This window comes from Oryza sativa, chromosome 4 (assembly GCF_034140825.1).
Source record: "Oryza sativa Japonica Group chromosome 4, ASM3414082v1".
In the NCBI taxonomy this organism is placed as follows: domain Eukaryota; kingdom Viridiplantae; phylum Streptophyta; class Magnoliopsida; order Poales; family Poaceae; genus Oryza; species Oryza sativa.
In genome coordinates, this window is record NC_089038.1 from 7,332,430 (window position 1) to 7,401,400 (window position 68,971).

A 68,971-nucleotide genomic window follows, 5' to 3' on the forward strand; every position below is an offset into this window, starting at 1 on the left:
TTGACAGGTCTGAGCGGCGAAGTCGTGGGACGGCGCGTGAGTCAAGTAATGATCAGCGGCCCGACAACAGCGAGCGACATCCCCGCGCCCCTTTGTGAAAGGGAAGCAGCGGAGCGCGACGAGGCAATCAATGTGAGTTCATTTGATAAGCGTCCGCCTCCCTTGCACAAAATCGGCTTATGACATGATTTAGCGTAGGCCCTTCCTTTGACTGATGTCATCGGTCCGCTCGCGGATCATCAGGTGGCGGCGTCTCTGAAGGAGAAGGTCATCCAGGAGGCGTCCGATGCTGCCACCACTAGTGGTGGCAAAGCTCCGACTAAGACGAGGAAATTCTCATCTGTACTCGGAAATCGCCGCAAGGCAGAAACTCCCTTGGTAATTTCCTCCTTGTCATTAGGTTGTGTAGCGAGGAAAGTTTGTTCTCACTCTTTATCGGTTGTCTTGTAGGCTTCCGACGTGTCTCCTCCGCCCGCGCGACGTCAGCGTATTGTGACGATCCGCGAGAAGTAAGTGAAGAATTTTTAGACTCTCATATCTTCTGTTTGAGCGGAGTTTTGATTCATGGCGGTTAACAGGGAGGCGCGGTCGAAAGCTGCTCGGGGCAAGTCTGGGGAAACGTCCGGCGCGTCCCCTGTCACGGCGTCAACAGATGTTGTGCCCGTGGTCGGGAGTCGGGAGGCGACACCGAACGGCCCCGTGGGAGATCCCGTCGAGGGCTGCGGTCTGTCAGAGGCCGTCCTCACCTGGGAGGAGCGCCACGTCGAGATGAGGCGCCTTCTCAAAGCCGGTGCTTGCGGCGTGGGGCGCGAGGTCTCGGAGGCGAGGGCGGAGACGGCGGCGGCCAATGCGCGTGCGGAGCTCTTGGTGCGGGAACTGGCTGAAGCCCGCGAGGACCTCACGAAGATGAGGGAGCTGGTGGCCGGCAACGAGCGCCAGCGCAAAGGGCTCGAGGACCGCATGTCGGAACTCGGGGATAACCTCTCCGAGATCCGTGGTTCGCTGCGGGTCACCTACACCGGTCTCCACCAACTTGCTGAGGAGTGCGGCGTCAAGTCCTCGATCCCGGCGAACCCCGACGAGTTCTCGTTGACCTCTTCTCTTGCGGAGCTGGCGACGGCGATGGGGGAAATCCCCTCCAGGCACGTGGCCAGGATCGCGGAGGAGACGTCCAACGGTATCTATACCGGGGCGTGTCACGTCCTCGCATGCGTGAAGTTGTCGTGTCCTGAACTCGATCTGCGCGAGATCTTGGATCAGGGAGCGGCAAGCGACGCGCGCAAGGAGGTGATGGAGGAAGTCGGTGACCTGGGGGAGTATGTCCTCCCCCTTTTTGAAGAGTAGGATCTCTTGTATATTTTTTTTCTGACTTGTAAATCTTAAACTCTGGTTGCCTTCGTGCGCATGATTACCATCTTTGTTCACCGTTGATCTCGGAAATCTCTCTTATCGACTGTAGAGATGCTGATGACGAGGATGTCCGGCAACGTGGGCAGCCTGAGTCACTGGCGATAATTCCGGTACTCGAGTTTGAACTGCACGCCTCACATGACGTCGAGGACCAAACTCCTGATGCGGAGGTTGAAGTGACGACAACTGCCTCAAGTGAGTAGCCTATCAACCTTATCGTTGTTTTGGGGGTTTCCGGGTTGTCTTAGTGGTCGTTACGTTTAGCAGATCTCGAGGATGCCCTTGCGACCCAAAATCGTCGTATCCAATACTGGAAGACGAAATTTGAAGTGGCGGAACTCGAGAGAGCAATGCTAGCCGTAAAGAATGAGAAAGCTGTGGAAACGCTCCGAGGCCGCGAGGTGTGGTTCTCGTCTTACTTGCAGAGTTGCTGCACCACGATGGCTAGGGTGTGCCGGGAGTTCGGGTAGTCCGCGGTGATCCTAAGGAATCGGCGGCCGGGTACATCTCGTGGCTCAACGGGGCCTGTGCCCAACTCAATGGCATTGGCAAGCGAATCGACGAGGCCTTGAAGCAAGAGTGTCGTCGAGCGAGCCGATATGCCGGAGGACACATGCTGGCTTGCCTGCGAGATCACCGCCCGCGCTTGGATCTCGAATTTTTACGTGAAGGTTTTTTACATTCTCGGAGGAACCCGGCGGAGATAGATCACCTTGCGAGGTCGATGTCGCCGTTGGCCGAGAAGATTTTCCAATCAATGGACTGGCGTTGGCCGTCTTGGTAATGTTTGTATCCTGCGACCAAATATTTTAGGGGAAGATGTAATGCAGCGAAATATCTATGTATAAACTGTAAGGAATGTTTTGTGAATAAAGAAATTAATCTTTAACAAATGTTTTCTTACTCTGGATGTTGTGCATAAGAGTGTGTTCTCAGTTAACGACTTTGGTTAGCCGTTTGAGTCGTACACTCTCCCTAGCCCCCAGCCTTGTCGTCGGAGGGATTTCCTCAGGTGGCAAGGCTCTTAGACCCTTGGCATGTCTTGGTTGAATAAGCTCTGATCCTAGCCCCCAGTCGTGAAGGTGGAAAGCTCGGTTTTCGATTACACGGCTTGGTTAATACGCACGGCGAGAACTCTTACACGACCAGATCTGACATGGTCTTTTGTCTCTGAAGGATCTGATAAGGCCTTATCGGCTCTGGGCGTCCCTAGCCGAAGATCCCTTAGGTTCCTCGGAGGCCTTGTCGAGACGGCGTAAAGGGACATAAGGACAGGTTTCAACGCTAGGTGTCGTCAGAGTAAGGGGTCATTGGGTGAAAACACTTTGGTCGTCATATGAGACCAAGGAATAGGCTTTATTGATACTGTAAGGGTGCTTACAGGTATAGCGGTATTGACTCATACATAGAATTTACGTAGTTGGTCAATGTTCCACGAATTTGCTAGTTCGCGACCGTCGCCGTCGGCGATTTTGAATGCGCCTGGCCGCAAGACTTGTGTGATCGTGTTGGGTCCTTCCCATTTTGGTGAGAGTTTGTTTCGCCCCGCTTGAGTTTGAACTCGCCTGAGGACATAGTCGCCGATCGAAAGTATGCGTGCTCGGATGCGCTTCTCATGATAACGGCGGAGGGCTTGTTGATAGCTAGCTGCTCGGACGGCAACTCGCTCACGATGCTCCTCGAGAAGGTTTACATCGATATCTCGCTGATTCTCCTGGTTCTCGTCGGAATGCTTCTGTACTCGTGTGCTTTGATGCCGTAACTCGTCGGGGAGCATGGCTTCAGAACCGTACACGAGGAAGAAGGGTGTTTCCTTATTGGACGTTGTCGGTGTAGTGCGCACGGCCCATAGTACTGATGGGAGTTCTTCAACCCATTTTTTGTCGTGTGACATGAGTCTGTCGTAGACGCGGGTTTTAATCCCTTGTAGTACTATGCCGTTCGCCCTTTCGGCTTGTCCATTGCTTTGAGGGTGAGAGACCGAGGCGAAACATATTTTGACTCCCAAGCCGATGCAGTAATCCTGGAAATCGGCGCTGATGAATTGAGAGCCGTTGTCGGTTATGATGCGGTGCGGTAGTCCGTATCTGCAAAATATCCCTCTGACGAACTTGATGGCGTTATCGGCCTTGATTTCCCCGGTGGGTACTGCTTCGATCCACTTGGTGAACTTGTTGATCGCCACAAATAGGAATCTGTAGCCGCCCTGTCCTCGTGGGAATGGACCAAGTATGTCTAGCCCCCAGCATGAGAACGGCCAAGTCAGAGGGATAGTCTGGAGCGCTTGTGCAGGCAGCTTTTTGTGCTTGCTGTGGAATTGACAGGCTTCACATCGCTGGACCATGTCGCATGCATCTTTAAGGGCTGTTGGCCAGAAGAACCCTTGTCGAAAGGCTTTGCCGACCAATGTTCGACCGGCGGCATGTGACCCGCATATGCCTTCATGTATGTCGAGGAGGAGTTGTTTGCCGTCGTCGGTAGAGACGCATTTGAGAAATATCCCATTTGGCGCTTTTTTTGTATAAATCGTTGCCGATCATACAGTAAATCTTTGCTTTGCGGGTTATTTTCTCAGCCTCTGTATCGTCTTCGGGTAACTCCTCGCTGCCGATGAATTTGATTAATGGGCTGCGCCAGTCGTCTGTAGTTTCGATGTCAGCAACTTCGCATTCTGCCTCAGTGACCTCTGAGCTGATGTCGGGGGTGCTCGGGCCAACTTCGCCGCTAACTTCTTTCACCGATGGCTTTGTCAGAACGTCGAGAAAAGTGCCGGGCTCGAGCGGCTCTCGTCTGGATGCGCGTCGTGCTAGGTCATCTGGCTCGACGTTGTCCTTGCGGTAGACGTGCCGAACCTCGATCCCATCGAACCTCCTCTCTAGCTTTCTGACTTCTGAGAGATACTTGGATAACTCGGGGTTGGAGCATTTGTAGTCTTTGTGCACCTGGTTTGCGACTAGCTCAGAGTCCCCTTTGATGATTAGTCGCTTGGCCCCAAGTGCGGCTGCAGCTCGTATCCCGGCGAGTAGTCCTTCGTATTCTGCAGTGTTATTGGTTGCCCTGAAGTTGAGGTGGATCGCGTGTTTGAATTGATCTCCAGAAGGAGATGTTAAGATAAATCCTGCCCCTGCTCCTTGGCTGTTGAGTGCGCCATCGAACGCCATTGTCCATGTCTCATTTTCGCCTTGGCTGTCTGACTTGTTATCTGGTATGGTCCAATCGGCCACGAAGTCGGCAAGCACATGAGATTTGATGGCTGTTTGCGGCACAAAGTGGATATCAAATTGGCTTAGCTCGACTACCCATTTTGCGATGCGGCCGACAACGTCTTTGTTTCTCACAACTTCGCCGAGTGGGAAGGAGGAGACAACTGTGACTCTGTGGGCTTGAAAGTAGTGGCGTAGCTTCCTTGATGTCATGATTACTGCGTAGAGCAGTTTTTGAATCTATGGATATCTTGTCTTTGCGTCATGGAGAGCTTCGCTGACGTAATAAACTGGTCGCTGCACTTTCTCTCTCTCAACGACAATGACGGTGCTAACGGAATATGGCGTAGCGGCAATATAAAGGAATAATTCTTCATTAGGTTGGGGAGCAACGAGTACAGGGGGTTTTGATAGGTAGCGCTTGAGTGCAATAAATGCCTCCTCAGCTTCCTGTGTCCATACGAATTTGTCTTGTTTCTTCAGCAAGGCGAAGAAAGGCTGTCCTCGTTCTCCCATCCTGGCGACGAATCTGCTTAATGCTGCCATACATCCGGTTAGCTTCTGTACCTCCTTAAGTCTTGTGGGCGACTTCATGTTCTCAATTGCTTTGATCTTCTCGGGATTCGCCTCTATTCCTCTGCCAGAAACGAGGAATCCGAGTAACTTGCCCGACGGTACTCCGAACGTGCACTTCTCTGGGTTGAGCATGAGGCGATATCGTCGGGGGTTGTCGAACGTTTCCCGCAGGTCATCGATCAATGAGTCGCTTGTCTTGGTTTTGACAACGATATCGTCGACATAAGCCTCGACATTGTTGCCAAGCTGGTTGCTAAGTGCGCCCTGGACCGTGCGCTGGAAGGTATTCCCGGCGGTTATCAGTCCGAAAGGCATCTTAACGTAACAAAATACCCCGAATGGCGTGATGAACACTGTTTTCTCCTCGTCCTCTTTCACCATACTGATTTGGTGGTAACCGGAGTAAGCGTCGAGGAAGCTTAAAAGCTCGCATCCGGCTGTTGAATCCACCAACTGGTCTATTCAAGGGAGAGGAAAGTGATCCTTGGGGCAGGCCTTGTTGAGGTCTGTGAAGTCGACACACATTCTCCATTTTCCGTTGGCCTTCCGCACCATGACTGGGTTGGCTAGCCACTCTGGATGAAGTACTTCTCTGATGAAGCCGGCTTTGAGAAGTTTGTCGAGCTCTTCTCGTATGGCTTGTTTTCAATCTGGTGCAAATCTCCGCAGTCTTTGCTTTACTGGCTTGGCATCAGGTCGCACCATTAGTTTGTGCTCAATCACCTCCCTGGGGACCCCCGGCATGTCGGACGGCTGCCAAGCGAACACATCGGCATTATCGCGGAGGAAGGTGATGAGCGCGAGTTCCTATTTCTCATCTAGTGTAGCCCCGATTTTGACAGTCTTGTCGGGGTTAGCAATAGAGAGTGGAACGATCTTGATGGCGCCGTCTGGCTTCGGCGTCTTGTTTAGCTTGCTCACTTTCTTGGGTGGCTCAGACGTGGCGGGTGGGGTGGGCATTTGCTCGACCATGTCGAGGCTCCGCTTGTCGCACTGCACCGCCAGTTTTGCGTTCCCTTGAATAGTGATTGTTCCCTTCGGTCCCGGTATCTTGAGCACTTGATATGCGTAGTGGGATGCGGCCATGAACTTCGCAAGTGCAGTTCTCCCGATGATGGCGCTGTAAGCTGTATCGAATTCAGCGACATCGAAGGTGATCTACTCTGTTCAGAAGTTGTTGGCTTGGCCGAAGGTCACAGGCAACGTAATCTTGCCCAAAGGTCTGGACGATGATTGCGGAGTAATTCCATGGAAGGGCTGAGTGGTTGGTGTCAACTCACTCTGCGGAACTCCCATTGCATCCAGAGTGCTGGCAAAGAGGAGGTTGATCGAGCTGCCTCCGTTGATGAGAACCCTTGCTACCTTGACGTTCCGAATGGTGGGTTTGACCACGATCGGATACCGTCCTGGGATAACAGAGGTCTTTGGGTGGTCTTCTGCCGAGAACTCTATTCTCTGCTCAGACCACTTCATCTTGGGTGCAGCCCCCTGCCAAGTCGAACAGACTTCGCGTTCCACTTTCTTGTATTCTCACTTGGAGGAATACGTTGTGGAGCCACCGAAGATGTGTGAGACATGGAGGTCGGAGTCTGGGTACGCAGAATCTGATTCGTGAGGAGGTGACTCCTCGTTCTTCTCGACAACACGTACCCGCTTGCCTTTTTCAAACGCCATGTGCTTCTCGAGCGACTTTTTAAAAACAAGGCAATCCTCCAGAGAATGTCTGTCCGTTTTGTGTATAGGGCACCATGATTTTTTTGTATCGCTGCCTTGTGGGTCTGGGCGCTTGGGAGGGTTCGCGTACTCTGCTGCGAGGACTTCCGCTTGAGCTTTTCTCTTCCCGTTTTTGTGATTTTTCTTCTTGCTTGACTCAGATGCGTCTGCGGTTGGTTTCTTCTCTCCCCCGGTCTTCGGCTTGTCGTTCTTGCGTCTTAGCGCGTCATCCACGTGGGCGCACCGCTCAACGATCTCGAATAACCTTTGAGTAGTTGTGATGCGTCTTGTTGCCAACACCTGGGTAGTGTAGTGATCTCTGACACCGGACTTGAAGGCGCAAATTACAGAAGCATCGGTAATCTCGGGAATTGTGTTTCTGCACTCGTTGAAGCGTCGAACGTATCCCCTCAATGATTCCCCCGAGTTATGTGTTAACGCGTGTAAGTCGTCTTCGATCGCGTGGCGCTTGTTTGTTCCTTGGAAATTGGCGACGAACTGTTGCCATAGGTCTGACCACGAAGAGATTGAGTAGGAGGGGAGATGCATCAGCCACGAACGTGCAGAACCCTTCCACGCGGTTGGTAAATAGTTCGCCAACGCATTGTCATCTGCTCCGGCAGCATAAAGCACTGTCGAGTAGACTTGAAGGAATTCTTCTGGGTCGGTGCTCCCATCATACTTTTCAATAGCTCCGGGTCGGAATCTCTCAGGCCATCGGACATCACGTAGGGAACGACTTAAAGCCCTACACCCAGCACTGGGAGCGGTGGGTTGTCGGTGGTCGCGTGACCTTCTGGATGTCTGTCTGACGATGAAGAGGACGCGGATGATGATGATGATGACGATGGGTCGCTTGGTTCCGGCGTACGATTACGAGGATGACGACCTGGATCTCGGGAATCCTGTCGTCGTCTCTCGCTGTTGTCTTGTCACATCTTGATTTTTGTTTCAGGATTTATAAATTATTTAATAAATTAATAATATAATTTATATTAAATGTTCTTTAATTTACAAGTGAAGTTAAATGTGGGAAATAAAATTTCTTAAATCTAAAGCATGGATGGATTTAATTTTTATTAAATTCTCCATGATTAAGTCAACTCTCTGAAATATTCTCGGATTTTTCGGAGCTCAATTCCTAAATGATACAAAGAACAGTTCAGTAATTATTTGATCATTAATGATCTAATGATATTTGTTAAGAGCTTTTCTTGTTTAAAATCCTTAAATTATAAATTGTTGTTTAAAAGGAATAATTAGAAAAGATCTTAAAAGCCTAAAAGAGAAGATCTAATTTTAATTTGCTAAATCTCAACATAAAATTGGGCTAGATAAAATTTCATTAAATACTTTGCTTAATTCTATAATTCCTAGATTTTTCTGGGATTTATTTGAGCTAAGGAAGTATTTTTAATAAATGGAATTGCATTTCATGAATAATTTAAATTGAAAAAGGTTTTTAAAAGTCTTCTTTTGGCTTTGGGCCGAAAGTCGGCCCAAAACCGCTCCCTCTCTCTCCTCGGCCCAGTCCGGCCCAGTCCGCTGAGCCGCCGCTCTTCTCTCTCGGTGTCGCTGACAGGCGGGACCCACCTGTCAGGGTCGTCGTCCTCCTCGCGCCGCCGCCGCCGCCCGAAACCCTAGCGCAAGCCGCCGCCGTCTCCTTCCAAATTCGGCCGATCCTTTCCTTCTCCGGCCGAATCTTTTGAGGGGAAATGATCTCCTCGATCTCCTCTTCCTTTTCTCTTATAGAAACTCCGGTCAATTTCGTTTGGAAATCGACGGACTTGAGTTCGATTCGGATCGATCTCTCTCCTCCGAACCCTTGCTTTCCTCCGCCGTCGCTGAAGACCGCCGGAGCACCGTCGCCGCCGTCGACCCGATCTTCTCCGGCGCTTTTTCCTCGTCGCCGGCGCCGTCCGTTGCTTCTCCGCCGCTTCTTTGGTCACCGGTGAGTTCGCCGCGTCGCGCTCTACGTCCTGGTGCTCTTCGTTTGCGCCGCCGCGCCGTCGTTCACCGGCGAGCATGCGTTGCCGAGCCACCGCCGGTGCTGACGTCATCGCTGACGTCGTTGCTGACGTCATCGTCGCCGTCTGCCGTGAGCCGGTCGTGGACCAATCGATCTCGGCCGTCCGTTTTGGATAGGGTCGATCTCGGCCGTTCGTTTCCGTGAGCCGCCGCCGTGCGCCCAGTTCACCGTGAACCCGACCCGCTGACGCAATAATCCTCTTTTCCTTTTCAAAAATAATTCATTATTGCGTCATAATTCCATTAAAATCCATATAAGTGTTTTAATCCGATTTAATCTTTGAAAATTCATAACTAATTCACTGTAACTCAGTTTAATGTGGTTCAAGTTGCAAAAAATTATATAAAATAAAGATCTACATATTAAAATTGTCCATAAATTGAATTAAATTTATTTAATTCTTTTTAAATGGGCTTTAATTAGATTTAATCTTGTAAAATTCGTAATAAATTCATATGAAGTCAGAATGAGGCCGTTCAAGTCTCATAATTCATCTAAAATTATGATCTACATGTTTGTTTACTTTTCATGTATTGTTTATTTGGTTTTTATTAGTCTTTTTCTTCGTTTTGCGTGTTAGCTTGTCGTTTCCGTCGTTGCGAAGGTTCGCGAGTGCGCCGGAAGTATTCAAGAAGATTAATTGAAGACCGATTATTGCAAGGCAAGTCACACAGATCCTAAACACAATCCTTTGAGCATGTTGATCCTATATTTAAATTCTCTATTTATTTCAACTGTGCATTTATTTTCGAATGTCACTGGGTGGTGTGAACCTATTCCTTTGTTATGGCCTGTTTACATTGATTACTTTATTCCTTGATACCTTGGGTGATTATAACTTGACTAGTTGAGCTATATATATTGGTTCAGCTAGATATTAGATATGATTGCTTAGCCATGCTTAGAAACATTAGCACACTATTGGGATAACTTATGACTCATTATTTAAGGATGGTTTAATGGTAGCTCATGATGGTCAATCGTGATTGGTTAATTAATTACTTGCCAACTAAAACTTGATAATGGTGGGTTGTGAGCACATGGTTTTGAGAGTCGTGCTCATGACAATTAAGGACCGGTTCGCGAGCTACTGTTGTGAAACATTAACCGTGCCAACCACAAGCCAGCGTGGGCAACGGCTTTACCTTTTGTATAACATGGTTCATTGCGGAGCACCAGACTGAGAAGTGGCGGAGATAAGCCCACGGGGGTCGCTGGGGAGTCCATGCCTCTGGTTTTTGAGGGGGTGATTATGATCCAGGAATGGTGCGCTGCGGTGGATTGTGTTATGCAAGGGGTACTGTCACAGCCCCTTTCCGAGGTACCGTGGTGGTACTGAGGCACATGGTGACATGATGTGGGGCTGTGTCTTGTGGGTACAGTGGTACACCTCTGGCCAGAGTAAAACTATTCGAATAGCCGTGCCCGCGGTTATGGGCGAGTTGAGCAATGTTTTTCGTGATTAGTCCCACACCTCTCACAATAATTATAGATGTTATACCTGGTAATAATTTGCTTAGCTCCTGGTTTGGAGATTAGATCTGTACAGCCAGGTATGGTTGCTTCAGAATGGTTGGGCCTGAGCAGCATGGGCGTGTTGTTCAGTGTTGATTAAAATTTCTGATTAATTACTCCACTGTTTTACTTCTCTTAAATGTTTTGCTAAATGCTGCTTTTGCAAATGAGCCTATATTATGCCATCCTTTGGTATCCTTGTGCACTTGCATATTTGCTGTGTGGCTTGCTGAGTATGTCATATGCTCACCTTGCAATAATCAATCAACCTCAGTTGAAGAATAAAGATCCCGAAGGAGAAGACGTTTGGCTTATACCCCAGTTGAGCTGCCTGTGGGAGTGGAGCCGGAGCTTCGCTAGATTTTATTTTCCGCTGCAGTTTTCTTCTTGGTGAGGACTAAGTGCCTCATAAGTAAGTATTTATCATTTTAGTTAATTTGATGAATCTGCATACTAAATTGTCAGTTTGTGTACCTCGGCTGATTCCTGGACGAGGATTATATGCACAAATAAGTTCGGAAATTACTAGTGAATTTCTGGGCGTGACATGTCTCGACGCCGATCTCCTTCATCGTCGTCGTTGCGGCGACGGCCATGACCAGTGTTGTCTGGCCCCCGCCGGTCGCGATCGTCGTAGTCTCGGTCCTCGTTTGGACGATTTCCTCGATCATGGCGTCGTGAGGAGACATGACGCCGGGAACGGTTTGCGTCATCCCGTGTGCGTCGTGCTTCTCGGCGACCGTTGATTTGATCTCGAAGATCGCCAGTGCCACGAGGTGGAGGGGTAGCTTGTTGGGGTGATTCCCTCCGTTCCGGATTTTCACCATTGGCGTCGCCGACTGGCGATCGATTTTGTTGTGCTGCGGTGGCGGCTTCTTCGAACGCATTGCTAAGGTCAGTCACCGATGCCCGTAATCGTTCCGTCCAACGCTCGAGGTCGTTGTTCAGAACGGGATCGTAAGGTGTTTCCCTCAGTATGGCTTGAACAACCCTGATGTGCTGGGCTGGAGTAGTCGATTGATTCGCCGTCTCCGCATTGGCTTGTGCTGACGTGCCAACTTCATCGATAGCCAATACCTTCCGCGCCGCGCCTGACGTCGATGACCCATAGTCTTCGAGGAGATGTAAGACAGATGGTTCGTGGGGATCGAGATCGATTACCCCAACGAATCGATCTGAGGCCGGAGTCGCTCCTTGTTCCTTGCCGTTATCCCTGACGGGGACGTATGACTTAGGAGACGGAGTTTTCATGGCGCCGAGGAGAACTTTGCAGCTTGAGAGGTCGTGATTCTTTGTCTTATGGATAGGACAATAGTCGTCCCGAGTTGGAGAAGTACGCTGAATTCCACGTTCTTTGCAGGCGCGAATTTCAGCACGGACATTGATGAATACCCAGCAATCTTGAAAGGTATGTTTCTTGGTTTTGTGGATAGGACACCAAGACCTGGTAGCTTCGGAAGTTATCCTTATCGGCCCGCGATTCATGTCAGAAGGACAAAGCTTGGCCACATCAGAATCCTTCACGAGTTTGGACGTAGTCGGCAATCCGTTCTCCGTTTCAACGGGTGGATTTTTCGACATGGAGGCGTCTTGGTTCGTAGCCACGGCGTTCTCGTTTCCAGTCATTGGAGGACCGGTTGAGATCGGCATCGTGGTGTAAACCGGGTAGACGATTTCGCCGACTTGAGTCCATACCAGCATTGTTGAAGTAGGAAAAACTTGGCTGAAGCTGGTGTTGGCGTTGTTGTCGACGATATGGGATTATATGGTGGAAAACACAGGTTACAAAGGAAAAGATGGAACTCGGGGGGTTTGGCGAGATTGTAGTCGAGTTGATTCGACTAGCTCTCGTCGATTTGGCTCCTCGCAGGCTCCGGCTTCGTAGGCTGTGTGGGTTGTGTTGGCTCTGAGATTCGATGATCCATGGCCTCCCCAGGGGGTCCCTTTTATATCGCAGGTCTGATGCTCTCCGAGTAGGACTCGAATATACTAGACCTGGCACGACACGTAGGTAACCCAATTCTTGTCCGAGAAGGACTCTCCTCATCAATCGATTTCACGAAAGGTTTCCTTTAATCACAAAGGAAATATCCGCGTACGCATAGATATACCATGTCGTTACGTGACGTACACCGAAGGGTAGTGGGTATGCCTGACCCGTAACCCTGACAGTATGTATTGCTCATTTGGATTGTTTTCGAATCAGTTTTGTTTTTCTTATGCATTTGTATTTGTGTACTTGTATTTAGTGCACCAATGCTAATTATTAAACTCTTTTTTCAAGGGGAAGATGATGAAGATGACACTGAGTTTGTGGAGTTTCCACATGGTGTGGTGGCGAGCAACTTGTAATTCTTTGATGGTCTTGATGTTGAGGAGGATGGTGTTGCCTTGATGCTGCTTGATAGAAGAAAGGAGAATTGCTTGCGTATTTTGGTGCTGATGTTGGCAATTTGGCACGAACTTTTGTGATTCTGTGAATTGTGATGGTTTGATGGACATGAAGGACTGGATTGTAATAGTAATATTTAATCTAAGCTAGTTGCATTGCATGGCATAGTAGCATTTTTGCATATTTGCACGGACGATATGGACATGTTACTATCATATTATGTCAACTATGGAGTATGGATAGATGGACTTATCCGTTGAAGTTTTCCCCGTTGCATATTTGCATGGATGATGGATTGATGGACATGTAAATAATCATGATCTTCATCCCCTAACTTGCTGGACATGCAATATGGGCACGAATGTTGATATGGCTCGTGACCTAAAAGCCAGCTTGAACTGGCTGTCGAGCTGAGCCGAGCCAGCCTCCTAGCACGTTACTATAACGAGACGAGCTGAGCCAACTCGGTATGCTAACGAGCTAGCTAGGCTGAGCCCAACCGAGCTGAGCTGGCTTAATATTCACCCCCTAGCTATGTACCACATAATCCGCGTGCTTATTATTAGGAATGAAGAGCGTCAATAAAATCCCAAATTTACAAATTCATAGATGGACTTATTACAAATTCCATGATTGGCTCCATGCATGCATGGCTCTCTTGTGGAGCAATTTTGTTTTCTTGTTTCATTATTCCTTCTATGTTCGCAACACAATTACAATAATTTGAACACTATTAGCAGTAAAAGGGCCACTCACATTTATTTCGCAGTCGAAAATGTTGATGGAAATTTCTTGACACATCAATAATTTTATAGTAAGTAATACTTCATATTTAAAATACCTTCTTTCTAGCTATATGCACCTAGACTAGCCCAAGTGCTTAGCTAGCTAGAAAGATGATATTTTAGAGACCGAGGGAGTACTAGCACAAACTGCATTGTCAATCCAATGAGAGTACTACTAAAAATTTTGTTACTAGAAATCTCTGATCACATTGTTAAATGCTTTTCACTTTTTCAGACAGGTAATTGGATTTTAAGAAAATCTTTTGAGCGTTGTATGATTTCGTTTGCTACTATGTTCTGTGTTATTAAATTGTCCGTACATTTTTGTTTGGAGTCCTTTCCTGTGTTCTACCAAGGGAAGTACTTCTAAGTCTTTGAATTTTTCATATTCTGAATGGCTGCAGACTATGGAACACAAACTAGCTAACCCACCCCATGTGTGGATAGAAAAAATTGAAGTAATAGTTTCAGGGTATATGATCCTTTTCCATTGTTCATAAAAATAATTATGATTTTATTCAGTATCCTATTATACGTCTTTGTATCATTAAATGATTATGTTGGATGATACACTACTGGAGAAACCCACAATAGTCTTGGTTTGCAACCCCCTTTAGTCCCGGGTTACAAATCGAGACTAAAGATGTCGATCTTTAGTCCCTGTTGTTCCTGTTGAAATAACCGGGACTAAAGATTTATCTTTAGTTCCGGTTGGTTTTTTCCATTGTTTGCATATTGATTTCGAACCAAACTCAACAATAAAATCATTCACATTCACATAAACATCACAAAATCATCAACAAATTCACAAATCGAATGAACATACTCAAATTGACATCACAAATTCACAATTCGCATCACAAATTTACAAATCCAAAGACATCACAAATCAACAAATTCAGAGATAAATCAACAAATAAATAAATAAATCATCCACTCGTCGACGCCAGAGCTAATGCCGCGCGGGCTGCTGCCGCCCCCGCGCAGGCCGCCTTCGCTCGCTCCTCGCTACTCCCGCAAGGATAAGAGAGAGGAAAGAGAAAGAGAGGAGAGAGAGGAGGAAATTAAAGATGAGGAAAAGGGAGGAGGAGTGGAGGAGAGGATAAGTGTGGAGGAGAGGATATACAGGGGGACCCATAGGTTCCCGGTATGCACTGGCATACCCATAAGTTTGAAAATTTTGCTAGGATCAGCTCTGCACCAGGAAGTCAGGAACTATGCAGGTGTATGCAGTATGCAGTAGGCTGCTTGCTCAATGCTCCTACTGTACTACTAGTAGACTTCCTTTCTCTCTCTCAATGCACGAGCTCCAAAGCAAGCAAGCTAGCTAGTACTGTAGTACGTACTTCAGCTGTCAGCTACTCAGCTGTCAAGCTACTCAGCTGCCAAGCTACTCCTGCCAATGCTTTGATTTGGTTTGACCTTTTATATATATCTATTGTTAGGTTAATCTACTGTTTGTATTATTCTCCTAACCATCTATTGCATCAAGTCTCGTAGTACTACTTTACTAACAGATTTGAATCATCTCCAATTCACCAATTGTAGCTTAATTTTGAATATATTAATTGACTTTGAGAAATCGACATCCTAATTGTTTTAAAGAAGATTTTGCATGATTTGAATTTAGAGTTTAGATAGAATCAATATATTGACATTGTTATCAATTGAAAAGATCGTTTTGATGAAGAAACCAATTAAATTAGTTGGTTGTAATTTCTATTTTCATTCAATACATATGAGATGATGGTTTAATTTCTATAGTAACTTTGCATGTATAATTTGATATTGGGATTGCCTTTATTTGTATCATGTAACTTAGATTTCCAATTCTACTTATATTATTGTATGAGAGATATGTATATATGTATTAGTGCATACCCAGTGTAGCTTTTCTGGGTCCGCCACTGATTATATATAAAGCAACAAAAGATAGTAGGGGCCAGATGCTTTTTAAACCGAGACTGTTGGTATTAAAGATCATAAAGTGGCGTTGGGCTTTTCAACCAGATGCTATTGGAACCGGTACTAATGTGATTTTTGGCCGATCCACGAAAGATTAGTTCTCTAGTAGTGATAGTGTTGAGTGTGATTTTGTATAATGGGACGATGCATACGGTTATCTGTTTACATTGCTTGATGAACTATTGAACTTAAGAGCATTTTTATTTGCAAAGAGTGACGTGGACTCCATGTGCATAGACAGCATAGTGACTTGGTATAAGGAAGCAAAACGAACTCCTGAATATAACAACACAAACTGGACTGATAACGAACTGTATCTGACCAACCTGACAGCAGCCTCGCCATCAATCCATTAGTGGAAACTAGTGGTCTCACTCACAAAGATGCTTGGCCGTGCATAAACAGCCTATCAGCAAACACATAAGTTGAAACATTGTGCTTTTTTAGTTTTTGAAGGATTGCGGACCACAAGTAATGGATATTAGTGACATTTCCAATGTACTGCACTAACATGTCACTCAAGTTAAACCAGCCAATGGCTGAAGGTATAGGTGGACGTATATTTCATTTGCTGCAATTCACAGGACATACCCAAGTTGTTAGGAAGCAATAATACCGTTGTTGGTACTGTGTGTAAGGCTGAGTTGTTTTGAGCAATTCAAAGTTTCGTTAGCACATTTTTCAAACTGTTAACGGATGTGTTTTATGAAAACTCTTATATATTAAGAAAATAAAATAGATCTATTTTTTATGTTTAAAATATTTAATAGTTCATTAGTCACCACTAATGATCTTTCTCGTTTTCGGTGCCATAGAAAATCTAACCGGGGTTGCTCAAACCGGAGTTTAAAATTTTATGATAAATATAATACTCCCTCCGTCCCAAAATAAGTGCAGTTTTGCACTATTCATCTCCAACGTTTGACTGTTCGTCTTATTTGAAATTTTTTTATAATTATTATTTTTATTATTATTAGATGATAAAATATGAATAGTACTTTATGTGTGGCTAATTTTTTTAAAAAAAATTATAAATTTTTCAAATAAGACGGACGGTCAAACGTTGGACACGTATTTCCACGGCTGCAATTATTTTGGGACGGAGGTAGTACATGTTTAACTAAGTGCAGCTTATGGAGTCTCGAATTGAGGAAACTAGTGCGCTTGCTTGTATTCGGTGGCCAGTTTAACTTGAGTGACAGCATTGTTAAATCAGGATATATGCACTGCTTACCAAGGAAAATGACCTTCACCAAGTAAGTCAAATCGCCACTCATTAGAACGTTGTAGAAGACCATGCATATGGGCAGAGCACTACCTGCTTGGATCACAAGCTTTCCTCGGAAGGGTCGTATAGTTCATCAAGCAATTCGAAACTGGAATTAATTAGGAACCACGTTTCAGGTTCGTGGAACACGTTCTATATGAAGTAACAAAACTAAAATTCTGTTTGGTTGAACGAGCTAGAATGTAGAGAATTAACTTGAGGCTTCACGTTGTTATGTGTATGTGGTTTTTTTTTCTATTCCATTGTAATAAATACTCCCTCCGTTTACAAATATAATAGAATTTAGGCCGTGTTTAGTTCATGTGCCAAAATATTTTTTTAAATATACGGACACACATTTGAAGTATTAAACATAGACTAATAACAAAACAAATTACAGATTCCGTATGTAAACTGCGAGACGAATTTATTAAGCCTAATTAATCTGTCATTACCAAATGTTTACTATAGCATCATAATGTCAAATCATGGTGAAATTAGGCTCAAAAAATTCGTCTCGCAATTTTCATGCAAACTGTGCAATTGTTTTTTTTCGTCCACATTTAATGCTCCATATATGTGTCCAAATATTTGATATGATGGAATTTATGGAAGTTTGAAGGGAACTAAACACTGTCTTAGTGCCATTCCATTTATCCACCAATACGAAGGATTTTAAAAGCCCAAGGAGAAAACTATACTCCCTCTATCCCATTTTAAGCGTAACCTTGAGTTTCCATGTCTAATTTTGATCGTCTATCTTATTTGAAATATTTTATGACTAGTATTTTTATTGATGTTAGATGACAAAACATGAATAATACTTTATGCGTGACTTATATTTTTGTTTTTTTAATTTTTAGAAAAGTTTTTAAATAAGACGGACGATTAAAGTTGGACACGAAAACTCATGGCTGCGTTTAAAATGAGATGGAGGGAGACATTGCCTCGGGCGTCCAATGAATCGTTCAACGTGTCACTTGTCAGTGCTACCTAAATTTGTACTAAAAGTGGCAAAATTCCGTATGTTTGTGAATAATATGAAATGATTTGTGTTAAAATATAGTATAATGGATTATTTTGCTGCCTGAAAAATAAATTACATCCTTTTAAAGGTGGGACAATCATTGTTCATACTTTTGGAAGCTCCACCATTACATACATAGTTTCCGTCGTTTTCACGTCCTACCAACATTGAACAAAGCACGATTGACTGGCATACTCAATTTGACCATATTGTTTTGAAAACTTGCGTATTATTTTACTAGGGGGCATATTGCATAAGCCCCACTAGGTAGGGTTCTTGTATTTGTCAATCTGCCAGTACATCTCGTCTAATTGTTGTTATACCACTAGGGTTCTTGTTTCATCCATACGTTGCTAGAATGCCATTGGATCAAAAACAGTAACACTGGAAGATATACTGAGGGACAAGAAAGGAGAGAGTGCCGGAAATCAATTGAGAAAAAGGGGTTGTATGATCGAATACAAGAAACAAACTTAGCATAGAAGGTGAACGGTAGTAACACAAAAAAACTATTTTTTTTAATAAAAAGAACGCTCTAACTTGATAGAGTGTGTCGTTGGTTGAACCGCTGGACCAACACTGGTTAGATCGAATCCTATCCACCGGTCGGACCGCTGTGACACCACTGGTTAGACTACTTGCCTTATGTCGCTCTGATCGTCGGGGTCTAGAAAAACACAAATCTGATCCGAATCCGATCCAACTCGTAGAATCTGCCAGCCTGACTGTTGAGTAGCCCTATCGGAGCGCACCAAACCCACTGGTCTAACCGACCACCCAATGCCAACCACACTATTCAATGTCTGAAAACACTTCACCATATTTTCACAAACAATCGCCTTTGACAATGGTTCATCACCGCGATTAAATCATCACCTGATTCTACGGACACTACTATAGAAATACACATAGCGATATAGTGCCAAAAAATAGTTAAAAATGGCACCTATAGTGCTTTCCCCACCTCCGCAGGTTGAAAACATACAAAACCGGTACCTTTAAGCAACTATATGTGCCTTTTTTAGAGAAAAACCGGCACCTATCCTATAGCTACCGTTTAAAAAAAAGGCACCTATAATATATTATGGGTATCAATTAAATAAAAACCAATGTGTTGGTTTTCTAAAAAGCCGGCACCATCCTTAACCGAGCTGAACCGGACGAGCCAATCAGAGCCCTTCTCTCTCTCTCTCTCCTCCCCGCAACTGGCTTAAGCGACGGTGGCTTCTCCCAAGGAGGATCCAATGGCGAAGGCGTCAATGACGGGCGGGGCGGCGTCGTCAGCGGGCAGGGTGTCATCGGCGGGGTCTCCCGCATGTATCGGGCGTCGGGACGAATGGGCGGCGTCGACGGGTGTTCCCGTGGCAGATCTGGCTTCGGCGGGCTCTTCCGCAGCGGATCCGGCGTCAACGGGTGTTCCCACATCGGGTCTGACGTCGGTGGGGTCTCCCATGGTGGATCCAGCGTCGGCGGGGGTTCTCGCGGCGGATCCGTCGGCGGCGGTAGGGGGAACAACGTTAGCGGTTGTCTACCCCTCTTTCTTGTTCATGTGAGATATTGTTGTTCTTGTTCATGTGAGATTTGTGTTCTTGTTCATGTGAGACATTGGTGCCGGCATCACTTATTAGGGCCGCCTACTTGGTGCCAAGTTGGAAACTGGCATCTATTAGGGTTTCCCAACCGGCACCAAGCCCGATTTTTTACCAGTCAGTGGTAAAGGCTGGGATCAAACCCAGGATCACTGGGTTGTGTGATGCATGCACTAACCATTTAACAAACAAGAGAAACCTAGCTTGATGAACTACTACATCGTACAACCTTGAAAATATCTTGGGAATTGACTTGAATATCCTCATGAACGTTGGTGCATCTGCCACTATTATAGGATGTAACTTCAACGTAAAGAGAATGTAAAAAATGAGTAAAAATCATATCTTAATTATTTACCATCAATTACAATAATGTAAAAAAATGAGTAAAAATCATATCTTAATTATTTACCATCAATCACATTAAAAATTACACTGCAAACAAAATAATGTAGCCGGCAACAGGAAAACTTGCATTTTTAGGTGTCACTTTATTAAAAAGAGATACTAAAATGGCAACCGTTTTTCTTCTACTGAACAGACCGCTGGTTAGTGAGAGGAGATTTTGCGAGAGAAGAAATAATGTTGGTTTTTAAGCTTCGTGGAACAAAAACATTTAGTAGAAGACATCGTTGGATGAGAAACACCAAAGACAACAGGTCGAGACTCATATCTCAATGTAAATCGAATGACCAAATATTCGTGTCATTTCATCAAGTAAAAGCATTTTGTAATAGCAAAATCTAAATTAAGAGGCTCTCGTTTTAGTGCTAACGAGAAACCATAACTAGACACGTTAACTATAGTTCTAGTCCATCAAGCAAGTAGAAAATATATTCCTATCACCTATGTTGCAAATAATTTTTTTTCTTAAACTACTCATATGATCTACGATCCGATTACATGGTTGTGTTCGTAAGAATTAAATCTTTATAACAAGTTCTCACATGATTATATTTTGATGAAAAATTACAAATTACTTTTATAATATGGTTGTGTTTAGTTCGTGTGCCAATTTTTTTTACGTATACAGACACACATAATAAGTATTAAACGTAGATTAATAACAAAACAAATAATAGATTCCGCCTGTAAACTGCGAGATGAATTTATTAATCATAATTAATCCATCATTAGTAAGTGTTTACTGTAGCATCGCATTGTCAAATCATGGCGTAATTAGACTCGAAAGATTCGTCTCGCGATTTACATGCAAACTGTGCAATTTGTTTTTTTTCGTCTACATTTAATACTCCATGCATGTGTCCAACAAACATTTGATGTGACGAAAAAGATGGAAGTTTGAAAAAATAAATAAATCTAAACACGGCCTATATCTAAATTATTTTTAGATTTCACTAAATTACTTGTTATACATATAAAAGTAAATTCAATAAAGTCTAAAAATAATTTAAGAAGTAACTTAAAACAAAAATGAAGTAACTTTTTCATGACATTAGAAGTAGATTCGTTATGGAGGTAAAAACATGAGTCTATCTAGAAATTAAATTTAATCAACACAAATTATGGAATTGGCTAAAAATAGTAATAAAATAAACAGCGCACAACATTATGAATATATAAGAAGTAATTTAATAAAATCGAAAAGTAATTTATATATATGATAAAAGTAACTTACATATATAATAAAAGTAATTTACAACAAAGATATTTCTTTTATCAAAATATAGTCATGTAAGATCTTGTTGTAAAGATTTAATTACAACGAACACAATGGTGTAATCGGATTATAGATCAGATAGGTAATTTAAAGAAAAATCCATAAGAAGAAAAAAAAAAGACATGTATCATTTGGTGTACTAGTAGGCAACCATGTATGAGATGAGTTTCTGGTTAAGACAATATAGCGTGCAGTCTCTATGTAATCACGTCCGTTTTTATAACTTGCTTAACAGGATCTCTATATCACTACGTACTCAAAAACAGCAAGTGCGCACTTGTCGTACAAACTTCAAATTTATATCATCACGAACGCACGATGCAAAGACAAAGTTGTCACGTCAATTGTTTCATTTTAGGCAATGGCATTGCCATTTTGGAAGTGCATAGCCGCAATCCACGCCTATATAAACCCCACAACACTTGCAGTATCCAGCAAACAAACCAAGCTAAACAATCACCCACTTCTATAGTTAGTTAAGGTAGCAACACTTAATTATTTGCAATTAATCTAATTGCATATATAGGATGGCTTACACTAATCTCTCCAAGAAACTAGCCGTAGCCTTGGTAGCACTGGCCGTCGCCTGTGCCCACGCACTCGCGGCGCGCGACCTTGTCGACGCGGCCGCCATGGCGCAGCGGCACGAGCGGTGGATGGCCAAGCACGGCCGCGCCTACGCCGACGACGCCGAGAAGGCGCGGCGGCTGGAGGTGTTCAGGGACAACGTGGCGTTCATCGAGTCGGTGAACGCCGCCGCGAGCCAGCACAAGTTCTGGCTGGAGGAGAACCAGTTCGCCGACCTCACCAACGCCGAGTTCAGGGCCACGCGGACGGGGCTCAGGCCGTCGTCGTCGCGCGGCAACCGCGCCCCGACGTCGTTCCGGTACGCCAACGTCAGCACCGGCGATCTCCCGGCGAGCGTCGACTGGCGCGGCAAGGGCGCCGTCAACCCCGTCAAGGACCAAGGCGATTGCGGTAAGCGTGCGTGGTGTTCGTCCCATTTTGCGTGAGGTGGCGTTCGCCGCCATGGCGAGCTGAGAGCGTTGTGCTGCGTCGTGCGTGCGTGTGCAGGGTGTTGCTGGGCGTTCTCGGCGGTGGCGGCCATGGAGGGAGCCGTGAAGCTGGCCACGGGGAAGCTGGTGTCGCTGTCGGAGCAGCAGCTGGTGTCGTGCGACGTCAAGGGCGAGGACCAGGGCTGCGAGGGCGGGCTCATGGACGACGCGTTCGACTTCATCATCAAGAACGGCGGCCTCGCCGCGGAGTCCGACTACCCGTACACGGCGAGCGACGACAAGTGCGCCACCGCCGGCGCCGGCGCCGCCGCCGCGACCATCAAGGGGTACGAGGACGTGCCGGCGAACGACGAGGCGGCGCTGCTCAAGGCCGTGGCGAACCAGCCGGTGTCGGTGGCCATCGACGGCGGCGACCGGCACTTCCAGTTCTACAAGGGCGGCGTCCTCTCCGGCGCCGCCGGCTGCGCCACCGAGCTGGACCACGCGATCACGGCGGTCGGGTACGGCGTGGCGAGCGACGGGACCAAGTACTGGCTGATGAAGAACTCGTGGGGCACGTCGTGGGGGGAGGACGGCTACGTCAGGATGGAGAGGGGCGTCGCCGACAAGGAGGGCGTCTGTGGCCTCGCCATGATGGCCTCCTACCCGACGGCGTGACAACCATCACTCTGAAATCTGAACGAGTGAATGGCATGCAGCTAGCAGGTTTTAAATAAGCAGTATGGTATTATGGATGGTGCTCTGTTTCTGAATTCGGATAGTACAAAACAGAACTGGAATGTAATGACAACTTGTGCAAGATCAAAATTTCTTGTCTTCACAACTGGAATCTATCTATTATCTATCTATCTATCTATCTATCTATCTATCTATCTATCTATCTATTATATACTAAAAGTCCATTAACTTTTCTAAAATCGCTCTCAAGCTGACATGTAACATCCTAAAAGCGCTCTCAAGCTGCCACGTGGTGCGAGGAGAGGAGATGAGGACCCACAAAAAAACGAAATCCTCTCCCACAACGTCTGCATGTACGCATGCATGTGGATGCTTTTCTTCCATGCTTAGCGGCAGGATTACCAAGTATTCAGGGTTTTACATTAATAAGGTTTTTTTTTCTGTTATTTGGATCGGTATGTAGGAGTCCAAGTTGGGCTTTAGTCCGTTCAGCTGGCTAGGCCTTTGTGCCACCTATATATGCCATGTTCCTTGTATTAGGAGATTGGTTTTTAGTTTTCCTCTGTGTTGTGCCGCCGCCACCGCCTAGGTCAGGAAGGAGATGGCGATTCCATACGTTTTGCCACCATCGTTGCTGCGTTGGTTAATTTGGTCCTAGGCATGTTCTGATTTCTGACGAAGTCTTCTTGCTCTGATCGGCTATCATTCTTGCTGCATGGGTGGAGTTTATGTACAGGTTTCGTTAGTTTATTCATTATAAACTGAATCATCTATCTGTTTATATTTGATGCTACTGGAGCTATTCAGTTCAGTTTATCTGGAGTAAATGATCTTATGTGCGACCCTATATACTTTGCTGGACGAGATCTCTATCTTAATATTGATGCTGCTCTTGATTCAACTGGAGATTAGGGTGTATATATATATATTCTCGTTGCATTAGAAAGGACACATTTATCCCATACCAAGTTGTACACTCAACATAGTTATGTTTACATCCAAATTTTAAGAGATCAAAAACATTTCAAGAACAATTGATAGAACATAGACCTCCAATATTCCCAAAGAAACAGAAAGGATAACTGGAATTCAGACAAAATTTGGGCTAAATTTAAACAAATTTTGTTGAATCCAAAGCCCAATATAAATTGAAGAAATCATTTGAATTTTTTTTGCTTAAAGTTCTATAACTATTCTTAAGAACACAAATTTCTTAAAGTTTAGAACTCCAAAACGAAGATTTGATATGTATTAAAAATAACATATAGTTTAGATGACAATTCATAGGAACCAACTTCATTTTTGCGACATAATACTTTCCTATAATTAAAGATTGTGTTGCAAGGATAATTAGCATTCAAAATATTCACAAACAAAATATTGACAAAAAAACAGGTTGCCAATAGAATCAGGAACAATCACGCATATACAAACATTATATTCATATGTGTAGAGTAATATTTCAAGCACATTAAATTAGATGCCCGCGCATATGCGCGGGCTTCCTTTCTAGTTATCTAAACAGATAAATAATCGCGCTCTTTCAATTAACGCGTAGTCAAAGCTACATCATCACTTGATGGATTATCATTATAAAAAAAAAAGGGCTGCTATATACCGGTATCCCGTTGGGATGTCCCAACGGAATCGCTCCATGTCCACCTCCCTCAGACGCGAGAGCGCTCCACGTCCACCTCCCTCAGACGCGAGAGCGCAGGCCACCGTGGGAGCAGCACAGAGGCGGCTAACGCCGGCGGCGCGGACGCGGCCGGCGCCGACGAGCTCCGGCGTGGAGGACGTGGCCGCCGGCGACGAGCTCCCGCGTGGAGGACGCGGCCGCCGGCGAGCTCTGGCGTGGGGCATGGTCGCATGGACGGCGGAGGATCTGCGTGGTGACAGAGACAGTGCCGGCGAAGAGCTCCGGCGTGGGGCGTGGACGGCGGAGGATCCTGCGTGGTGATGGCGGCGGCGCCGGTCACGAGCTCCGGCGTGGAGGACGCGGCCACCGGGTGAGGCGTGGACAACAGACGCGGCTGCCGGTGACGAGCTCCCGACAGAGGACGCGGTCGCCAGCGCGCGAGCTCCGATGTGGACCATGGACGGGGGAGGATGCGGCTGCCGGCGATGAGGTTCGGGTTCAGTACGGAGCGTGGACGGGGGAGGACGCGGCCGCCGGTGACGATGCCTCGACACCTCGATGCCTAGCTCCTGGTATCTAGTAGGTATCATATGAATACGATACCTCACAAGTATCACCCCGATACGTCGTAGAAATCGCACGATACCTTATAGGTATCACATGATACCTCACAAGTATCGTCTGATACGTGATAGGAATCGTCTGATACCTGATACGTGGTAGAATCACATGATACCTGGTAGGTATCACCCGATACCAGCTAGTTATCAGGTGATACATGTAGGGTATCATACAATTCTTACCACGTAGAAGATGATAGTTGCGAGGTATCAAGTGATACTTGAGTAGGATCTCACGGCTTAGGAGCTCAGCCTCGTTCCTATTTGGATGGGAAATATGGACGAAGGGTATCCTGTCCCGACGGTATACCGGTATATAGCATTTCCGAAAAAAAAAAACCTTATGGATGATGGCATGATGCAATATTTCTGCATTCTGATACTTGTTCAGATTGCAGTGCAATAAGCCAATAACAACTTGTACAACAAAATAAACAAAGCTCGTTCAGATTTGTGGTTACAACTGGTCAAGGATGCCTCTTCATGCAGTACAAGCTGCATCACCACATGATAGAGGACCAAATCAATCTGGCATGCTGAATTAACCAAATGACAGGATTCACATTTCGTAGAAGAACAAATCGGAAAAATCACATTACGTCTATTGACAATTGACACGCATCTCTGTGCATGATCAGTAGAGAAACAGTGATGCAGAACCTGAAAATATAACTTGTAGATACAAATGGAATATGAGAAGGTTATCTCTGACTCTCAGAAATGAGATCACACCTTCACATCAGCATTAAGCCACGTACTTATGTAACATCAGTATCAAGCCTTAGCTAACCAAAGAAGAGGCATGAATCCAGAATTCCAGATAGAGTAGTTCTTACTTTTTAGTTGTTAGGCAGCAAGCAAAATTTACCTCTGTGGAATGGCACTTGTTGGCTAGAATAAACTTGCTACTAAATTAAAGCTAATCGTACTACACTACTAATGAGACCAAAAACCCTGTCCAGTCTTGAGCACATGCCAACAACAAAAAACAATGCCTTGCATGTGGAGATGTAGATACACCTATCCTGCAAACATAACACTAACAACTTTCAGAGAAACTGAGCTTGGATGGATCACATATGTAGGCACCTCTGGTTCCTAGTACACAAAAGGGTCACGGATAGAATAATCTGATCCTCTCTGAAAGCTCCAAATCAGACCACCTTCTGAGTCATCGCTCCTATAGACCTGCATTGAAGAGATCTTACTGGCCCATCTCACAGATTTGAGGATCTTCGCTGTCCAGAGCGTATCAATGGAGTATGAAGTGAATTGTGGATTGGCCAACACCACAGCCACATTCTTCACCATCTGCGCATTCTGGACGAAGTACTTCAGGAAGGATATCGCGTTGGCCTCCCCTTTGAATTCACGGAATGTAAGCACATTGACATGGGACACGATGCTTTCGATTGGGCCAGCATCATCCCAGAAATTGGGGCTTACCAAGCTGGTGGCTTCAGAACATTTTGCACACTGCAGAAATGGTTAAATCAGTAAATGTTTCAGAGTTCAGCTAGCAACTAATTGATCATGCAGTAGCACAAGAAGGCAATGAGGCAGGTTCAATTCATACCACAACATGCAGGGACTCAGCATTGGGAAAGCATTTGAGGAAGTTGGGCAGCATCTGGGCATCATGCCTGACTCCAAAATTCACATTCAACCCCAGGATCTTGACGCTCGTGAACAATGCGCTTGGGCTCGACCTGATCCCAGCCTGAAATCCATTAAGATGGAAATGGATTGTTCAGATATTCAAATATCAGAATTTGGGACATCAGCAATTCAGAATCAGAGTGAACAAACAAACTGAACAGTAAGAGGTTAGAGATGATGGCAATGGCATACGCACACTGACAAAGGTGTCATGGATCTCCAGCATGTGGAATCCTGTCTCCAAGTTTCCCAACAAGCGCAGCCTGGGGGCATGGACGATCTTGACCCTGACGCAGGAGTCATCCTTGCTCAAAGAATCATAGAGCACGAGCCGCTCGAGGCATGGCGCGTCCACCACGGCGAGATTCTCCACGCAACACGAGCAGATCTGCACGCAACGAAGGCTCCGGTGCTCCAGGCGGAGGCGCAACACCTGCGTGTTGCCTCCTTGGATGTTGAGGGTCTCCAGCACGGGGGATCTCGCCACGATGAACTCGACCTCGCGGCCCTCCTTCTCCATGGCGACGGCGTAGATGCCGAGCTCGCGAAGGTTGGGGAAGGCGGTGTTGGTGGGGAGGCCGGCAATGTCGGGGAACTTCCACATGCCGATGTAGAGGCGGGTGAGGGTGGAGATGCGGAGGATGGCGGCAGGGAGAGCCGCCTCGAACGGCCATGGGCGGTTGACGAGGATGAGGTCGTCGACGCCCTTGGCGGCGAGGAACCGGAGCCAGTGCTCGAGCTGGGCCTGGTACGATCCCATGAAGCCGCAGAGGAGGTGGACGCAGCGGAATGGCCCCGGGTGCGCGGCGAGGATGCGGGACACGGCGGCGACGATGCCCGGCGTGTCGGCGCGCGTCGGGGCAGAGGCGGAGACACCGAAGCTTCGACCTCGCGGGAAGAGGTGGGCGTCCACGAGGACGAGCGGCGTGGAGCGCCAGAGCGGGCGCCAGCGGCGGGAGAGCGCGGCGGTGCGCGCGGCGTCCTTGACGGGGAGGCGGGAGACGATGTTGCGGAGGATCGCGTCGGGGAGGGCGCTGATGCGGTCGACGCCGTCGGAGGCTGCGGCGGCGCAGGCGGCGTGGGTGCGGGCGGCGGCGATGGGTACGGGTGGGCCAGGGAGCAACCCGTAGATGTGCGTCATCAAGTACTTGGTGCACTCCTCCAGCTTGCGCGGGTCGTCGCCGCGGCGGCGCGCTTCCGCCACCGTGGCGGGGTCAAGGTAGATGATCGGCGCACCTTCCGCCATGGATTCCGACGACGCCGCCGGCTAGGGTTTGGTTTGGGGTTCTGGACGGCGGCGACGAGTCACTGTTGTGTGAGGGAGCGAGTGTCCCGAGTTTGGAGGGGACGTGTCGTCGTGTGAGTGGTGGTTTCGGGTCCGTGGGTTTCGTGTCCTATAGCAGGCCAAACGGGCGGCCCGGCCCAGCACGACACGGCACGCCGACGGCACGGCCCACTAGGGCACGGCCCGTTAGGCACGGCTCCTGTAGCGGGCCGTGCCGTGCCGGCCCACGTGCCAAGGCCACGGCCCAAGCACGGCCCAAGAAGGTGCTGGGCCGTGCCGGGCCGGCACGGCTACTGTAGTGGCACGTGGGCTGGTAGCCGGCCCACTAGTACATGTGGCCCATAAAAATTGAAATTTGAGGGGAAAAAAAGAAAAAAGGCAGAAAAAACATAATATAAAGGAAAAAATGATAAATATAGGATAAATGTGAGGAAAATTTAGGAAATATATCATAAAATATATGGTACAAATAGGATAAAATGTGGAAAAAAATAAAAAATATGAGAAATATATGGGAAAAATTAGAAAATCGTAGAAAAAATAAATGGGCCGGTGGGCCGTGCCATGCCTGGGCCGTGCCGTGCCGGCACGCTACAGTAAACGTGCCGTGCCGTGCCAGCCCACGGGCTGAGGCATCGGCCCAAACACGGCACGGGATAACGGGCCGTGCCGGCACGGCCCACAGGCTGACGTGCCGTGCCGGGCCTGGGCTGGCTACAGTACTGTCGTGCTCGGGCCGGCCCGGCTTGGCACGGCCCATTTGGCCAGGTATATCGTGTCCTGGTTGGGCCAAATGTCGGTAATGAGTTGCACCTGGGCCCATGAATCAGTAACTCCACGTTTCTATGTTCCCATTTTCCAGATATTTAGGCGTTACTTTGGATTTTGTTCTCACTCAAATTTAACTTGACGAAATATATAAGAAAAAAAAGGGAAACATTTATATCAGAATTAGTTTCAGACTATCAGTAAGGATTTGTTTGAAATTAAAGTCCGTTTAGCTTTTGTTAGACGGAACAAACCAGCATACTGGTTGCATTGATATCCATCTAGGTCACCTCCCACATGTGGCTGAACGGACTACTAGAAAAATAATTTTTTACAACGAGGCCTATAAAATTTATAGGTGGACCATATTTTAGCTGCGATTATCCACCTGCGCAGTTACGTAGAGAGGGATCCGATTTTCCCCCACTCACAGACGGATGGTTTAAAGGGATCGCCTGCAATAATATTCTTAATTTTCACAGGTGAACCACTAAAACCCCCGCCTGCAAAAACCGATTGCCGGACAACCCACTAAAAAAACAAATCCTCACGTATGTCCTTATCCCCAAGTCTCCAAAAATCTAAGTTTACCACAACCACTCCCTGTCTATCCTTATCCTCTCCCTCTCCCTCTCCTTACCATCCTCTCCCTCTCCCTCTCCTTACCGCGTGCAAGCCCAGCTACAAAGAGCAGCGATAGTTCGGCAAGGAGGAGGGCCGAAGGCGGCGACAAAAAGGATGGCAGGCGGCAGCCGCCGCTTGACGAGGAGCGGCGATGAGGAAGAACGCCCACGATGGTGGCGGCTTGGCAAGGAGAAGGAGGGCTGGCAGCAGATTGACTCCTCCACTCCCGCCAGTGGCAGTGGCTCTGCACAAGGGTGACGGCGACCTACTTCCGCACCGAGCTAACCGTATCGACCAACGGCTATCTCTAGAGCTCCTTCGTTGTTCTTGTTCCTCTAAATCCAGATCTAAAAATTCTCTTTTTTTCCTTTGTGGCTTTCTACTAAAAGCCGGGTATTTGACCTCTAGTCTAAAAAAAATTCTCTCTTTTTTTCTCTGTTTATCTGGAATATGGGAATCTTGTTCTTCTCATCTGAGTTGTGACATTTTATATGAAATATGTGAATTTTGTTCATCTTATTTGTGTGGTGACATTTGATTTGATTTGTATTGTGCTTGATCTGTGCAAATGGCAGCTGAATGGGGATATTTTCAAATGTACTTTTACTTTTTTTTGCCGAAAATTATTAACATAGGCGGTTAGTTTTATCTACTCACCTGCAAATATCACATTTTCACTGGCGGACGGCTTAAAACAGCCGCCTGCGAAAATGATTTTTTGTAGGCAGACAAGAGGCCCACAAGCAAAAATCGTTGATTTTCATAGGCCTTAGGTGCAGGCTGAGGTTTTGGTCACATGAAAAAAAAAATATATTAGTAGTGACGACAGCATGAAATCCACCATCGCATGCCAACACGAAGTCCAGCAACCCGAAATCCTCATGCACGGCTGCGCCCTAGCAATGCGAAATCCACCAGCAACTGGCTCCTGCTTCTTCTTCAGCTCAGCACCGGCAGGGCTCTACTGCAACGACACACATATCTCCATCTCAACCAATTCACTGTCCGTCCTCGTTGTCTTCCATACAAGGCCATGCATCTATCCAGCAGCAACAGCAGCTCAGGTTATCTATCAAGAAATCAAGACAAGGCTTTGATTTCCATGATTTTCAAAACTCCATCGCTGCATGCACTCCATCTACATTTTGTTTTTGTGATCAATACTCTTCATAAGAAGAGTGCGACTCTCCATCCTCAAACCGGGTGAAATGCGGCAGCCACCCAGCATTTTGCACACACGATTTCCCAATGCACCACAAATTTCTGTACACATAATTTCAATCCACCTTTCAAGCAAATCACTCAAAAACACACCAGCTATTCTAAATAATCTGGCCTGCCCAAATTACTGACAGTGTTAAATTATGTCATAAACAACAGGTACTTCGTACCTCACAGCATGTCAGCATCAGCTGAGCATGCAACTTGAATATTTGTAACTCTCTTTTCTCTTTTGAAAGGAACAAGAGGAACAATATTGCAGCAGAAAGAGACAAAAGACAGGGTAAGGTTAAAATCTTCTCCTCAAGTGCAATAGAATTACCAGATGGACAAGATAGATAATTCTCCACCGGCAATCTATGGAAGATGAGTTAACAGCAGGCTTCACTTTATCGATTTAGCCCATTTGATCGGAGGTCACCGAATCTCGAAATTTCAGAAATTTCGGTCCGAAATTTTGAACAAAATTTAGTTGAATTTGAACAAATGTTACCAAAATTCATGAAAAATTTGAAAAATTTCGGCCGAAGTAATATCGTATCGGAGGGGACCGAAATAACCAAAATTTCGGTCCGAAATTTCCAACCCTGGTTAACAACAGAACAAAAAAAAATGGGGTTTAAGTCTTAAATTAAGCAACATTTGGTGAAAGATGCCTCGTAAATCGCAATCCAGTTGATGGTATCATCATAAGGCATAACCACTAGAGATGAACCTCAAAGTAGAAGAATCCAAATGATTATACATAATCTGATGATAATTGACTTTACAAAGCTAATAATTAACTCTATGAAATTGGAAGTACTAAACTGTGGTACCAGACAGAACAAAACACTTCGTTTAACATCCAAAAGACATGTATAAGATTCCAAACAAAACATGAACTTGCTCAGATATTAGTGATTCTAACTAGCATCAAAGGAATTATTGAGCAAAGTAGTGCACTGTAACATCAACATGTAAAACAGTGAAGGTAAAGTACGATACCATACTACCAGATAGATCAAAGCGTCCAGTTAACATATAAATCACATTGGTATGATTGCAAACGATTGCATGAACTTGCTCACATATCACTGGTTCTGACAAGCATCAACGAAAAATTTAGCAAAACAGTGCAACATAACATCATCATCGTCCAACAACAAATGAAACGCATAGCAGACACAGTAGTTCTTAGTTGTCATCCAGAAAACATAATTTGACATTTGCATGATAGATAACACTATTCAAGCACTAATTTCAACACTTCTCAAGACAGTATAATCAAGTCCGCTGTCCAATCTTCAATAAAAGGGAAGCCGAAACTCTAACATGAATACCATGAAGCTGCAAACAGAGCACTAACCACTTCCAAAGATATTTGTCTTGGATCACAAAATGACATGGAAATGCATCTTTTTCTTTCAGTAGTCCGTGAAAGGGTCAAAACGAGAAAAATCAGATCCTCTCTTGAAGCTCCAAATGTTACACTCTTCAGGTTCTGTACTTGGGGTGACCAGGACTAAACAACCAGTCGGCCGTTTTGCAGCCCTCAGAACCTCCACCTTGGAACGCACCTCATCCATCGAAGAAAAACTTCCAGTGTCAAACAAAATGACCACTATCTTCAGCACCCGCGTAGTCTCGAAGAAAAACTTGAGAAAGTTAACCTCACTCCGAGTGCCATGAAAATCATGGAAAACAATCATCTGGATGCTTGACCGAATGCACTCGATGGGACCAGACTCCTGCCAGAACTTGAAGTTGAGCTTGCCAGTGGTTTCATCAGTTTTTCCAGACTGCAAATTGGTTAGATCAGTCACCAGAGATTTGTTCATCAGCTAGTGATGACAGATTAAGATGCAAATGAATGTGGATGGAGGTGTAATTTCACCTTGATGTGGAGCCTCTCAATGTTGGGAAAGCATCTGAGGACATTGGGGATCATCTTGGCATCGTTGCGGACACCGAAACGCACCTCCAGAGCAAGGATCTTGACGTTTGGTACCATATTGCTTGGGCTCACCTTTGTCGCGGACTGCAATCACAGAACAAAATGCACCCAATTAAGGCTGAAAAATCACAAATTGCCATCGTTATATTTAAGAAGTTGTGGAATTGAAACGAGCAATGCACCTTGATGGCGGTTTTGCCAACCACAAGAACGTTCGCTGCAGGGTCCAAGTACCCAAACACGCGCAGAGCCGGCGCATTCCCAATCTTGACGCTGCCGGAGGAGGCGCCGTCATGCCTCCATGTGCCGGAGACGATGAGGCGCTCAAGGCACGGCGTGTCCACCACGGCGATCTCCTCGTAGGAGGAGCCGATGATCTGCGCGCACCGGAGGCTGCGGCTGGCGAGGCGGATGCGCATCCTGAACAGGTTCCCCTTGATGCAGAGCGTCTCCAGGACGGGGCTCCTGGCGAGGACGAAATCCATGTCCTGCGTGTCCATGACGACGCTGCAGAGGCCGAGCTCGCGGAGGTTGGGGAACGAGACGCCGCGCGGGAGGTCAGCCGTGGCGGGGAACTTCCAGAGGCCGAGGTAGAGGCGGGTGAGCGTGGCCATGCCGAAGAAGGTGGCGGGGAGGCCCAGGTCGAGCGGCCACGGGCGGTTCACGAGGACGAGCTCCTGGATGCCCTTCATGGCGAGCACCTGGAGCCAGTTCGCGAGCATGCCCTGGAACTCCTCCATGCAGCTGGACGTGAGGTGGACGCACCGGAACGGGCCCGGGTGCGCGCCCATGACGCGGGACACGGCGTGGGTGACGCCGCGTGCCGCCTCCCGCGCCTTCTTGGAGGAGTCGTCGGGAGCGCCGGGGGCGGCGGAGGAGGAGGAGAGGAGGTGGGCGTCGACGAGGACGAGCGGCGTGGAGCGCCAGAGCGGGCGCCAGCGGCGGGAGAGCGCGGCGGTGCGCGCGGCGTCCTTGACGGGGAGGCGGGAGACGACCCTGCGGAGGAGCGCGTCGGGGAGGGCGCTGATGCGGTCGACGGCGTCGTGCGGGGCGAGCGCGTAGAGGCGCGCGGCGGCGGAGACGGGCGGGTCGGGGAGGGCGTAGTGGATGTAGGAGAGCACGCGCGCCACCGTCCCCTGCACGTCGTCCGGGTCGTCCCCGCGCCGCCGGAACTCGGCCGCCATCGCGCGGCCCATGGGGACGGGCGGCACGCGGGTGTCCATGGTCGCCGCTCGCCGCCGCCGGGGCCGGAAGGGAACTAGGGAAGGGGACGAGCCGACGAGGGTTTGGGGCGTCGTGTGGTGTGGACTGTGGAGTGGAGTGGAGGCGAGCTCTGGTGTGTGTAGGCGGAGTGGGAGGTGCTGGTTTGTCTTGTAGTGGGGTAGTTTGGTCGGGATGCGAGGAAACCTAGGGTTTCGGTGGTTTGGTTGGGCCAAATTTCGGATGCAGATTGCTCATGGCCCAAACTCTCTCCGTCACAAAATAAATATATAAGATACTTTTTACACGTTACTATATTTATATCATAATAAGTTTATTTTTGATTTATATGTGTTAAATATTTAACCGTTCATCTTACTAAAAAAATATAAAAATATATTTAGTCACATATAAAATATTATTCATGTTTTATCATTTAATATCAGCAGCATAAAAAATTTAAATAAGACAAAGAGTCAAACGTTATATCTAAAAACTGAAAAATGAACTTTTTACGAGACGAACATAGTAAGAAATATCTCATCCTATCTTAAATTGTTGATAAAATTTCCTTAAGAAAATACCTCGAGTAACTTAAAAGTGTGGTACCTCCCAATATTTTCTTAAGGATAGTAAAATTGCCCTAGATTGTTTATTTTGGGATGGAGGAGGAAATCGGTCACTTTGTTCTTCCTAATGCAAGGTACACTCGACTCACAATTCTTGCTAGAATTTTGCGATGGATAGATTTTGCTAGAATTTATAGACACCGATATAATTCTTGCGAAATTCCCGTAATATTCATGTGTTCCAATGAAGTCCTTCGAAAAATGTCTATTTTGCCTATACTTAAATTTGGGGAGTTCAATGTAGTATAGAAATTGTTTCGAAAATTATGAAGTGCTACGGGTATATCACTATGATTCGTGTGATAATTACTCCCTCCAGTCACGAGAATATGTTGATTAGGGTTTGTTACAAGTAAGACTTTGGCCGTGTTTAGTTTTCCCTCTATTCCCAACTTTCCATCACATCGTATCACATCAAAACTTTCCTACGCATATAAACTTCCAACTATTTTTCTAAACTCCCAACTTTCTTCAAACTTCCAACTTTTTTCAGGAATTAAACACACCCTTTAAAAACAAAGAAAACAAATACTCCTTCCATCCCAAAATATAAGCATTTTTAGATCTTGTCATTGTTTTCGAGATGCTATTTTGACCAACAATTTGTATAAAAATAAAATATTTTAAATAACAAGAGTCGCATATTATAATAGTTTATTAATGATAAATCTAGTAACATCAATTTTATATGATTTATTTTTTTTATTTTATTGCTATTAATAGTCAAAGTTAAAAATTGTTGATTTAGCACTATACTGAAAATGCTTATATTTTGGAACGGAGGAAGTATATAGGATCCAATAACGCTAAACCACGTGCACGTGTGCCATAATATACACGCTATGAGTACAAAAGATTTCGCAGGTATATCCTGCACACCGTGGCCATCTTGATCTGAAAATATTTCCGGGGTTTTCAAAAAAAAAAATTCTAGAGTTGCAGCGACAACATTAGTCAACGCAGCAGGCTTTCTAGGCCGAGTTTATTTCCAAACTTTTTCTTCAAACTTTTAACTTTTTCATCACATCAAAACTTTCCTACACATACAAACTTTCAACTTTTTTGTCACATCGTTCCAATTTCAACCAAACTTTCAATTTTGGCGTGAAAACACACCCCTAGTTTCTTTATTTCATCTTCTAAGGACGAATGGCAGATATAATTCTCCTGTATGATCTGCAAAGAAATGTATTGAAAGAAGATCATAACTGTTGGCATTCAAAGTTAATCATCAAACTTTTGTATAAATTCGATTCACATTCCACAATAAAGTTTATTCACATTCCAGTATTCCCCAGTAGAAGACCAATAGATAGACCACGGGAGTTCTGATAAAAACAGACTTTTCACTTTGGACTTTGAGACGTCCACTACCAATCAGAACTGCAACTCTCCAAGCAACAGAATGCGCTACTAGATGGAACAGAAACTTCATAAAATGTGGTAAAGGAAATTGGTAATGCAGCATATAAACATGAATTAGCTTTGATATCTCTGATTTTTACCAACACGAAGGCACAATTTTAATTAGCAGAAACTGTGTGACGTCACATGCTCACAGGTCAATACAGCATTCATCTTAGTCAAAAGAGAGTCCTGTTAAAGATACTACCAGACTGAAGAACTCTACCGAACCTCAAAACGCAACCAGAAAAAAGAAATGCAGAAGTTATGGAAGAAAAATAATCCCTCTCACGCAGAAACTGCAACAGAACACTAGCAACTACCAGAGATGTCAAACTTCGAAGATCGGATGATGATTGTCAAAGGGTCCACAAATCTCTGATGAAATTGACCTTACAGAAATCCATACCAATCAGGACTGCAACTCTACAAGCAGTAAAATGTTCTACCAGATGGAACAAAAACTTCATGAAATGTGGAAAAAGAAATTGGCAAGCCAGCGTACAAACATGAAGTAATTTTGATATCTCTAATTCTTACCAGCACAACAGCAGGATGGCACAAATCTAATTAGATAGAACTGTGTGATGTCACATGATCAATGCCAGGTCAATACAACATTCATCTGAGATAACATTTGTCTTCTGCTGGAAAGACAATACTGTTGGAGTTGCTACAGGATTGAGAGCACTGATAAATCTCAAAATTGGAACAAAAAACAGCAGAAGTCAAGGAAGCAAAACAATCCCTCTCATTTAGAAACTGCCACAGAACACTAACAACTTCCAGAGATGTCAAGCCGAGAAGATCGGATGATGATCGCAAAAGGGTCCATAAGTGAAAAATCACATCCTCTCTCAAAGTTCCAATTGCTTTCTCCTGCACTAGCATCACTCTCAAGGACCACTAGTGAACAACATTTACTAGCCCATTTTGTGGCGAACAGAGGCTTCAGTCTGAAATTTGCCTCATCTGTCGATGCAAATGTTCCTTTGGGAGACACAATTATCAGCTTCTTCAGCATCCGCGCACTCTCAAGGACAAATTTGAGGAAGTTAATCTCACCCCGCGTTGCTCGGAAACGACGAAAAATCATCACGGTAATGTGAGACTGGATGCATTCGATGGCGCCTGCATCCTGCCAGAACTTGAGGTTCAGCTTGCCAGTGAGCTCATCAGTTTTCCGGGACTACAAATGAGTCAAACAATCGCACACTTGAAAGTTAGAGATGGATAATTCAGCCAACCAAGTAGAACATTTTTAGATAATACTCGTAACTAAGTAGTATATGAACGCTAAATCAAGCAAGCTGTGTCTCACTTCGACGTGCAGAGTCTCAACATTAGGAAAGCATCTGAGGAAACTGGGCAGCATCTTGGCTTCATTGCGGACTCCGAAACACACAATTATGCCAAGGATCTTCACACTTGGAACCATGGTGCTTGGACTAGCCCTTGTTCCAGCCTGCAATTTTGCCAATATGCAATGTTGTAACAAAATCAAAGAAGAAACTTCACACATTGGCATCGATCAGCAATCCACACATTTTGACCATCTGCACTGAACAGATTAACGGTCATACCTTGATAATAGTGTCGCCGATCTCCAGCACATGGGTTTCCAGATCAAGGTATCCAATTGCACGCAGCGAGGGAGCACGGCCAATCTTTACCAGCATGGAGGAGCCACAGGAGTAGAGCATGATGAGGCGCTCGAGGCGGGGCGCGTTGACCACGTTGACATCCTGGTCGAACCCCATCATCATCAGGCACCGGAGGCTGCGGCTGGCGACGCGGACGCGCTGAAGCGTGTTGGCCTGGAGGCAGAGCGTCTCCAGAACGGGGCTCCTGGCGAGGACGAAGTCCATGTCGTGGTTGGTGATGCCGATGAGGGAGAAGCCGAGGTCGCGGAGGTTGGGGAAGCAGGCGGCGCGCGGGAGCGCGGCCGTGTCGGGGAACTTCCAGAGGCCGAGGTAGAGGCGGGTGAGGGTGGCCATGCCGAAGAAGGTGGCGGGGAGGGTGAGGTCGGCCGGGAACGGGCGGTTGACGAGGATGAGCTCCTGGATACCCTTGACGGCGAGCACCTGGAGCCAGCTCGCGAGCAGACCCTGGTACTGGTCCATGAAGCTGGAGGTGAGGTGGAGGCGGCGGAACGGGCCGGGGTGCGCGGCGATGACGCGGGACACGGCGAAGGTGACTGCGCGGGCCTCCTCGCGCGCGGCGTCGGTGTCGGCGTCGGACACGCCGGCGGGGAGGAGGTCGGCGTCGACGAGGACGAGCGGGGTGGAGCGCCAGGCGTCGCGCCAGCGGGAGGAGAGCGCGGCGGTGCGCGCGGCGTCCTTGACGGGGAGGCGGGAGACGATCCGGCGGAGGAGCGCGTCGGGGAGGAGGCTGAGGCGGTCGACACCGTCGTCGTCGTCGTCGGGCGGGAGCGCGGAGAGGCGGGCGTGGGAGGAGACCGGCGCGTCGGGGATGGCAAAGTGGATGTAGGAGAGGACGGTGCCGATGGAGCTCTCGACGTCCTCGGGGACCTGGCCGCGCTGCCGGAACTCGGCCATGGTGGCCTCGTCCATGGGGATGGGTAGCACCCTCGTGTCCATGTCCGCCGCCCACCGAGCCGACGCCGGAAGGGAAGAGGGTTTGGGCTGTGGGGATTTGGGGTTTTGGGTGATGTGTTTTGTCTGGTAGTGGAGCTGAATTCTGGATTGGTGTCTGGTCGTCTCATGATCAGGGGAGCTTTGCGCCTTTGCAAAACATGGAACTTTCAAACATTTTACCGGCACTTTCGCTAGTACACTCTCAGTCGTAAATATAATACAGAGTAATGTCGTTAACTTTTTTTTTTTTAGAATTACACAGTACAACGCAGACACTCACAACGCACGCGCACTCACCGCTATGAACACACGCACGCAAACCCTAGAGAGATTGACGAAGTCACCACAGGCGCCTGCAAACCCTGGAGAGATTGACGAAGTCACCACAGGCGCCTCGCTGTCGACGGGTACGTCACCTACCACTGAAAGCACAACGCTGTTAAATCCTGGAAAAGTCGCTCCCATGGGGAGTCGAACCCAGGACCTTAGGTGCTACTAAGGCTCTTGTAACCACTAGGCTACAGGCCCTTTCGCAATGTCGCTAACTTTTGAACATATATTTAACCACTCAGCTTATTGAAAAATTTTATGTAAACGTATAAGATTTAAATTATGCTTAAATCAGGGGTGAAGCTAGCATAAATAATCACCAGGGTCAACACTAACCAGGTCTATTTATCAACCAAAACCAATGGAAAACGACACTATTTCGATGTTTCGATGTGGGACGAAAGTAGATTAGAGTGAAATTTCGGATAGTTTTCGAGAATTCAAATTTGAAACGGCAAAAGTCAAACGAAATTAATCAAATTTTGGCAAAGAAAAGTCATATGGTCGGGTTCGGAATCCGATATTAAATCGAAGAGGTGAACTCTGATACAAACATAGTTTGTTTGAACGTAGCTAACCATTCCCTCCCAACACGTAAAATGGAGCGAGGATTAGCACATGATTAATTAAGTATTAGCTTAAAACCTTAAAAATAGATTAATATGATTTTCTAAAAGTAACTTTTCCATAGAAATTATTTTGCTAGGGAATTTGAGAAGTTGTGGGCCACTAGGCTTATGCATGATCTCAAATTTGAAAGATTCAAATGAATATGCATATTCGGCTGATGTATAATCATAAGTGCTAGCTAATTTTCTATTTTTTACCGCTAGCATCGTTCCTAGTTGTCAATTGGGTTTTAACACGACAATTAACAATTAATGTCACTGGGGTCTAATCTTTCTTATCACCGGTGTCATAGCCAGTAAAATAAAGAGAAAATCCTTTGTATACCTCTAAAAATTTTAGCTAATCATTTATATGCCCCCGAATTTTGCTTACTTCCTTGTATACTTTCAAATTTTGATTTTGATCCCTTCCACACCCCTCCCGTCAGTTGACCGTGAGTTGACCATCTAAATTCTATAAAAATAACCATTTTATCCTTTGAATGAATATAGAAATTTATGAATATATTACTGAAAATGTAAAAGTCTGTTACGAGTTTGCTGTCTGATACATTATTTATGAAAAATAGATAATTAACTAAAAATATGTATTTATTTTGTTTTTAAAAATTCATAAAAAATTAGGAGCAATCATATAAAGATAGGACTACTAATGCTCATGATATTTTTTTATGAATGCTCTTGATAAAAAAAAGTTCATTGTCCAATTAAAATTTTAAACAATAATTTTACTTTATTACATTTTTTGATTTTCAAAATTTATGTCAAAATTTTTTGCACTAATTATTTATTCTCATTAGTTTCATAAAATACACATACTGTGCACTCAAACAAAATTTTCAATCGTTTTTCAAGTTTATATTCAAACCTAAATCATCAAGGGCATAAAAGACATTTTCAACCAATTGTAACAGTGAAAGGAAGGAAAATGTAACGATAGGGGCATGGAAGGGATCAAGTTAAAATTTCTAAGGTATAGAATGAATTGGGAAAATTTCAGGGGTATAAAGGGGATCGGGTGAGTTTTCAAGGGTACACAGAGAATTTACTCTAAAATAAAGAGGGCATATAAAGTTCATAGAAAATTGTCGGTGTCCCGATAAATAATTGTAGTGTTGCCCTGGCTTAAACTACTTTGTGGGGTAAAATAACTCAACAAAAAAAATTATAATTACATATTTTTTTTAGTAAGTCGAATGGTCAAATATATAATAAAAATTCAACGGCATCATCTATTAAAAATTGGAGATAGTATAAATTTGCATGAACACTTATTGAGATTTATATGTAAAGTGGTTATATTTTGAGACAAAGGTAGTACTTATTTTAAAATAATAGAAGTTTAAGATTTATAGAGCATGTTTGACACGGCTCTAGTCTAGCTCCACCTCTTTTGGAGTTAGAGCCCAACCAAATAGTTTCAACTTCACCTGAAATAAGAGTTGAGCTGGCGATAGCGCTCTCAAAAAGTAAATTACAGACGCGGAGATGCATTTATGCAGCTCCACAACTCAACTCTAGACCTAACAAATGAAGTTAAGTTTAAGAGTTTGAGTTCTACGATATTAAGAAAACATGTGAAATTGAGATGGTGGATTGTGATTTGTTGATTAGAAAACATAGGTGAAAATGAAATGAAAAAGATGAGATTGGTTGAGAAGATAATGTAGGTGGAATTTTTTTATATTTTTAGACAAATTTTAAATACTAAAAATATTATATTTTAGAATAAAAGGCACTATATTTATTTAACGGTCTAATTTCTAGCAATTATTTGGCTCATTAGATGGTTATGTTATCCGTGCAATTATGTGTACTTGTATTTTGTGGGCATGGGTCTGCGCAACGGTGAATTTGGTGCTCATATGTAGAAATTTGACAGCCTGAAATTTTTTTACGTCGTTTTGATAAGATGCCACTGTATGATAAAATGCTATTCCCTTTGTCTCATTTTGGTTATTTCTCATATTTTGTAACGGATAGAGTTGTATACTCAATATTTTTTCCCGTGACTAATGCCGAGTGGGTGTTTCTATTTTGTCTGGTAGTGGAGCTAATTTCTGGATTGGAGGCTGGAGCCTGATGTGAGTTGTTCTTTTTTTTCTCTCTCTCTTTTAAGTAAGGGTTTGGCTGCTTCAAAAAAAAAAAAAAGTAAGGGTTTGGCACCATTGTGTTAATAGAGCAGAAAGTATGGATGAGGTTCTTAGGCTATTTTTTTTAGATAATAGAATAGAACATCGCGGCCTTGGCTCAACGAGCTACAACCAATTATTATAATCTAACAATCAAAATGAGTGTAGTTTAGAGAAACTTATAAAGACAAGACCAGCCATATACAAGAAACAAACTAAAGGTTGCCAACACAAGATAAAGAGTACACGATTATTGAATTATGTTTGTGAACCTCTATCTGAAATTGACAAAAAGTTGCATAACCGTTGTCAAGATTACGACATGCAACCTTTAAAAGCTCGCCATCTTCATCACATTTTTGTAGTTGTGCCTAGGACCAGAGCCAATATGTTGCTCTGAAAATTACCTGCATTTATAAAATAGATGGTGAATTGTCAAAAACCATGTCGTTCCTGCTCAACCATAGAGCCCAACATATAGCAGATGCTCCTATAAGAATAAGTTTTCTACTTTTTTTTGTTAACCTCCATAAGCCAATTTTCAAATATATGATGATGCAGCAACGGGGGTTCCCGATCTTTCGATGAGAGGAGGATAAACTTCGATTTGGGGGAGGACACGACGTTGGCGGTCCGACTACAACTACCACAGGGCAACCGGTACACCGACTCCACGTTGTTGCTGTTCTTGCCGTGCCAAGAACAACCTTGAACCTGCAAGCAATCGAAGAACAAGCAAGAACAAGTTGACAAGGAAACAGCTCACGGCACTTGTCAAATGATGAAACTGAAATAAACCAAAATGGGGTTCTGAATACTAGTATCCGGGTGGTCTAGCCGACACATGCGAGTACAAGGAAGTAGCTGCAGCTAAACTTACATCAAAACAAAACCCAAAATGCAAAATGGTGGCTGCTAGGAGTTTATATAGGTGGAGGAATGACCAGGAGAGGAGGTGGGAGCAAACCCTAGGTTTTGTGGACCCCTAATGGGCTGTAAAGATACAAGGCCCAAGCCTAAGTTTCTGATGTAAAGAACTATTTTCGTCATTCTGAGCAGCCTGGGTCAAATTTGATGGTGAGGCCACACATAGCTGAAAGTAGACGAGGAGATCTTTCCAACAAGTACTCATTTGCCCCGTTTGCCCTCCGGAGTGAAGAGCATTGACTTCATCAAATCAGTGCTGCTAGTGCTGCTTGCGATCTGATTCCTCTCCCATATTCCTAACAACAAGTAGATCACAACATCCATTTAGTAGCACCCAATTCTGAGAAGAACTTGTATGATTAGCTAGGAATGACTTTACCTGATAATTAAGTTCACGAGCTCGAGCTCTAGTCATTGGTCCTTGCTGTGCAATAGGCATGGTTGTATCGTTGGAAGGGATGTCCTCGTCATCCTCCCCTTCTTGCATTTGAGTCGTCCTCGACTCTAACTCATCTTCTTCTCCCAAATATGGCTTTAAATCTGCAATGTTAAACGTGGGGCTAACCCCAAAATCGGCAGGTAGCTCAAGCTTGTATGCATTATCATTAATCTTTTGTAGCACTTTGAAAGGACCATCAGCTCTAGGTAGCAACTTAGATTTTCTCAAATTAGGGAACCTATCCTTTCTCAAATGCAACCAAACCAAATCACCAGGTTCAAAAGCAACATGTTTCTTTCCTTTGCTCCCAGCAAGTTTATACTTAATATTCATGCTCTCTATGTTCTACTTAGTGGTCTCATGCAGTTTTAACATTAATTCAGCGCGATGTTTTGCATCAAAGTTCACTCTCTCTGAAGTTGGGAGGGGCAAAAGATCAATTGGAGCACGGGGTAGAAGGCCATAAACAAACTCAAAAGGGCACTTCTTAGTAGTAGAATGTTGTGAACGATTATAAGCAAACTCAACATGAGGCAAACATTCTTCCCACATTTTAATATTCTTTTTTAAAACAGCCCTAAGCATTGTAGATAATGTTCTATTCACCACCTCAGTTTGTCCATCAGTTTGGGGGTGACATGTAGTAGAAAATAAAAGTTTAGTCCCCAACTTAGCCCACAAGGTTCTCCAAAAATGACTAAGGAATTTTGTATCGCGATCAGAAACTATGGTGTTTGGCACTCCATGCAAGCGAACAATCTCACGAAAGAACGAATCAGCAACATGTGTAGCATCATCACTCTTTTGACAAGGTATGAAACGCGCAATCTTAGAAAATCTATCTAGAACAACAAAGATAATGTCCCTCCCCTTCTTTGTTCTAGGCAGCCCTAAAATAAAGTCCATAGAAATATCCTCCCAAGGCACACTAGGAACAGGCAAAGGCATATACAAACCATGAGGGTTAAGGCGTGACTTAGCTTTTTGGCATGTTGTGCAGCGAGCAACGAACCTCTCCACGTCTCTCCTCATCTTGGGCCAAAAGAAATGATCAGCAAGGATATCCTCCGTCTTCTTCACACCAAAGTGTCCCATCAGCCCTCCACCATGCGCTTCCTGCAATAATAGCATACGCACGGAGCTAGCTGGAATGCATAACTTAGTAGCTCTAAACACAAACCCATTGGTGAGAACGAATTTGTTCCAGGTCCTTCCCTCCTTGCAATTCAACAACACATCTTTAAAATTATCATCGTGCGCATATTGCTCTTTTATTGTTTCTAAGCCAAAAATTTTGAAGTCAAGTTGGGATAGCATTGTGTAACGTCTAGACAAAGCATCAGCAATGACATTTTCTTTTCCCTTCTTATGTTTGATGACATATGGAAAAGATTCAATAAATTCCACCCATTTAGCATGCCTACGGTTAAGTTTTCCTTGACTTCGAATGTGTTTCAAAGATTCATGATCAGAGTGTATAACAAATTCTTTGGGCCATAAATAATGCTGCCATGTTTCCAAAGTTCACACTAGAGCAAACAATTCCTTATCATAAGTAGAATAATTCAAACTAGGCCCACTCAATTTCTCGCTGAAATATGCTACAGGTTTGCCTTCTTGTAACAACACACCACCCAATCCAATCCCACTAGCATCACTTTCAAGCTCAAAAGTTTTGTTGAAATCAGGAAGTTGCAGTAAAGGAGCGTGTGTTAACTTATCTTTCAAAGTGTCGAATGCATTCCTTTGTGTTGCAGCCCAAGTGAATGTGACATTTCTCTTGGTAAGCTCATGTAGTGGGGCTGCAATGGTGCTAAAATCCTTCACAAAGCGGCGGTAGAACCCAGCAAGTCCTAGAAAGCTTCTCACTTGTGTGATCGTTGTTGGAACCGGCCAGCTATGTATGGCTTCAACCTTGGCTTGATCTACTTCAATTCCCTGCGGAGTCACAACATAGCCAAGAAAAGAGACTCGATCTGTGCAAAATGTGCACTTCTCAAGGTTACCAAATAAACGTGCATCTCGTAGAGCATCAAAAACAGCACGCGAATGACCATGATGATCCTATATTGATCTGCTATATATGAGAATGTCATCAAAATATACCACCACAAATCTGCCAATGAAAGCACGTAAAACTTCATTCATTAATCTCATGAAAGTACTGGGTGCATTAGTGAGACCAAAGGGCATGACTAACCACTCATATAGGCCGAATTTAGTTTTAAAAGTTGTTTTCCATTCATCTCCTAACTTCATGCGAATCTGGTGGTAACCACTACGCAAATCAATTTTAGAGAACACAAGTGAACCACTCAATTCATCAAGCATATCATCTAGCCTAGGGATAGGATGACGATATCTGATTGTGATGTTGTTAATTGCTCTACAATCCACACACATGCGCCATGAGCCATCTTTCTTAGGAACTAAAAGCACGGGGACAGCACAAGGACTAAGAGACTCACGCACATACCCCTTGTCGAGTAACTCTTGCACTTGACGCTGAATCTCCTTTGTTTCCCCCGAGTTGGTCCTGTATGGCGCACGGTTTGGCAGAGAGGCCCCAGGAATGAGGTCAATTTGGTGCTCAATCCCTCGAATTGGTGGCAGCCCCGGTGGAACCTCCTTTGGGAAAATATCAGCATACTCCTGCAAAAGGTTAGTGACCGGAGGAGGCAAAGAAATAGGAGTATCCTCAATTGGAAATAAGGTTTCTTTGCAAACCAAAGCATAGCAAACAACAGTGTCAGTGTCAACTTCATCCAAATCTGAAACAAGATCCCTTCAGCTTAATCTCATTTTTATTATTTTGAATAGAGTTGGTGAGTTTCTTCTTATGCTTCTCAAGTTCATTAGCCGCAATAAGATGCTCACTCCTAGTATGCTCCTGATTTTTTTGTTTGCTAGCTCTAGCATGTTCATCCTTTAAAATAACTTCAGGAGACATAGGATGTAACACAAGTTTTTTTTCCATTATGCACAAAGGAGTATTGATTGGATTTGCCAAAGTGTAAAGAATCTTTATCAAACTGCCATGGCCTACCTAATAACATAGAACATGCTTGCATAGGCACAACATCACAGTTGATTGAATCATGATAAGAACCAATGGCAAAATGTACTCTTACCAATCGTGTTACCTTTACCTTGCCGCTGCTATTAAGCCATTGAATATAGTAGGGCTGCGGATGTGGCTATGTGCTCAATGCAAGTTTCTCCACCATTTCAGCACTAGCCAAATTATTGCAGCTTCCTCCATCTATGATCACGCGGCAAGAGCGTTCCTTGATCACACACTTGGTTTGAAACAAGGTGTGGCGCTGATTCTGTTCAGCCCTTTCCATTTGTGCGCTTAGCACTCGCTGCACCACGAGGCTCTCATAGTGCTCTGCAGCTTCAGCCCCAATGTTTTCCTCATCTTGGTGGGGCGCGTCACCTTCCCCTGCGTTGTTAGTTGCAAGCAAAGCATAGGTTTCTTCATCTAAATCACTAGCGGAGGAGTACCCACCATCAGCTCTCACGATCATTACACGAGTGCTTGGGCAGTCCTTGCGCATGTGACCATAGCCCTTGCAGCGTAGGCACTGAATATCTCTTGTCCTTCCTGATGATGCTACTGATGATGAGCTCTTGGAAGGTGTAGCAGCAACCCCTCTTGTTGGTTCACTCGGGCATGGTGTAGAGTTTGTTGTAGAGGAACGCAGCTTGTTGCTTGAGGACGATGGTGCTGCTGCTCGAGTTGACGGTGCAGCAGCGTTGGAAGGTGTCCAAGAGCTAGCACGACCTGCAGAAATGTTAGTCCTGAAGCTAGCTCTTCGTCCCTGTACTTCCCTTTTCAGCTTTACAAGCAAGATGAAACAAACGATTAATTGAATTATATTCTTTGTAGGCTAGAATGTCCTGAATTTCTCGGTTTAGCCCACCCATGGATCTAGCCATACCAGCATCATCATTTTCTACCAAACCACAACAAAGCATTCCTGTTTGCAAAGCTTGATAATACTCCTCTACATATTTGTTTCCCTGTCTAAGTTGTTGCAATTTGTGCAGCAAATCACGTGCATGATATGAAGGAACAAATCTAGCTCGCATGACTCTTTTCATTGCATCCCAGGTTTGGGGAGTGTTATTTGGATTGGAACAAACAAATTCACTCCACCAAATGGATGCAAAATCAGTGAACTCACTAGTAGCAGCCCTAACACGTTTATTCTCAGGAAAATCATGGCAAGCAAATTTCTGATCAATGGCTAACTCCCAAGTAAGATATGCATCAGGGTCATATTTTCCATCAAAGCAAGGAATGGTAAACTTGATCTTGCCTAAAGAATCATCATTATCACGTACCTCCCGCCGTGGTGGAGCGCCATGCCATGGCGCTGCCGGCGCTGTTGTCATTGTGGATGACCAAGTACCTCCTCATCATGCTCGGTGTCAGTAGCGTACTCCAGTTCTTCCCTTGCTGCGATGCTGCTATTAGCATCATGGCCATTGTGGTTGTGCCTAGCCGATCCATCATGACCATCTTGGCCCATTCTCTCCAACGTATTCAAGATACCTGCAAGAGAAGTGTTCACAGCCACAAGGGACCTCTCCAATGAGGAAAGCTTGGAGTTGGTGTCAATTTGAGCAGCCTCCAATTGACCAAGGCGATCATTGGCGACCCTAACATCCTCATCAAGGCCTTCAGCATGCTCCCTCACTTGGCGCTCAAAATGTTGTATGATGCCCCTCGTACGTGGTGAATGTTGAGGGTGCTCCCCCGATCCTCCTGTCATGGTTAATGGGAAGAAACAATTCACAAGAAATTCCTATCAACTATTGGAGCTAGTTGTTGTCCATCTCCACTTCTACCAAACTTGTGCAAACGAGTTCTTACATGTTCTTACTTTGTTATGTAAAAGGCGTTGGCAAACAGCAAGAACAGCAACAATGGTTAGTAGTACCGGAGCCGACAACAAGCACGATCCTGTGATATAGCAGATAAAAATTTGTGGAGCTATAGGTGGCTGCAAGTAATATCAAGGTACAGCTAGAACCACATTAATCAAAGCAAGTTGAATAATCGTTCAACGATGGTATTGTGCTGGTCCTAGGCAAAACCCTTTAGAGACGCGAGCCTAGTCACAAGCATAGCCACTCAAAATAGCACGAAAATAACACAAACAAAACAGCAACAACAACAACTTCCTCTCTTCCCTTCCTTTTTTTTTTCCTTCTCTTCACTTCTGATTGATTTTTTTTCTTTCTTTTTTCTTTCTTTTTTTTTTGTACAGCAAGCTCAAAGCTTCAGCCAACAAGTCAAAACAAGCCTTAGCAAAATAACCTTATCTCAAACATTTTCGAAATTTCACAAGCTTCAGCCAACAAATCAAAAGAAGTAATGATGGGTTGGTTGGCTAGTTACATGATTCAGCCAACAAGTCAAAAGTGAGAGCACTTAAATGCTTTCTTGGGAAGGGCTAATTCACTTCAAAAAGTTGCAAAAGGGTTGGCTGTTGGTGGAGGCAGCAATAAATGCATTTGGGGGTGGCTGATGTGGTGATGAGGGGGCTGCTGGTTGTGGTGGACGAAATTTGGCGGGGTTGGAGGTGGATTTTGTGGTGAATATGGTGGTGATGGTGGCAGCGGGATGAAGATAAATGAAGTGATGGTGGAAGTGTTTGTGGTGACGAAATCGTGAGCAGAACTCGAAACTCTAAAGGACTAAACTACTAGAACCAGCAACTCAACCAGTCGATGCAATCGAAAACTCAGCAAGCAAAGACTAAGTAGAACAGCAAAGGCTCAACATGTTTTGGTGATTTCGGGTCTGACCTATTTTTGTGGTTTTTCTTTTGGGCTATAGGTAAAAACAAAGAAGTGATAAAATCTCTCACCGAGCAACTTGAGCTCTGATACTACTTGATGCAGCAACGGGGGTTCCCGATCTTTCGATGAGAGGAGGTTAAACTTCGATTTGGGGGAGGACACGACGTTGGCGGTCCGACTACAACTACCACAGGGGTGCTGCGCCTTAGCAACCGGTACACCAACTCCACGTTGTTGCTGTTCTTGCCGTGCCAAGAACAACCTTGAACCTGCAAGCAATCGAAGAACAAGTTGACAAGGAAACAGCTCACGGCACTTGTCAAATGATGAAACTGAAATAAACCAAAATGGGGTTCTGAATACAAGTATCCGGGTGGTCTAGCAACTTGGCAACTTGGCTTATAGAATGGTTAGAGAGATACTTCCTTTTCAATAAGTCCTACCAGACCCCTTGCTCATTTATTAACTCAAACAACCATTTACTCAAGAGTCATTTATTTTGGATCTCCAAATTATGAACACCCAATCCCCCCGGATCTTTGAGTTGGCAAATAATATCCCATCTTGTAAGTCTATACGTTTTCTTATGACCATCTCCTTGCCAAAAGAACCGTGATCTTTAATAATCATTTTTTTAAAAATCCCATTTTTGAATCTAAAAAAAGATATCATAAACATAGGTAAACTTGAAAGTAATCAAAACCAGTCTTCCCCCAACGGACATATGGTTGCCTTTCCAACTACTAAGTTTCTTCTCAATTCTTTGTTCAATAATATTCCAACATTTATTTCCAAGCTTTCTAAAATGCATTGTAATACCAAAATATTTGTCAGGAAATGTACCTAGCTGATAGCCAAAGATATTAGAATATTGATCATAATATTCCTTTGCTTGACCAAAACAAAATAATTCACTTCTATGAAAATTTATTTTCAAGCCAGATAATTTTTCAAACACAGATAAATTCAATTTTAGATTCTTGACTTCATGTAAATCATGCTCCAAGAAAATGATAGTATCATCTGCATATTGCAAAATAGATAAAGCATCATCCACTAGATGAGGTATTACCCCACTTATATAACCAACATCTTTAGCCCTCTTAATTAGTAAAGCTAGCATACCAGCCACTATATTAAAAAGAATTGGAGACAAAGGATCCCCTTGCCTAAGCCCTTTATATGTTTGAAAATTATTGCCGACTTGGTCGTTTACTTTTATACCAACTTGACCACCTTGAATGAAAGAAGTTATCCATTACAACCATTTAGGTGAAAAGTAGTTGGAGAAAAGGGAAGTCCTTAGGATATAGTCTGGATAAAAGGAAAGTCCTTAGGCTATAGTTTGGATAAAAAACAGCTATCTAACCAATCCGGTTAAACAAACCGATTGGGACTACACTACCATAGAAAATTAGCAATAGACTTGTCACACGTGTGGTGCCTCCCACGATAAGAAGAACAACATCCGAGCGCTACACTAACATCAAAAACTCCTTTTGGCTCCACTCTACCATTGGTGCAACCACTTGATAATAGGTTCTCATGGTGGCACAGTAGGCGATCTCAGTAAAGCCTCCACAGGCAGTTTGATGATTTTCATGAAAAACAGTAAAATTCGATAAAACGTGATGACTGGTGGGGCCCCAAATCCACCAGCGGGAAGGTCGGATTCGAACAGATCCGGGCCACAGCATGGAGCCACTGCGGAAGAAAGGCCACGGCGCTACCCTGGAGAAGTGAGATGGCATTAGCAGTGCTAGGGAGCGTAGGGAGCAAGGACGGCTACGGAGCTTGGAGCGCCAGATATGCCACCCGGCGTTGCTCTTCCACTAAGTCGACCACGACGACCTCAAGTGCGACGATGACGACAGCAACAACCATGTCGACCTTGATTTGTGATTTGTGATGCCGTGAGATTTGTGATGTCTGTTTTGGATCCTTTAATTTGCGATGATGTAGATTTGTTCTATTTCTTCTATAAATTCATGATGCTACGGATTTGGAACTTTGAACTTTGAATTTGTGAATGGAAATTTTGGATTAGATTGAATGGGAAGGCTTGAATGGAAATGGAAAATGGAAGCTTCCAACCCGGCAGAAACGACGTCGACTGCTTCTGTTTTAGCGCTGAAAATCATTTTCACAGTCGGACCATGTAACCTAGTCGCCTATGAAAATCAATTTTCGCAGGCGGTTTTCGTCTGCTTGTGAAGATCGTCTATTTTCACTAGCCTATGGTTGCTGGCGGTCAGGTGGCTCACTAGCGAAAACGTGTTCTGGCTATCAGGAAAAATGTGATTTGTAGTCGTGACTGAATAGCTTTTCCTTCTTTTTTGTTTATCAAAACAACTTTTCAGTTTGACAAGAATCATGCAGATAGATGAAAATAAGTTCTTGAATATATCCACTTATTATACATACCTATTGTGGGACAACAGAAATGAACTTGTCGTGTTTGGTGCCTGCGTCGATAAGAAGAACAATATCCTGCTAGTGCCACACCTAACGTCTCATACTCTGTCTTTGCCATCAACTGACAACATCATCAGCGGCTCATGTGATGGCACCAATATACTACTATGAAACAGGCTCCACAAACTTCAGCATCAAAACATCCAGCTATCCATATCATTCCTGGTACCATCCGTTCCCAACTAGTACACGGCACACAATGGTACACATGAAGTAGTGTGGCTTCGTCGCCCACTCGCTTTCTAGCTATCTGAAAATTGAAGTCTAGCCTCCTTGGTGAAATACTGCAGGGAGGGAGAATTCTTGTGTTGCATAGGAAATGTAAGTAGCAGATGATTGAATCATATGCATGTGTGCCCTTCATTCTGCCCTAGCTGGCTTTATGTGTCTTTGCAGTTTGACACATTGAGATAACCCTTTGTCTTTAATCCGACGACTGACTGAGCACATGGGAGATAGTGAAATATTAACACTTGCTTATGATCTGACTGACTTAACACGTGAGAACATCACTGACCAGCTCCACCAGGTAAAGCCTTACAATTAAACAACCCAAGTTAATGCACTTTGCAAATACAAACCAAGAAAGGCAGGGTTTTACCTTTCCGAAAGGGTACGAAATCCAAGGACCTGGTTGTAACACCCCAACCATTTGTAGCTTCTAGTGTGGTGTGGTTTAGGCCTAAATAACCTAGAATTAGTGTAGTAGTGGTGGTTCAGTATTACCTTGGAAGTTTAGGTGAGGACATGTTTATTAGCTTTTGTGCTCCAATCATAGTACCCTCGAGTCGAAACTAGGATGAAAGTGTAACAGGGTACTGATGCAGATTTAAGAGGCAGGGTGTTACACCGGTGGTTTGTTGATTTTTGTGGGAATTGATAAATTAAAAAAAGGGCAGATTTTAAAAACCCAATTGAATTCGAATGCTCTTGCTGAATACTGAAAACCAATTGATCTCATTGATTTTCTGAATGAAAAGACAGAACTCCTTCGGGAGAGGTCTGTAAATTGAATGAGATCTCAATCGGTTTAAACCGACATATTTGTGCAAACAACCAGTAATAACTTTTTATTTGCTGAAAATTGGAGGTAGTATCATTTTTTATGTTGTGACTTATTTTATCATTAAATGTATTTTTCCATCATTTATATTTTGTATATTTATACTAAATTTTTAAATATATTCAAACATTATATTTTGAAGTTAACAACATCATATATTTATATGTACAATAGATGGTGGTAGTTCTCTATGGAAGACAGTTTTGATGTTACGATTTGTGGAGGACATATGTACCAAATGCCCACATATCCTGCATATCCGACTACAGATATAGGAGGTGGGCTAGACCCATACAATATATAATAGAATAGAACACGGTCGCCATGTTCTCTTGTAACCCAATGCAGGTAGTAGAGCCTCAGCCATAGACTACCATGTAACAGACTAGGAATCCAATGATTTGTCTGGCTAGGATTTACTCCTTGTAACTCTGTTACCTAACCTGTATAAAACGGGTAGGAAGCCTTTCAATGGCAACAATCACAACACGATCAACAGATAAGTGCGCCAAGTAGGGGTTGCATCGAGTGTGTCATCGACCAGCACGATGGAACCAACTTCTGGAGTCGCCGGAATCAACTTCCCACGGGCTAGGTTTTATGCTTCAGGAGCTTCAACTTTCTCGCTGACGGCTTCAACAAGCTTTCCCTCTCCAACTCGGATCCAAACTAGTTGGGGAGGCCCAAGACCACACAAATCCTATTTCGTCTCCCGAATGTGGCCCAAGACCTACTTTAGAGTGGCTATTCTTGACTCGGATTCAAACCAGTTGGGCGGAACCCGCCTGTTGACAAAAAACACGAGGCCTGGGAGATCTGCTTAACTCCAGTGCAGGTCCAAAACTCGCCTTCAAATGTATGAGCGTGCCAGTTGATTTACTCCTGTAATAAAAAAGAAACAAAGACAAAGAAACCGTGGTTAAATCTATAAATGATAGCCGATCGGCTAGATGCCGATGATATATCATTTATCTTAAGCCGATGTCATATGTACATCGACCGGCAAGTATTAATAAGCAAATCAGAACTAAATCTACTCGATCGGCTGTAGATATTAATAATATATAATCCTTATATCGATATATACTTAAATCAAGTGATTGGGATAGATCGGTCACCTTGCCGAGATAGTATAAATCACTTAGATCGAAATATATATTAATAATGAGATTTTATATATATTCATAGCATAGCCGATCAGATAGATCTAGCATGTATCGGCTAATACTCCGATACCACTCTATATTAAGATATTAAAGCAAGTAGAATGTTCCAAACAGGAGCTTAATATACTTAAATGCAACAAGATCTTAATATAAACGGCAGATTTAACATATCAATCAGGCATATAGGATGAAAGTAATTAAATCAGGTAAGATCGGCTGAAACTCCGATACTAATCTAATCGGCAACCAGAAGGCAGGCTAGATATTATGGTTCTAAGCACGACTTAATAGATCAAACTCAACTGATGCAGCATTAAGTATTAAAAGAAGAACAATATCTAGACAATCAAGCCGCTGGATGTTTCATAGAGTGGTAGATATATCACATAATCTAAGTCAATGTCGTTATTTAACCTAATCGACTGCCTTCTATTGACAGAGGCTAGCCGATTATAGGTTAGATGACGATATCATTAAAGATTATGTGAGATATATGATAAATCGACGAATTACATAAACAAGATTAGAGTGTCATAAAGATGGAAGCACTAATCTCGAGAACACAAGTCGTCATAACAAGTTTTACCTCTTGTTGAAGATCGAAACCGATGCAGCTCAACCCGAAAGCAAGAACTCGTCGAAACAAAGCGAAAGTAAAAGGGTGGCGATGCGCCGAGATTGTATTGAACGTGTGTCTTCTTTACATAGGGCTCGGGGTCTATTTATACCCGAGAATTACAAGATATGCTCATACCGGACACGACTATTATCTCTAACAAACTCTAAGATACCATAAGTCTTTGCGGCAGACTTTTGCCCACATTTATCTCTAAGGAATTTACATGAAATATCCTAATTAATAGATACAATTGCTTTCTCAGGACTCTATCCATGTATGGCAATCATCTTGAAGCACATCAACTCAGACCCGGTGTCGTAAACGAGTCATATTGTCGTAATCGGTTGTATCACTTAACCTAGTCTGACTCTAACTTAGCCGATCCCATCCATGGCCGATCCGGACTCAGCCGATCCATGCTCTATTCTTGAATTGATCTTCGCCTCTGACTCCGCTTCGATCCAACCTCCCTTTCCGATGCTGATATTACCAAATTTGGTCGTTAACACCGCCCCGTGCTCTTCTTCAATCGGTTTCTCCAAGAACGTGCTGACGGTTTATCCTAGAATCATCATGCAACTTCCTCCACTCCTCATTGCAAGTTTTGGGTCTACTTCAACCCTATCCCCATGGGTTCAACTTGGATATGACATGACTCTATCCTAGTACGTGCTTAGGGAGGTAGCAGACCATATTCACCCGGTCGATGATGCAAATAGTAATATCGACAACATCGATGAAGAATGTTATATGAGTAAGAATGCCTTCGTAAGGAGGCGGTAAATGCAAAGCAATGGAGAGCTGAGCGTATCCGGGACTTGCGCATGCCTTCAAGCTATATGCAAAAGAATATTCTCCAGATAGAGCACGAGGAGCATGACGTCTTACTCGTCTTAGTCAAACCTCAGCAGAATGTCATCATGGCGGCTGTTACCTTCCTCGATACAGTCATGGAGACCACACCAGATCACTAGATTTCTCAAACTTTGGCAAAAGTAAAGGCAATGATGAGTGATGCAGTGGTGCAACAGCAACAACATATTTCTCCACCTTCTTCCATCGCAGTTCCCTCCCCCATCCTTCCACTGACATTGAATGCCCTTCCCGTTGAAGCTCCCAAATCATTGTTTATCCTTCTAGCTGAAGTCTTCCAAGAGATGCAGACGAAGCTTAAGGGACCACCTCTGAGATCAGCCGCATTCATGTAGAACTGGTCTCGACGACGAACAAAATGGAGAAGCTTGGGGAGGATATGGAGAGAGCGAAGTCTGATAATGCCCACCAACGCCTTTTGGTGCAAGACAATGAGGTCATCCACAAGAAGAGTGAGGCAGCACTATCATTCCCCCTCCTCTTCTCGATCCGGATCAAAGCCCTGGTGGGCAGCACAGCTAGATCCGTCGCTCGAGGTTAGGGTCGATCGCTAGATCTGGAGGTTAGAGGCCACCGGATCTGGCCACCCCCACCTCGAGGACCTCAGTGGTTTGATAGTTCAGGCAAGTAGCAGTGACGCCGGACATCCTTTTCTACATGGCTACACGTCATCTTGACATTCTTGGGGTTTTTTTTCACACGTATTTTGCATCGGTGATGGGCCGTGTTGTATAAAGTGACGAGTCACCATTAGAACCCTTCAATGATAAATGTCATTAGTGATAAAGGGGACCCAACACAGATAAGGTTTTCACAACATTGATAACTATCATCCATGACCAGGCGCCCATCCATCACGCATAAGGGTCATAACCCGTTTCAAATGGCTGGTTGTAGTGACATGTATTGAATCATAGGGTAGAGGCAGTCGTTTGCCAAATTTTCAAAGAAAATCCAATTTATTTAAATAATGTGGAGTGTGGATATTTTAAACTATCGTATGAAAATTACATTTTTTTTCTCAAATTTGTCTAAGTTTTTATTTATATGGTCTCATGACCTGTAAGTATGTTTAACTTAGAAGTGGAGACGGTTCGATGGGCCTCACACGTAGTAAACCACGCATAGAAGTGGCTTTCTATCTATGTTTCCATCTATAACGTAAAACGTAGACAGGGCTGATTCTTACACAATTATATATTCATGAGTAAATCATTTTTGTAAAATTAATCTGAATTTAAATATTTAGCTACGATTGTACCTGACCTGGTGAACAGTGCACATCCAACACGTACGGATGGTAGACATTTTATTGCTGTATGTGACTTGTCACGTGACACTTTTCCGTTCTTTGGCCACGTACTTGGTACTAGTATCAAATTTTCAAGCGTTCCAGCGAACTAAAGCACACAACCGCGTACACGTACGGTCAATACCTGTGAGAAACTCGTGAGCCGGCCGGGACTAGGGCCCTGTTCGGGAGTGAGGGATGGGAACCCTAACCCCCTAGCACGGAAAATGGAGGAACGATTAGCGCGTGATTAATTAAGTATTTGCTAATATTTATTTTTAAAAATGGATTAGTATGATTTTTTTAGCAACTTTCTTATAGAATTTTTTTTTTAAAAAAAACGCACCGTTTAACAGTTTGAAAAGCGTGCGCGCGGAAAACGAGGGAGACATGCCATCTACATCATTATCCTTTCTTAAATTATATTCTTTTTAATATATGGTACCGTCAATTAGTAGGCATACGTTTCGACCATTCATTTCATTTAATGTAAATATAAAAACTACAAACCATGCTTAAATATCTTTTACGAGAAAAATAAGTAAAAACAATAATAATTACACATTTTTTAAAAATTGTAGGAGTGATGAAATGCATATGAAAAGTTAATGGCCCCATATATTAAAAACGGAGGGAGTATTATACTTTTCGGTTTTATCCGTCTTCATATAAGTTCATTGCGCACAAATATTTCTTCAAGAAAATATTCATTATACGTTCCTCCAACAAACGGTCACTTTTATCTCACTGCATAGTTTTTTCCTTCTTTTTTAATTTAGGCCGAGTTTAGTTCTAAAGTTTTTTTTTTCAAACTTCCAACTTTTTTATCACATCAAAACTTTCCTACGTATATAAACTTTCAACTTTTCCATCACATCGTTACAATTTCAGTCAAACTTCTAATTTTGATATGAACTAGACACACCCTTGACACCTTCTAACTGCCATGTGGTCACGGTTTAATTAGCTAGTGTGGTGCATGGGCTACCGTCGCGTCACCTGTTTTTGCCGTATTGGCAGTGGCAGTGCACGTACTCAAATCATTCAAGACGGTACATGTATTAATCGGCAAGGGACTGCCAGTCAACAACCAAACATTAAGATATAATCTTTAACAGTTCGTTGTCGATCGTGAAACGATAAATCAGTATCGATTGATTATTCAACTGTTAAAGATTAGACCAATATATAGTCTCAACCCAATAGAAGTGATCCTTAACAATATTTACTCTCGTAATATAAATCTCAACTACCAAGTAATTCACACATTAAAAAAAATGCAAATTTGGAATCGACATATTACCAAAGTTTCTCATACAATAGCAAATTTGGAGTTCAACGATTTGCCATCAACATTGTCTCTTTCTATAATATACCGACGATTTTATCAATTAAGTGATCCTTAACAATATTTACTCTCGTAATATAAATCTCAACTACCAAGTAATTCACACATTAAAAAAAATGCAAATTTGGAATCAACATATTACCAAAGTTTCTCATACAATAGCAAATTTGGAGTTCAACGATTTGCCATCAACATTGTCTCTTTCTATAATATACCGACGATTTTATCAATTATTCTACAATATGTTATTGGGCTGGACCTTCTTTTCAAAAATACTTAAAATACTCCTAGAGACATATAAGATTAACAATTGATTTAATTATCTCACCAGAAGTTTCAAAAAAAATATGAAAATTTTTATGTGGCCTCCTTATACAATATGGAAGTTTGTATACAAGTTTCAAGTTTTTTCTGTATACTTAGCTTTTAGAAAAAATATATATTGATGTGATATATGTGAGAGAATTTGCTTATACAAGAGCACAAAAATATCTTATGTAGTGTATGAAAGATGATTTATATTAAAAATAGTAATAAAAAGTATTTTATATATCATATAACAAATAAGTTATATTTTTTATAACAAATAAAAATGTAATAAACTTGAAACTTCTATATAAATTTCCACGTTGTGTAAGAAGGCCACATAAAAGTTTTCATATTTTTTGAAACTTCAAATTAGATAAATCAATTGATATATTTTGGTAATATGATTTATTTGTTTTGGAAATGCTTCTATGTCTTTTATAAACTTAGTTAAACTTAAAAATGTTTAGTTAATTAGGAAAAGATCAAAGTGACTTATAGTATAAAACGGAGGGAGTATTTGATTTCTTTATAATATATAATATTTACTTTGTCCCTAACATGACAGATAATCCATCAACTTTTATCCACCATTCATCTAAAAATATATTTATTTTTTGACTTTGTGAAATTCCACAAGTTTGAGGCTAATGTGAAAAAGTTGGGATATTATTTGCTTTAAACATATTATCACAATATCACAAACTTATATTATTTTATAAACATATTTAAATTTAAATTTGATATTCACAGTTTTAAAAGTTTGATCCTAAATGTCAAACATTTAGATCAGCTTGTACTCGTTTGAGCACTAAAAGGTTTTTGTGCTAGCTGCTCCGTGTCATGGCACGAAACAATTGACACATGACCACCTATAGTGCTCCTCTTGTGACGGAAACGTAACTTTTTGGACATATGAATCGTACTTTGAACCAGTTTTTAACTTCTTATTACATAAGTTGTATATTAGAGAAGGTAGCAAATGTTTTCGCATCACACCATATATATTTTGTTTAGCCCTAGTTAAAATTGTAGCATGCGTACGTAAAAAGAGGTGGTCCTGTATATGCAGTTGACTCTATTTTAAATTAAACTTCAAAAACTTAATGTGAAAATCAATATGCTTTGAATATTCAATTTCACGTATGAAATCATAATATTGTAGTTATATTATGTTTCTAAAAGTGTTTTGTATTTTAGTTAAATCACTGGTCACAAAGTTATATTTTAAAGACCATGTGTCGAGTTCAAAACGAAGGGCCCCTTTAATTAATTTGGAGAAAAAATATAGGAATTTTAGAGGATTTGAATCCTATAGGAAAATTTCCTACGAAGCCCCTTGAAACAAATGATCGAATCATATCCAATCCTTTGAAATTCCTACGGAATGGACAATCCTATAGAGATTTTGGAGGAAATTTAGCAAGAGTTTTAACCTCTTGGTAACTTTCATTTGAGTCTATCTCTCTCATCCAATTACTGTGTTTTTCCTATTGTTCAGTCAAACGGTTATTCGTGTGTTTTTCCTGTGTTTTACAATTATCTATTTTGCACTTACATTTCTATCAAAACCCTACGTTTTTTCTATTCCTACGTTTTCTCAATCATGCGATTTAAAGGGGGTCTGAAATGTTTTTTTAGGGGAAAAAGTATATGCTATATATTGTTCCTTCTGTTGGGACAGGTGCAGTGTAACAAACATATATGTAACCTGCCTTGTATCCATTGAAAAAAAAAATGAACAAGAGAAAGGAAAGGAAAGTAAAGCAAAGCTTTGCAATAACTCCATTGCACGAGCATCCTCACCTACACAACCCAACCCAACCAAGCAAAGCCAAGAATACGTGTAGTACGATCATCACAGCAATTTGCAACGCTTCCGTTTCCACGGAAGCTCAGCTATCTATCTAGCTAGCTACCCATTAGCTGTCCACGTACTTTCTTCTCTCATCACCATCGATCACGAGCACTACACCTCTCATTTTCCCCCTTTTAACAACCCTACACATCTCGCCTCCATGACACACACACGCTCGCACGTACGTCTCCACAGCATCTAGGCATCTAGCTAGCTATAGCTAGCCATGTCCACCGTCGTCGCCGCCATGGCCGTCGTGGCTCTGCTGCTCCTGATGGCGCTGGTGCCGGAGATGGCGCTGGCTGATGCTGCCGGCGAGGGGAGGAGGCAGCAGCCGCCGCGCCCGCGGCCGCCGGCGTTGCTGGTGCCGTTCAGGGCGCGGTCGTCGTCGCCGCACCGCCGGCAGCAGCCGCCGCCGGCGTTATTCCGCGGGCGGGCGGCGAACGGGTGCATGCCGAGGGGGTTCCGCGTGCCGCCGTCGGCGCCCAGCCGGTACGCCAACTACCACACCCTCGACGCCGGCCTGTGCGACGACCACGGCGGCGGCGGCGGTCGCCGGAAGCCATGAGCCTACCAGCTGCAATGCAACCTTTTGTTTGTATATCATGCATGCATGATGATGATTTCTTTGGAGGAGTTGAGCTAGTATAAACAAATGCAAGCATATGCATACGCGTTGTGGTTGTTTAATTTTCTTTGGGCATAAATAATGTTTGAATTTTTTTCTGGAACGGAACATATGTAATAATGTAATATGTTTTATTAATATGTGCCCTTTCTTCGAAGAAAAAAGGGTTAATTCGGTATGGTTTTAGTCCACTGATCACTTCCAGAATTCTCGTCCTTTGGGTCATTCATATCCCAATATGGCAACATTGACAAATTAGACTCTTAGATCAAGCATTAAAAAAATTTCCGTACAAGATCAATGTGTACATAAAACTTCATTTCATAAATGAAGTTTTAAAGATATAGCTGAGGGGTCCCTTTTCTTTGTGCTAACTTCTCCCCGGTTTGGCGGATAGCTGGCGTTGTCAACTTTTATTTAGAACCACCTCCCCCTGCTTTGCTAACCTCCAAAACCACCCCCTTATTTCCTCTCAAAACAAAAAAAAAATCCCACATCCTCTCCCCTCTCGGCCATTTCCTGCCGTGGTAGGACCGTAGGAGAGCTTGCTAAGGCCCCATATTAAATTTAACCCATATGTTATAACAACTTGAGACTATATATGATGTGAAAGAAAGATGAAAATTCTCTTCGTAATTGACATAAATTAGGTTGATAAATAATACTGTGCCGCACAATTTATTATACAAGTGACAAACTCATGCATTCGCACGGCTATATATTGATGTTATAGGAATTCCAATATTAGTGTGGGATATATATTACCTACTCAAATAACATTCGGTAGAAAATTCCTTCAAATTCTTTCAAATGTAATTATAGTGTAATTGCGGCGTAATTATATCTTTAACTCTAGAGTAACTACCGTATAAGCTGGCTTGGTATAGGCTAGCAGCGGAGAAGCTTTTATTCCCTTGATCAAAGGGTTCGAACACTGCTTCATACGTGGGTTTCAAATTTTTTTTTCTCCCACGCTGCATGAATCTTAAAGCACATCTGATGGTCCAAATTCGAATGTTTTGAAAGAAAAAATAAATTATTAGATAATATTTTTATTTTAGTGTACATATTCAGGTATAAAATTATTTACAATATCTTCTATTCATAACCTAAAGTCCATAACAAATCAGTCTATAAGTTTGGAATTGATATTTCCAAGTATATAACGTGTTATGGGTGCTGTTCCACTTAACGTTTCTTTTAGGAGAGCTTTAGGAGGTCAGAATCTAACTTATTGGCACGAATTATGTGCTTCTATTGTTCATATCCAGTTGAATAACTCTTCTGATTGTTTTAGATGGAGTTATCATCAGAATGGTCAGTTTTCTGTTAGGTCAATGTACTTAGCTCTAATTAATAATGGTTACATTGACAGAAATAAGATTATTTGGAAGCTTAAGTTGTCGCTTAAGATCAAGATCTTTATGTGGTACTTGCTTAAAGGGGTGGTGTTAACCAAGGATAATTTGGCAAGACGGAATTGGAATAGTAGTCTAAAATGTTGTTTCTGTATGAAAAATGAGACTATTCAATATTTATTTATGGAGTGTCATTATGCAAAGTTTATTTGGAGAGCAGTTCAGTTCTCTTTTGGATTACACCTTCCTAGTAGCATATCTGATATTTTTAATGGTTGGCTTCTGGGGGTTGACAAGAAAAAGAGTAAACTGATACTTGTTGGAGCCTCTGCCTTATGTTGGGCTCTACGGTTGAGCAGGAATGATAGGGTTTTTGATAATTCACCATCTGTTTCCTATATGTAGGTAATTTTCAGAGCAACATATTGGCTCCGGCAGTAGGCACAATTACAGAAGTGTGATGAAGATAGAGAGTTCCCGATTGTTGCATGTCGTAGGCTTGACATGATGGTTATGCAACTTTTTTCTAATTATGGATGGAGATTCACCGATAGACTGGAATAGTGTTCTCATTGTCCTGTTCGGTTTTCTTCTATTTTGGTTTGGTATGTTTCGCTTTATTTTGGACTATACTCTTTTAGAGTGCTAGATTGTAATAATTGACTGTAGCTCTTTTGAGCAAAGGTCAGGATGTTTTATTCCATTATCTAAAAAAAAAAGTATATAACGTGTTAACCATATTCTTTTCTTTATCTTATATACTTTACTGATTTACATTTCTTGTCCATTAAATTAGTTATATATTTTTGATATCTTTTTTTTGTATGGAATAAACTTTGTTTTGTAATGGGACAATTTATTACATAATTCGAAAGAACCGGATTCAATTTCAGCATGTGTCTTATGTATTACAAATCTTAGAAATAATAAATGAACTCAAGAAATTTTAAATTTTAATTTCACATAGGGTTTCACTATATAAATGAAAATTTAAATAATTTTTAAAATTTGAAAACATATTTTTAGTCTGCACAACGTTGCCACATCACCTAAAACCGCCCCCAAATTATCGTCAAGGTTTAAAATTGCACTTTTTAAACAGTAGGGTTGAATAATACGCAGTTAAACTATATAAAGTTTACGGTCAATTTTGTGGAGTTCAACCAAAGTTCACGGTTGTAAATGGTCTTTTCCATGTTCCAAATATTCAGATATTCCCATGCATATTTGTACTCCCTACCACTAGTTTAATGTTTGAAAATATCGGAATGGCTAAATGGTTGGCGAATGATTTTTAAGGCCAAAATCATGCAGATTACTGACCTTGGGACTTGCTTTGCGATTCGTGCTCCGGCGACCTTAACTCTTCTCCTCCATCTCCGGCGACACCTTCTCCTACTCCAGCGACCCCGAGGAAAGCAATGAAATCAAGGTTTAGGGTCCCGGGTTGGGATGGGTGGGAGGGGGTGGGGGGAGGAGGAAGAGGGATCGCCGAGTTTAGAGGAATGGCCGTGGGAGGCGGTGAGGCACCGGCGGCAGCGCCGAAGCTGCGGGAATGGAGGAGGGCGGTGGGCCGGCGTTGGCGGCGCGGGCAAATGGCTAGGAGACAGCGGATCCGGTGGTTAGTGGTTAGGAGGCGGCGGCTAGTGGTGGCGGATCTGGCTGCGGGAAGCCACAGGAAATGGGGAAAACGGCAGGACGAGGGCACTCATGCGTCCATTGGGGAAGAGAGGGTGGAGGGGGTAGGGGAGGAGGCCAGCCTGGAGGGGAGGGGGGCTCGTTGGCACCGTTAACCCTTTCCAGCCAGCCGACGAGTCCGGGCAGCGGCGGAGGCAACGCACACGAGAGGAGGCAGCGGCGGCCTGGAATGACTAGGGGAGAGAGAGGGGTTAGGGTTAGAATTGCCATCATGAATCTTAAAAGCGTTCTAACGGTCCAGAATTTGCATGATTTGTGAGGTGTTTTTTTTTTCAAATGCCATCTAGACGGTCCATGAAAATATTTGGTCATCCAACATAATAGAACTTGTACGTCCCATCTTGTGCCATGTGCTCCAAAGATGTATTTCCACATTTGCTAAGCCCAGCTCCCTATTTAGGTTGCAACACCACATGGAAGTGTTAAAACAGCCGTCCGGGCAGCCAACATATCTGTCTCTCATACTCACACAAACAGGCTAGGTGGTCTGGCCTAGAAAACAGGGAGAACTTAAAACAACAGAAAGGAGATGATTAGCTAGGTAGTACTTGCAATCCATGGTGAATGCTTTTCTTTTCTTCTATCCTTTATTGGTTGGATTTTAGGACAATAGTATGAGTAATATCTCCGGGCATTGCTACAGTTGTTTCACCAACTCATTGTTACACAAATGTTGTACTAGTAGGTACGTTGTAGCTCTTATGACAACGCAAGGCGTTTGTTGTCTGTAGGCTAGTCTTTTCATGACATCTTCTTGTAATAACTTTTTTTTCTCACTTTTGTTATAACGCAAGGTTTTTGTTGTCCGGAGCACTTGACAGTAGGAAAAAGGAGAAGATTGATAACATAAGCAAAATGAGATGAACCATTAATGCATTATTAATTGAGTATCAATTATTTTAACCTTAAAAAAATTAATATGATTTTTTAACAACTTTTCTTAGAAATTTTTTTGTAAAGTATACACCGTTTAATAGTTTGAGTAGTGTGCGGGCAGAAAATGAGAAGTATTTTCTCTCAATCCTGCAAAATTATTTTATTATTAGAAAGAATAAACTGGTTTACACAAACTGATCTGCCGTGTTTCCACAAGCTTACTTCATGAAAAAAATATGTAGTGCAAACAAAAAATGAAAACTTGAAAACTACTGTATGTAGACCCCCGATTTTAGAAATCGGAAATCTTCTGTGTTTATCCGTACCAATCCCTAGATCAGTAGTTGGTACACACATACATAGTTGGATCACAAATTCAGGCTAAAAGAGTTAAATACTTACATTAGGGCCAGGTAGGCCAACAACTATCAGAAAACAACAGCGGAAGACAAAATAATATAAGGGCCCGGTTAACATGCCACAGGCAGTCGACTGGGGAACGAGACCTAGAACAAGACCGCACTCCGATCATCTTGTTGGATACGCAAGCGTACCGACAAGGGCTTCTCTTCAACACTCTCCTAAAAGATATATAAATAGCAAGGATGAGTACCAACCGTACTCAGCAAGCCACCACAACAACAATGCGTATGATAGAAGGTATTTCAAGGAATGGCTTCAGGTTCTTTTGCATAAAGCTAGTTTTGCAATTCTTTTCACAAGCCTAAGACCTAGCATAGACTGATCAAGTTTTAATACCAGCGTTCATATTAAACAACGACGGTTCTGTCCACCATCCATTGTAATCCCAAGGATAGCTTCCCGTTATTGAGTCGTCATGGTTTTCTGAGGACGTCCACCTTCCCTCCTCTCAGGAAGTGGCTCCAACAGCATAAAATCATCATGCAATAACCCATTCCACACAAGTTAAGAATTTAGAGTCTAGCCAAGTGTAATACATGTCCCGGTGCTCAATAACCGCGAGCACGGCTATTCGAATAGATTTGGTTTACTCACACTGCAGTGGATGTATACTTTACCCGCACTCCGCGACTGCCCAACACATGAGCCTCGTCCCAACACATGAGACGTGTCACGGCAAAGCTTTTCGATAACCTCGCATTGGCAGTACCCGCTCCATGAACTTTTCATCCTCATGCACTCTAGACGTACATAGTTTCTAGCAGTGAGAGGAGTTCTAGCGCACCCGGGAAGGGAAGACTCACACACATGCATTAAGTTATAATTATGTTCAACTTATCACATGGCAGTCCTACCGATGGCGACACCACTGTAGACACCCGCCTCGCGGTCCTACCAATGGCTGCCCCACCGTAGAGCCCCTGCCTCACACATCAAGAAACCACTATGCATGGATACTGCCTCCGCTCAGCTATCTACTCCGCTAGGTCTATACCCATACGAGAAGTGCGGTTGTACGGGGGTCGTTTCATGCTTAACTTCATGGCTCGGTCCTTAACTGACCAGGGACGGCACTAGCCTTTTCCGGACACCACCCAAATCCTCCGTCCGCCCCAGTCGAAAACAGTTGTTTAATTTTATTTCTCCTTTCACAAATCATGTCATCAACATCATGGCAATGTGGCGCTCATGTCTCCACATGCCGCATCTCAATTACCTTCCCAAAGGTAATTGCCCAAGCATATAGCATTTGATAAATATGAGTATGCATGATTCTAGAATAGCATTTCTAAGCAATTGTCATAATTGACTAGGGACTCATACGTAAACATGGTTACGAAGGCATAAGGGGTAAACAATAATCAAGGCATGGCATAATCACAAGTGGGATGTTCATCCTTACATGCAATTTTATTTGTAGATAAAATAATTTCGCAATTGGGATCAACATGTTCAAAGAATAGTGATGACTTGCCTGCTCAGGATAATCCTTATTATTGATATAATCTTGATCAATCTTCACCTCCTGGAAGTTGCAGACGTTGCCTCACGACTAACCGATACACAAGGTCTATAATACGCGAGAAAAACCAATATTCAAACAACAATCAAATATGCACAACAAAATGTACTATTTGTGTTTGCTAATGAATTCCAATCATGCTAAGGGCTAAAGTTTCTTAATCCTTCTATTGTCATCGTGGTCTATTTAGGAGTTAACCAACTTAGCATTTATAGGATACATATATATTTGGCTAATCGGTGGTTTAGTCTATCAAATGGCTATGGAAGTATTATGGCTACACATGCATTTATCTAAATAAAGTGGTCATATACTAGAGGTTCGGTTGTCGGATGGATTTAGGATCAATCAAATAATTACAGTGAATCATTTGTATTATTATTATTCTATTGATGGGGGCTTTACTTTAATTATGAACAAATTTTATTTGTCACAATAAATTATGAAAGGATAATAATTATCCATGCTTTGAATGTTAGAGTTGTTTAGGTTAACCATATTATGGTTACAGATTATCCCTTAATGAACAATCCTAATTTACAGTTGAACTATAATTATAATTATACGAGGTCAAGATTTATAACTAGTATTTATCTAATATACATGCTTGTCATATACTCCCTCTAATTTAATATATGCAACACGCAAATTAATACTATACCGTACAACTATAATGGGATGTATAGTATATGTGTAAGCAACAATATCTTATTATTGGATCATATATTTGAGTAGTTGCTTTTTAGTGTAAGCTATACAATACATGTTGATTTTAAGATGGCTCTGTTTGGTTAACTAATGGATGTCAACCGACTATATATATATTCTACTTCACATAACATTGTATCGACTAACTTTTAAGTGGTCCAAATACAACTAGCTCTGTGATTATTCTCCTAAACAAGTTAAAGATTCATCTATGTGTGTTTATATTTTAGTTACAAAATATGAGGCTAAACTTTATGTAAATAATTTATAAGTCATGGATTTAGTTATATTTGGACATAGACCAGTAAATGGCACTAATATTTTCCTATACACCCATTAATTTGAAGGATTGATTATAACTAATTTATGTGGTTTCTACAGTGACAAAACATGTTAAAGACCAATATTATTACATCTACTCTACTGTACAATATCAAATCTATTTATTAGCACATTTTTAAGTTGACTACTATGCATTATCTTGATATTAATTGTTTAATAATTATAAATATATTTTATTAAATAGTGAATTATATACCATTGGAAAGCTTATGAATTTATATGAATTTAGGATCAAGTTTCATTCAAATCCGAGTTAAAATGAGAGAGTTATGCTAGTTTAAAGATTCAAATTTGAATAATTGCGAAACAGTACTGTTCCTAACTCATTTATTTTTATTCCATAATTTACATTGACTGACCTGTGGGACCGGCCTGCCATGGACACAACATATATAAGTGAATTTTCATAGATTTTTAATCATAGTGACCCCACATGTCATAGACTAACTTACTTGAGATTAATATCTAATCACTGTGCGCTAATCAAGTAGGGCCCACATGTCATATCCTTCTCTCTCTCGTTCTTTCTCTATCGTCTTCTACCTCCAGACCGAGCGGGAGCAGCAGGGGCGGCGCAGCGCGCGCGGCAAGGCCGGCGGAGGGCGACCCGACGGCGACCAGGGGAGGGAGCGGCAAGGCTCCGGCGTCCACCTGCCGGCGGTCACGGCATAGGACGGCGCGGGGGCGAGCGGCGCTGCAAGGCCGCCATGGCCGGGCACGGGTAGCTAGGTGCTAGGGCGATACGGAGGGTTTCCGACCGAATTGGTGAGGGCGTCAGCATCTACGGCGTGTGAGGGTTCCATTTTGCTAGCTAGATGGAGAGGAGGGGCTCCGGGATGGCTTGTCCACAGCGAGCTCACCGGCGGCAAAACGGTGGCCGGACCGGCATGGCTACGGTTGCTAATTGGCGAAATTAAAGGGGGCTCTAGTTTCTACGGAACTAGGAGAGGACATAGGAGCGAGGACTTACCGAGGGATGGAGGAACGACGAAGCTCGGCGGCGTTGGTGGAGCGGAGAAGAAGCTGCCGGCATGCACACAAGGTGTTTGAGAAAATGCATACAAGGGAGAGGAGGCAGAGAGGGGTGGACGAGCTCGTGGGGGCTCTTGGGGCCTTGTGATGGCAGCCAACATGGTGTGGGGAGGAAGGGAGATGGGAGGGGGTATTTATAGGGTGTGGGAATGGTGGCTTAATGGTCGACGCGACGGAGGCGCACGGGGCTCGAGGACGACATGATGGCGCGCGGGGCTCGAGGGCGACATGATGGCGCGCGGGGCTCGAGGGCGACATGATGGCGCGCGGGGCTCGAGGACGACATGATGGCGCGCGGGGCTCGAGAGCGACGGCGACACGACTAGTGCGGGGCTCGGGGCGGCGCGGGGCTCGGTGCGATGATGGCGTCGGCGCAGCAGCTGGCGGCAGCGGCGCGGGGCTTGAGACAAGCAGTGACGCGACGGCGACACGCGGCGACGCGACGGTGACGGCGATGGCGCGACAGCGGCGTGGGGCTCGGCGCGGCGGGGGCGACGGCGACGTAGCAGCGGCGCGATGGGGTGGCGCGCGGTGCGGCAGCACACGGGGCGCGAGGGCGCGTAGGCGGCAGCGGCACGGCAGGCCGACGGCAATGGCGACAAAACGACGCGCGGTGGCGGTGGCAAAGCGAGGCGACGACGACGCGGCGCGGTGATGGCGACACGACAGCGACGGCGCCGATGCAG

At 43.8% G+C, this 68,971-nt stretch overlaps 5 protein-coding genes across 5 annotated transcripts; 1 reads left to right on the forward strand and 4 right to left on the reverse strand.

The window, feature by feature from the left end:
* Positions 1-3,851: 3,851 nt before the first annotated feature.
* Positions 3,852-6,863, reverse strand: LOC136356148 (uncharacterized). The gene is made up of 7 exons (XM_066309728.1): positions 6,765-6,863; positions 6,470-6,677; positions 6,270-6,316; positions 6,030-6,182; positions 5,871-5,942; positions 5,162-5,504; positions 3,852-4,663 (listed from the first exon to the last, which is right to left on the reverse strand). Exons 1-7 carry the CDS (start codon positions 6,861-6,863, stop codon positions 3,852-3,854), a joined length of 1,734 nt encoding a protein of 577 aa, XP_066165825.1.
* A 14,702-nt stretch (positions 6,864-21,565) lies between these two features.
* LOC4335170 (senescence-specific cysteine protease SAG39) lies at positions 21,566-23,020 on the forward strand. Its single transcript, XM_015778767.3, has 2 exons — positions 21,566-22,130; positions 22,227-23,020. Exons 1-2 carry the CDS (start codon positions 21,680-21,682, stop codon positions 22,823-22,825), a joined length of 1,050 nt encoding a protein of 349 aa, XP_015634253.1. The 5' UTR covers positions 21,566-21,679; the 3' UTR covers positions 22,826-23,020.
* A 2,741-nt stretch (positions 23,021-25,761) lies between these two features.
* On the reverse strand, positions 25,762-28,124 carry LOC4335171 (putative FBD-associated F-box protein At5g53635). Its single transcript, XM_015779617.3, has 3 exons — positions 26,961-28,124; positions 26,682-26,825; positions 25,762-26,581 (listed from the first exon to the last, which is right to left on the reverse strand). The coding sequence occupies exons 1-3, from the start codon at positions 28,008-28,010 to the stop codon at positions 26,204-26,206; spliced, it is 1,572 nt and encodes a 523-aa protein (XP_015635103.1). The 5' UTR covers positions 28,011-28,124; the 3' UTR covers positions 25,762-26,203.
* Positions 28,125-31,701: 3,577 nt separating this feature from the next.
* LOC4335172 (F-box/LRR-repeat protein At3g26922) lies at positions 31,702-33,942 on the reverse strand. Its single transcript, XM_015779540.3, has 3 exons — positions 32,781-33,942; positions 32,539-32,682; positions 31,702-32,443 (listed from the first exon to the last, which is right to left on the reverse strand). The coding sequence occupies exons 1-3, from the start codon at positions 33,819-33,821 to the stop codon at positions 32,069-32,071; spliced, it is 1,560 nt and encodes a 519-aa protein (XP_015635026.1). The 5' UTR covers positions 33,822-33,942; the 3' UTR covers positions 31,702-32,068.
* Positions 33,943-36,388: 2,446 nt separating this feature from the next.
* Positions 36,389-38,526, reverse strand: LOC4335173 (F-box/FBD/LRR-repeat protein At1g13570). Its single transcript, XM_015779703.3, has 3 exons — positions 37,415-38,526; positions 37,153-37,296; positions 36,389-37,020 (listed from the first exon to the last, which is right to left on the reverse strand). The coding sequence occupies exons 1-3, from the start codon at positions 38,429-38,431 to the stop codon at positions 36,607-36,609; spliced, it is 1,575 nt and encodes a 524-aa protein (XP_015635189.1). The 5' UTR covers positions 38,432-38,526; the 3' UTR covers positions 36,389-36,606.
* Positions 38,527-68,971: the final 30,445 nt, after the last annotated feature.

Excerpts from the sequence above, each read along its gene's own strand:
- LOC136356148 (XM_066309728.1), bottom strand. The coding sequence starts at position 6,863 with ATGGCGTTTGAAAAAGGCAAGCGGGTACGTGTTGTCGAGAAGAACGAG. Across the intron at positions 6,678-6,764 it reads ACCCAGACTCCGACCTCCAT|GGGGCTGCACCCAAGATGAA; the intron begins GTCTCACACATC and ends TCGACTTGGCAG. Across the intron at positions 4,664-5,161 it reads GGTACAGAAGCTAACCGGAT|CCATCAAATCTCATGTGCTT; the intron begins GTATGGCAGCAT and ends TGCCGCAAACAG.
- LOC4335170 (XM_015778767.3), top strand. The coding sequence starts at position 21,680 with ATGGCTTACACTAATCTCTCCAAGAAACTAGCCGTAGCCTTGGTAGCA. Across the intron at positions 22,131-22,226 it reads CAAGGACCAAGGCGATTGCG|GGTGTTGCTGGGCGTTCTCG; the intron begins GTAAGCGTGCGT and ends GTGCGTGTGCAG.
- LOC4335171 (XM_015779617.3), bottom strand. The coding sequence starts at position 28,010 with ATGGCGGAAGGTGCGCCGATCATCTACCTTGACCCCGCCACGGTGGCG. Across the intron at positions 26,826-26,960 it reads TCCATGACACCTTTGTCAGT|GCTGGGATCAGGTCGAGCCC; the intron begins GTGCGTATGCCA and ends AATGGATTTCAG. Across the intron at positions 26,582-26,681 it reads CTGAGTCCCTGCATGTTGTG|TGTGCAAAATGTTCTGAAGC; the intron begins GTATGAATTGAA and ends CCATTTCTGCAG.
- LOC4335172 (XM_015779540.3), bottom strand. The coding sequence starts at position 33,821 with ATGGACACCCGCGTGCCGCCCGTCCCCATGGGCCGCGCGATGGCGGCC. Across the intron at positions 32,683-32,780 it reads TTGGCAAAACCGCCATCAAG|TCCGCGACAAAGGTGAGCCC; the intron begins GTGCATTGCTCG and ends CTGTGATTGCAG. Across the intron at positions 32,444-32,538 it reads TTGAGAGGCTCCACATCAAG|TCTGGAAAAACTGATGAAAC; the intron begins GTGAAATTACAC and ends ACCAATTTGCAG.
- LOC4335173 (XM_015779703.3), bottom strand. The coding sequence starts at position 38,431 with ATGGACACGAGGGTGCTACCCATCCCCATGGACGAGGCCACCATGGCC. Across the intron at positions 37,297-37,414 it reads TCGGCGACACTATTATCAAG|GCTGGAACAAGGGCTAGTCC; the intron begins GTATGACCGTTA and ends GCAAAATTGCAG. Across the intron at positions 37,021-37,152 it reads TTGAGACTCTGCACGTCGAA|TCCCGGAAAACTGATGAGCT; the intron begins GTGAGACACAGC and ends ACTCATTTGTAG.